At 38.1% G+C, this 72089-nt stretch overlaps 3 protein-coding genes across 4 annotated transcripts; 2 read left to right on the plus strand and 1 right to left on the minus strand.

Annotated features, from left to right (window-relative positions):
• Positions 1 to 31629: 31629 nt before the first annotated feature.
• LOC110912088 (protein BONZAI 3) lies at positions 31630 to 40873 on the plus strand. 2 transcript variants are annotated; one of them, XM_022156756.2, is made up of 15 exons: positions 31630 to 32006; positions 35851 to 35898; positions 36103 to 36251; positions 36349 to 36397; positions 37370 to 37426; positions 37516 to 37692; positions 37782 to 37916; positions 37999 to 38060; positions 38195 to 38294; positions 38477 to 38591; positions 38657 to 38733; positions 39010 to 39312; positions 39397 to 39510; positions 39820 to 39916; positions 40445 to 40873. In XM_022156756.2, exons 1-15 carry the CDS (start codon positions 31797 to 31799, stop codon positions 40582 to 40584), a joined length of 1833 nt encoding a protein of 610 aa, XP_022012448.1. In that variant the 5' UTR covers positions 31630 to 31796; the 3' UTR covers positions 40585 to 40873. The 2 variants fall into 2 exon arrangements, with proteins under 2 accessions (XP_022012448.1, XP_022012447.1); XM_022156755.2 differs by lacking the exon at positions 31630 to 32006 and adding an exon at positions 34672 to 35072.
• Positions 40874 to 43753: 2880 nt separating this feature from the next.
• Positions 43754 to 46125, minus strand: LOC118487508 (protein BONZAI 3-like). Its single transcript, XM_035984403.1, has 5 exons — positions 46102 to 46125; positions 44798 to 44938; positions 44303 to 44467; positions 44099 to 44212; positions 43754 to 43858 (listed from the first exon to the last, which is right to left on the minus strand). Exons 1-5 carry the CDS (start codon positions 46123 to 46125, stop codon positions 43754 to 43756), a joined length of 549 nt encoding a protein of 182 aa, XP_035840296.1.
• A 1660-nt stretch (positions 46126 to 47785) lies between these two features.
• Positions 47786 to 54714, plus strand: LOC110912089 (protein BONZAI 3). The gene is made up of 16 exons (XM_022156757.2): positions 47786 to 48122; positions 49565 to 49612; positions 49713 to 49870; positions 49978 to 50026; positions 50156 to 50212; positions 50307 to 50483; positions 50567 to 50701; positions 51093 to 51154; positions 51274 to 51373; positions 51466 to 51580; positions 51650 to 51729; positions 51820 to 51957; positions 52549 to 52713; positions 52798 to 52911; positions 52981 to 53077; positions 54314 to 54714. The coding sequence occupies exons 1-16, from the start codon at positions 47982 to 47984 to the stop codon at positions 54466 to 54468; spliced, it is 1791 nt and encodes a 596-aa protein (XP_022012449.1). The 5' UTR covers positions 47786 to 47981; the 3' UTR covers positions 54469 to 54714.
• Positions 54715 to 72089: the final 17375 nt, after the last annotated feature.

A 72089-nucleotide genomic window follows, 5' to 3' on the forward strand; every position in this document is an offset into this window, starting at 1 on the left:
AAACAATGGTCACATTTTGAATTACTTTCTTCGGTGAGTGATACCCGGAGCCACAACCCACATGCCTACCAAAAAGGGTGGCGACAACGTTCCTGTAGTCACAATACAACCCGCAAGGGATATTCGAGTGGTGTCCTGCCACCCTAACGTAGTAACGTGGTCACAGTACAACCCGCAATGGATATTCAAGTGGTGTCCCGCCCACCCTAATCGGATATGCAATTATGTTGATTTAGAGAAGATAGATTAGGTTCATTAATTTAATTTTCTAATACCGCGTTAAAAAGACAATTAACGTCGTCATGCAATTGTATCTAAAACAAAGACTAAAATCAACCAACTATCAAGATTAATGCTTTGTTTAAGTATATTTCTAAAACAAAGACTAAAATCTATCAACTGTCAAGATTAATGTATTGTTTAAGTAAGTTTCTAAAAGATGAGTTCCCACTTATCTAAACCATTCATTAAGGGTAAGTTAACCACCTCCAATTTGGAATTTAAATTAAGGGTAAATTACTTTTTGAGTTCCTGTGTTTTAGGGATTTTAACCACTTGAGTTCAAAATCAAAATGTTTAACGCCCTGAGTCCCTATAGCCACTTTTCTTAACCATTTGAGTCCAAATTTCTAACACCGTTAAAATTTGTTAGAATTTGCTGTTAGTTTTTCATAAAAAGGCTAAAATGCCCCTGAATTTAAAAAAAAACATATAAACCTAAACCAAAACCTTATCTCTCACACACACTCAAACACACTCTCTCCCTCTCACGCACACACACATACACACACACACACACTCTATCTCTCTCTTCTCTCTCTCTCCATACACTTGTAACCACAACAAACCTCACAATGCCAAACTACCAGATCTGGATCGGGGAGGCGGAGAGGCGAACCAAATCTGGCCAAACTCCGATCTGGATTTGCAGGCGGTGAGTGGTGTTTGACGGTGGGTTTGCTTTGCAGCGTCGCACTCAACAACATCACCCCGATCTGGTCAAACTCTGATCTGGATCTATGTATCTCAACAACATCACACATATATGTTAACTACGTCGTCATCACACCATCCCTAAATCTACAATTGGAAGTGCATTGTGAATTGTTGCAGTAGCGACTTAGAACGAGGGATTACAGATCGTCTTCTAAGGAGTTTGAATGAAGGAGGAGGTATCATGTTTTCAAGAGCATCACAATTCAGAATCACGTACTAAAATTTCCAGCATATCAGATCCGTATCGGATTCGTTCACACTGAAAAATTTAGCTGAAATTAGATCTGGTGTCATTTGTGTTATGGTTGTGAAATAGAAAATCTGAAGAATAGTCTTATTATTTTGTGACTGGATCTGAAACAAAGACGAAGGATTAATTGTTGTTGTTTTGCGACTGGTATTTTAAAGTTAGGGTTGAAATTTGTTTATTCAGCTTGAAAAAAAAAAAGTTGAATTGATGTTGAAGTTTGGTGTTTAGATTTGAAATCTAATGGTTTATTAACTGATCTGTTAGGTATTAACGAGCGGCAGTTAAGGTGGTTAGGAGCAGAGGAATCGAATAGTTGTAGAGGGGTGGCCGGAGGAGGGTGTTGAGTGGTGGTGGTAAGGAGGAGTTGATGGTGTGACAACTCGAGTTTCCGACTTTCACTTTCGCATTTATTGCACGTTGACTTTGACTGTTTAGTAGTTGACTTGTTTGACTTGTAACTATACATGTTGTGTTATAATGAAACGTATTGTGTTTGCATGATTATGTGTTTGGTTGTTCAACATGAGACTTGTTTAGAAACTTAAACTGTTAACACATGATTGAACCCGACGAAACAGGATCCGTTTCGTCAACCCAATCTCGACGAAACGAAGTGTTTCGCCGAGCCCAGATTCGCCGGAAGCCCAGTTCTGGCCCAACTCGTTACGTGACTTTATATTCTTGGTGTTCTGTTTCATTCACCACTTTTGGCAATCTGAAAACCCTAGAACGCTCCTGCAATTGACGGCAGCCTTGTGTACCCTCAAGCCCTCGTGAACGATCAAACCCCCGTACCATCTACCTCGGTTAGTTGCGTGCTTGTTTAATCGGTTTCTGTATACATGCCATGAATGCTTGATTTCTGGTAGGATGTGAATACATGCTTGATTTCTTTATACATGTTATGCATGATTAATCGATTACGTAACTTTGTGCGAAACATGATGTCGATTAGAGATTCTAACAAACAAGTCATATTGATGAGAATAAGTGATTGGTAGAACTGGATTTAATGATGTTTATGTCGGGTTAATGATTGTTAATCTTGTTGATTGAATACGGATTGAATAGGTGTTATTGTCATGAATCTATCTACGTTTAGTTAACTTGCGAATCATGTATTGATTAGATGAAGATTGTATGTTGAACATTTCTGTATGATTACTGGTTGATGTGATAACGGCTGTTCATGATCATTAGGGTTTCTGTGTAATGTTTGTAACTGACATGTGCGACGTAACTGATGGGTTTACGAAACGGAATTTACGGCGAAACAGGTGGGGTGTTTCGCCGAAGGTAAGCGACGAACAGGAATGTGTTTCGCCAAAGGAGCATACGACGAAACAGAGTATGTTTCGCCGAGATGTCTAGACGAAATGGAAGGTATTCGTCGGAAGGAGTGCACGGCGAAACAGGGGGATGTTTCGCCGAATGGGTAACTTGCACTGTCGCCTGATTTAACTCTGTTAAATGTTAACTGGATTGATTAACTGCTGTTAAGTGATATGCATGACTTGCATGATACTAGATACATGTTCAGTACTTCTGTGATTATACCTATACGTGCACAACTTGGATGTAAATTGATTATTGAATACGTGCGTACTCTAGGACGTGATTGATTAACTATGAGCACATACTTAGCATACCGAGCAAACCAAGGTGAGTTCACACAGCCAAGGCATGGGGTTCCCAGGGTGGGAATGGGTTTGGATGATTTACTTGTACTTACTTAGCTAATGGAACTTAATGATATGGTCCTCGGGTGAGGAAGGTTATTGATAAGATACTACTAGACTAGTGATACTAATAGAACTGATCTTCGCACACACGCCGGGGTTGGCTGCGATAATATGACTAATCTTCGCACACATGCCTGGGTTGGCTGCGAACCATACACTAAACTTCGCACACATGCCGGGTGGCTGCGATACAAATATACCTAGTCTAGAATACTTGGGAAACTCCCCCTAATCTTCGCATACATGTCTGGGAGACCGCGATACGAACTAATACGATACATGACTTAATGAACGAACACAAGGCTTACTCCACTATTACAATTACTGAACTATTAATTGTGAACTCGCTCAACTAGTTGTTGACTCTCTGCTGCATGCCTTGCAGGACCTTAGGTACATGTGGAGCTTGCACAGGGAGGAGCAGGTCGTTGTGGAGCATGGATCGTGGATACTATGTTAAACTTTATAACACTTGAACTTATTACATACATTGGGTTTTCATATTATGCTTCCGCTACTTAAACTACGTTTGGTTTGAACATCAATTGTTTTTAGTTGGATTTTTATGAACTACCTTAATTACTAAAATGCTATGTTCAATATGATTGGTGGCTTGATCCTGGTCATGTCACGCCTCCAAGCGGTGGTACTCCGCGTGTGGATTCTGGGGGTGTGACAGATTGGTATCAGAGCCATTGGTTATAGAGAACTTGGTTTTAATATGGGAAAAACGTTTTTATTAAAACCAGACTATAACCAGAACAGTGCTCTCAACGATCCACAACGACGCTTCGCTCCACGTGCAAGACTCAACATCCTAGGTAATAAGGTTTATGTTTATTACCTGCTTGCTAGAACTACATAGAACTTTGCTCGTAGTATGCTTAGATTACATTGCCTACTATACGCCATTACATGAGAACACCTATGTGCTTACACTCTTCTGTCATCGCATTACTCGCGAACCATTCTCACTTATTCTACTTTTACTATGAAGATCATGTCTGGACGTGTGAACATGACTCAAGCCCAGTTGACGGCTCTCATTGCTAAACAAGTAGCTGCGGCACTTGCAGCTGCACAAGCAGGTAGTATACCCTGCGGATGGGATATACACTAGGATCTTTGAAAATCCTACATTCCTAAATCAACTCTTGTATTTAACTTTGCCCTATTCTATGCACAATAGGTCAAAACGCTCCACAACCTGTCTGCACATTCAAGAACTTCATGGACTGTCGTCCAGGCACATTCAGTGGCATGGAAGGAGCAGTGGGACTACTCCATTGGTTTGAAAAGCTCGAGTCGGTATTCGAGATGTGTGAATGCCCTGAGGCTCGCAAGGTCAAGTACGCCACTGGCACGTTAGAAGGAATTGCGCTAACTTGGTGGAACGCGCAAGTTCAACTCCTAGGGTTGGCAGCTGCTAACGCCACCCCTTGGAACGAATTCAAAGAACTGATCAAAAGAGAATACTGCTCACGAGACGACATCCACAAGTTAGAAGTGGAGTTTTTCAATCTTAAGATGACGGGGTCGGAGATCGAGGCCTACACCAAGCGGTCGAATGAGCTGGCCGTTCTGTGCCCAACTATGGTGGACCCACCTATCAGACGTATCGAGTTATATATAAAGGGGCTAGCACCGGAAATTCAAAGCCATGTGACATCGGCTAATCATAACAACATCCAGGATGTTCAACGCCTAGCTCATCGTCTCACTGATCAGGCAGTGGAGCAGGACAAACTACCGAAACGTATCAGCGCTACTACTGCTACCACTCCAGCTGCTACTTCTGCTACACCCAGCGACAACAAAAGAAAGTGGGATGGGGATTCCAGTAAAGGTTCAGTCTCAGCTCAGTCTCAAGCACAGCAGCGCAAGTTAAACGACTACCAGAGTCTGGGTCAACAATCCTCTGGTGGTCAGGGGCAGGGTGGATACCGGGGAATTCACCCATTGTGTAATAGGTGCAACAGACACCACAGTGGACGGTGTCGTAAGGAACGATGTCAGAGATGTCTCAAGTTAGAGCACGAAGCTGAAGACTGCAGGAGCTCGCGACCTGCAAATCAGAATCAGCAACTCCCACCGCCGGCTCCACAGAACCAGCAACAGTAGCCACAGCGAGGAAATCGGGGGTGTTTCCAGTGTGGGGCTGAAGGTCATTTCAAACGTGATTGCCCTCAATTGAACCAGAACCAGAATCGCAACAACAACCACCAGGGCAATGGGAACAACAACAATTGGGGAAACAACAACAACAACAACAGCAACGAAGCTCGGGGTCGTGCTTTCGTGCTGGGTCAGGGCGACGCAAGAATGATCCCAATGTGGTTATGGGTAAGTTCCTTCTAGACGATATTTATGTTACTGTTTTGTTTGATTCGGGTGCGGATACAAGTTATATATCTTTGAAAGTGAGTAAATTGTTAAAACGTGCACCAACACTCTTAACCACCAAACATGTCGTAGAATTAGCTAATGGTAAGAGTCTAGAAGCCACACATGTAGTCAGGGGTTGTAATATTGTGTTAGCCGGTCAAGCGTTCTCCATCGATCTTATTCCCATAGTCTTGGGAAGCTTTGATATCGTCATTGGGATGGATTGGTTATCCCAACACCAGGCGGAAATCTTATGCAAGGAAAAGATAGTTCGCATTCCCCGTTCGGGTAAGCAACCTCTCGAAGTTCAAGGCGCCAAGAGTGGTGCTGTGGTTGGCATCATCTCCTTCTTGAAGGCTCAGAAATGGTTACGAAAGGGTCACACTGCCATTTTGGCACTTGTCACTGATGCATCAGTGAAAGAAAAGAAACTGGAGGATATTCCAGTTGTACGCGACTTTCCTCAGGTGTTTCCTGAAGATTTGCCTGGGCTACCGCCTCATCGCCAGGTCGAATTTCAAATCGAGCTCGCTCCAGGAGCAGCACCCATAGCTCGAGCACCGTACCGTTTAGCTCCAACTGAATTGGAAGAACTGTCAAAGCAGCTACAAGAGCTCTTGGAGAAGGCTTTATTCGTCCTAGCTCTTCGCCTTGGGGAGCTCCAGTGTTATTCGTGAAAAAGAAGGACGGTACCTTCAGGATGTGCATAGACTACCGGGAACTCAACAAAGTGACGGTGAAGAACCATTATCCTCTTCCGCGTATAGACGACTTATTCGACCAGTTGCAAGGGTCGAGTTACTACTCCAAGATAGACTTGAGGTCAGGTTACCATCAGCTGAGAGTCCGGGATGAGGACGTCTCCAAAACCGCATTCAGAACTCGCTACTGTCACTACGAATTTCTTGTTATGCCGTTCGGGTTAACAAACGCGCCTGCCGTATTTATGGATCTAATGAACAGGGTATGCAAGCCCTACTTAGACAAATTTGTGATAGTTTTTATCGACGACATTTTGATTTACTCCAAGAGTCAGGAGGAACACGAGCAGCATTTATGGCTTATCTTGGAACTTCTACGAAAGGAACAGTTGTACGCCAAGTTTTCAAAATGTGACTTCTGGCTTCGTGAAGTCCACTTTCTAGGCCACGTGGTAAACAAGGATGGGATTCATGTTGATCCATCCAAGGTAGATTTGATCAGAAATTGGCCTGCGCCTCGCACTCCAGCGGAAATACGCCAATTCTTGGGTTTGGCGGGTTACTACAGACAGTTTATCAAAGACTTCTCGAAGATCGCACAGCCGCTTACACTACTGACACAGAAGGGTGTCACCTACCGTTGGGGAGATTCCCAGGAAACCGCTTTCCAATACTTAAAGGATAGGCTTTGCAGCGCACCTATTCTCTCATTGCCAGAGGGCACGGAGGATTTTGTGGTTTACTGTGACGCGTCGATACAGGGTTTGGGTTGTGTATTGATGCAACGGGATAAAGTTGTTACTTACGCTTCGCGCCAACTCAAAGTTCATAAACGGAACTACACACACGATTTAGAACTGGGAGCTGTTGTCTTCGCGCTTAAGATATGGCGACACTACCTGTACGGTACCAAGTGCACTATTTACACCGATCACAGGAGTCTCGAGCATATCCTTAAGCAAAAGGATTTGAACATGCGTCAACGAAGATGGGTCGAACTTTTGAACGATTACAAATGCGCTATCAAGTACCATCCAGGCAAAGCCAATGTTGTGGCTGACGCCCTCAGTCGGAAAGACATTACACCTAAGCGCGTACGAGCATTGCAGCTCACAATTCAGTCTAGTCTTCCAGCACAGATACGAGATGCTCAGGTAGAAGCATTGAAACCGGAAAACGTTAGGGCTGAAGCCTTACACGGCTCAAGGAAACGATTAGAACGGAAGGAAGACGGTGCCTACTATGTAACGGGGCGTATTTGGGTCCCACTATATGGCAACTTATGCGAGCTTGTAATGGACGAAGCTCACAAGTCTCGCTACTCGATACATCCAGGGTCGGATAAAATGTACCACGACATCAGAACAACGTATTGGTGGCCTAGCATGAAGGCCCACATAGCGACTTATGTCAGCAAGTGCTTGACTTGTGCAAGAGTCAAGGCAGAGTATCAGAAACCAGCAGCAGCAACCAAAGATACCACAGTGGAAATGGGAGGAAATTTCCATGGATTTCGTTACTAGCCTGCCTAGATCCCAGCGTGGGAACGATACTATTTGGGTGATCGTGGATCGACTCACCAAGTCTGCTCACTTCTTGGCAATTACAGACAAGTTTTCCACACTAGCAGATATATACTTGAAGGAAGTAGTCTCAAGGCACGGGGTGCCCATCTCTATCATTTCGGATCGCGATGCACGATTCACTTCAGAACTATGGCAAGCAATGCACAAGGCTTTTGGCTCGCGGCTAGACATGAGCACAACATATCACCCTCAGACGGATGGGCAGTCTGAGCGCACGATTCAAACACTAGAAGACATGCTTCGGGCATGTGTTATTGATTTCGGCAACAGCTGGTAAAAGCACCTCCCTTTGGTGGAGTTCTCATATAATAACAGTTATCACACCAGCATACAAGCCGCTCCATTTGAGGCATTGTACGGGCGTAAATGCCGGTCACCTCTCTGTTGGGCAGAGGTGGGGGATAGTCAGATCACGGGTCCAGAACTCATAGTGGACACCACGGAAAAGATTGCACAAATACGACAATGTATGGCGGCAGCTCGCGACCGTCAGAAAAGCTACGCGGATAAGCATAGGAAGCCATTGGAATTTCAGGTCGGGGACCAGGTTTTACTCAAAGTCTCACCCTGGAAGGGTGTGGTTCGTTTTGGCAAACGGGGCAAACTCAATCCACGGTATGTCGGACCGTTCGAAATTGCAGAAAGAATAGGCAAAGTGGCCTACATACTAAACTTACCAGCTGAACTCGGTGCAGTTCACAATGTTTTTCACGTGTCGAAACTGAAGAAGTGCCTGTCAGATGAGACCCTCATAGTTCCCTTGAAGGAGCTCACTATCGACGAGCGGTTGCAGTTCGTCGAGGAACCTGTTGAAATCACGGACCAGGATGTTAAGGTCCTCAAGAACACGAAAATCCCTCATGTTTGAGTTCGTTGGAACTCCCGTCGCGGCCCAGAGTTCACCTGGGAGCGTGAAGATCAAATGAAACTCAAGTATCCCCAGTTATTCGGAACCAATGCAACCACTACTGAGGCTGAAGCTACTACTGAATTTCGGGACGAAATTCCAAATCAACGGGGGGATGATGTGACACCCCAGGAAAACCAGTGAACGATACAACTCACCTAGCTTCCTCAGTAACTGCATGCTAAATTTCGGGATGAAATTTCTTTCAAGTCGGGGATAATGTGACAACTCGAGTTTCCGACTTTCACTTTCGCATTTATTGCACGTTGACTTTGACTGTTTAGTAGTTGACTTGTTTGACTTGTAACTATACATGTTGTGTTATAATGAAACGTATTGTGTTTACATGATTATGTGTTTGGTTGTTCAACATGAGACTTGTTTAGAAACTTAAGCTGTTAACACATGATTGAACCCGACAAAACAGAGGTTGATTTGCCAAGAACATCCCGACGAAACAGGATCCGTTTCGTCAACTCAATCTCGACGAAACGAAGTGTTTCGCCGAGCCAAGATTCGCCGGAAGCCCAGTTCTGGCCCAACTCGTTACGTGACTTTATATTCTTGGTGTTCTGTTTCATTCACCACTTTTGGCAATCTGAAAACCCTAGAACGCTCCTGCAATTGACGGCAGCCTTGTGTACCCTCAAGCCCTCGTGAACGATCAAACCCCCGTACCATCTACCTCGGTTAGTTGCGTGCTTGTTTAATCGGTTTCTGTATACATGCCATGAATGCTTGATTTCTGGTAGGATGTGAATACATGCTTGATTTCTTTATACATGTTATGCATGATTAATCGATTACGTAACTTTGTGCGAAACATGATGTCGATTAGAGATTCTAACAAACAAGTCATATTGATGAGAATAAGTGATTGGTAGAACTGGATTTAATGATGTTTATGTCGGGTTAATGATTGTTAATCTTGTTGATTGAATACAGATCGAATAGGTGTTATTGTCATGAATCTATCTACGTTTAGTTAACTTGCGAATCATGTATTAATTAGATGATGATTGTATGTTGAACATTTCTGTATGATTACTGGTTGATGTGATAACGGCTGTTCATGATCATTAGGGTTTCTGTGTAATGTTTGTAACTGACATGTGCGACGTAACTGATGGTTTACGAAACGGAATTTACGGCGAAACAGGTGTGGTGTTTCGCCGAAGGTAAGCGACGAACAGGAATGTGTTTCGCCAAAGGAGCATACGACGAAACAGAGTATGTTTCGTCGAGATGTCTAGAAGAAATGGAAGTGTTTCGTCGGTAGGAGTGCACGGCGAAACAGGGGGATGTTTCGCCGAATGGGTAACTTGCACTGTGGCCTGATTTAACTCTGTTAAATGTTAACTGGATTGATTAACTGTTGTTAAGTGATATGCATGACTTGCATGATACTAGATACATGTTCAGTACTTCTGTGATTATACCTATACGTGCACAACTTGGATGTAAACTGATTATTGAATACGTGCGTACTCTAGGACGTGATTGATTAACTGTGAGCACATACTTAGCATACCGAGCAAACCAAGGTGAGTTCACACAGCCAAGGCATGGGGTTCCCAGGGTGGGAATGGGTTCGGATGATTTACTTGTACTTACTTAGCTAATGGAACTTAATGATATGGTCCTCGGGTGAGGAAGGTTATTGATAAGATACTACTAGACTAGTGATACTAATAGAACTGATCTTCGCACACACGCCGGGGTTGGCAGCGATAATATGACTAATCTTCGCACACATGCCTGGGTTGGCTGCGAACCATACACTAAACTTCGCACACATGCCGGGTGGCTGCGATACAAATATACCTAGTCTAGGATACTTGGGAAACTCCCCCTAATCTTCGCATACATGTCTGGGAGACCGCGATACGAACTAATACGATACATGACTTAATGAACGAACACAAGGCTTACTCCACTATTACAATTACTGAACTATTAATTGTGAACTCGCTCAACTAGTTGTTGACTCTCTGCTGCATGCCTTGCAGGACCTTAGGTACATGTGGAGCTTGCACAGGGAGGAGCAGGTCGTTGTGGAGCATGGATCGTGGATACTATGTTAAACTTTATAACACTTGAACTTATTACATACATTGGGTTTTCATATTATGCTTCCGCTACTTAAACTACGTTTGGTTTGAACATCAATTGTTTTGAGTTGGATTTTTATGAACTACCTTAATTACTAAAATGCTATGTTCAATATGATTGGTGGCTTGATCCTGGTCATGTCACGCCTCCAAGCGGTGGTACTCCGCGTGTGGATTCTGGGGGTGTGACAGATGGTGTCAGATATGTGTGAGAGAAGTTTGTGTGTGTATGTGTTGGACCCAGTTTGGGCTTAAAAACTTCTTTTCACGTAATATGGCAAGTGATTTCAGTAGATGTGAAAAAGATGTGCGGAAATGGAAATCAAACTTTCAGAAACAAGACCTACAGAATTATCAAGTTTATATCACTTTGAAACAAAATAGTTTACAAGGTGATTGTAAGATTATTATCTAATACAAATGAATCTTGAATTATGTGGGTGAGAGGGCAATGGAGTTTTTGTAGTATGTATGAATGCTAAGCTTCAAACTCAATTGTCTTCTGCTTGGTGAGCCTTCTATTTATAGAAGGCTGGGTACATGAATAAACATTTGTTTATTCATGCCATAAGTCCTGCATAAAGTAGCAATTTGACATATTCATTGAATCCAACGTTCAAGTTGCCTTTGTAATCATGATATCCAATAATGTCAAGTTGCTTCGGTCATTGTGGCAGGATAGAGCTGATTTTTAGACAAGTGGGGTATTCATCAGAATTTCTGATAAACCACTTCATCAGAAATTCTAGTGAACAAATCATCAGAAAATCTGATGATCAGAATCGTTAGAAACTGATGATATTTCATCAGAAATATCATCAGATCCATCAGAAATGACATTCTCTGATAATCTTCTTCAGCTCTTGATCAACTTGTGATTCTTTGAAGTAGATGCTGTTCATTTCAGTTGTCCTATCCGATCTTCTTCTTCTTGTTGTGATCTTCAGTACTGTTGTCTTCTTCATTGATCAAGTTGATTATGATTTTCTTCAATACTTACAAATAAAGTTTCCTAACAGTTTCCCCCTAAGTATTGTAAGAAAATGAACTATCTCATGAACAGAAAATTTCCAAACAGTGGAAACATAACATTTGCAAATTTAAACCACTTACTGATGTTTTGAAAATCAAATTACATAAAAGATGAAAAATCAAATAAATAAGTTCTTCAATTCAGCTTCACTTTCTTGTGCACATCTCCTTTCTTTAACTGCTTCTTGTAGGAGATATACTTGTTGAAGATGTCATACATGTCTTTGTACCATGTTCTTGCTTGGATCCATTCTTCAATCATTTGCTCAATTTCCTTCCTGTGATCCTCCAAGTTCTTTCCTATCTTCTGAAGGTGTTCTTGTCTCTTGTTCATCCCTTTCATGATAAACTTTAGAGTCTGATTTGAGTACTTGCAGACATCAACACTTCTGAACAAGGCTTTGTTCCTTTCATTATCTCTGAGATGACACCATAGTTATGACTGTCAGTTTTGCTTGGTAGTATAATGATGTCTCCAGATCTTGCATCTTCCAATATTTCTGGAGGAACTTTTGTCTTTGGTGGACTGACATACACCTTTTTGTTGTGCACATGTTCATAGTTGATACATAAATCAAAGTCTGAAAATGCCATTCTTTCAAACAGCTGTATTCCAGCCTTTGATATGCCATTTAATGTTCTTCTGACTTCTTGGGTGTTTTTCTTTTCCTTTTCATAATGATCCTTCATAAACAGAATGTCTAAAGGATGTAACTTGTCAGCAATTTCTTTGTCAGTCACTCTTTCTTCTTTCCCATTTTCTCTGAGAAGTGTGTATCTGTTCTGCACATGAGTTCCTCCAATATCATTAGTTGCAACTTTTACTTCATCCACTTTTAAGATCCTTTTCACTGGATTCTCATTCTTGTAGTGAATGTTGTTTGAACCTCTTTTTATCCTCTCTTCCCTTAAAGCCAGTCTGACAGGAGTCAATGGTCTTGGTGGTTCATCTTCTTTTGTCAAATAATATTTCACCAGATTGTACTCAGGGAATATCATTACATCCCTGTCAATCTCTCTAACCAAGAAAGACTGAGTTTCAGAGATTTTTCTTTTAACAATCTTTGGTTTTCTTGAATCACCTTCTTGTTCCCATTCATTCATTGATTGCAGATTCATGAGTTTACTCATGGCAGAGTCATCAGACATTGTTGGTTTTGGAACAGTTTGAGAAGTTATAAGTTTCAAATTTGAAACAGCTTGAGGTTTTGAAGTTGCTAACCTTTTCAGCATTTCATCTCTTGAGACATTTGGAGGTGGACCCATCAATGTGGTTCCAGCTTTGGTGGTTGGTGTAGCTGATGATTGTTGTGTGGTTGACTTTGGAGCTTCTTGGTGTGAACTTTTAGTAGGAATTTCTTTCATGATTTCTTTGGGATCCACTTTGGCCAATCTTGCAATGTTGAATTGCATCTTCTTCACCGGTTGTTGCACCTCTCTTACCTGATTTGAGTTGCTGGCTATGTTTTTCTGAACTTTGGTGAATTCAGTTTGAGTTTTCATCTGTATTGCAGCCCATTCTTTTGACAGTTTCTCAAGGGCATCTGTGATACTGTTGTTGGTTGCCCTTAGGATGGTAACTTCCTCCAAAACTCTGTTTGCACTGCTTGATTGTCTTGATTCCACATCATTTGCAACTGGTGTCTTGATCTTTTCTATTTCTGTGAGAATCATTTGGATTTCTGATGCAGAGATGTTGGATTCTGGTGCTTTTTCTTTCATCTTTTGAAGAGACTTTAGTGCTTCAGTGTTTCTTTCAGTTTGTTTCTTTATCACCTCCACTGATTCTGACAAAGTCTTTATATCAGCCCTTTGACCTTGTATTTCTGACAGCAACATATCAAGCTTTTCTTCTACTGGATTTCTTTTGCAGGCTTTGTAAACATTTTCCAGCACAGTTTCCAAATTTTCTTGGTTCATGGGTGTTTCTGGGACATTTGAAACAACAGATGTTCCTTGTAACATTCCAGCTGCAAACACATTTATTGCTGTTTTGGAAATGATAGGGTCACTTTTGGCTTTACCAGATTTTGGTGCAACCTTAAGTGTACCAGAATCATCTCCACCAGTGGTGAAAAACACATTTTCATCCTGGATTTCCTTATGTCCTTGAATCATATCAATATATGATTCTCCATAAGTTTTTGAGGTAAACAGATTACCTTTTGCCAGATTTCCTTGATCAGCTTACTGATCTCTATCTGTTGGGATCTCATCCTCTTCCTTATTTTCTGATTCAGAGTTGAGATTAATGGAACTAGTAACCTCTTCATCAACATCAGTTTTTCTACGTTCTACTTTGTAAGAAACATTAATTGAACTTTCTGATTTTGTTTCTTTTGATTGAGTATCAACTAAAACAGTTTTTTGAAAGAGATGTACCATCAACATGAGATTCATCATGATGTATAACTTCAGTGGCTTCAATTGCAGTGCCATCAAAGTGAGTTTCTTCATAATGTTGTTCTTCAGCAAATTCATGAGTTCCTCCAGCAATGTGTGATTCTGCATAGTGTTCATGTACTCTTTCTTGATGAATATCAAATTCATGATGAATTCCTCCTTCATGAATCTGTTGACTCTCAGCATGTTCTGTCTTGTTTTCTGGGGAGTTAGTTATCTCCAGAATTCCTTCTCCTCTTGCAGCCTCTGTTCCTGATGACCAGGACTTCTCAACTTCTTCTTCTTCTGGTGATGAAGAACAGTTAACAACTTCTTTGCTGGGCTCTTCTGTTGGAGAATCTGATTTGGTCAGAAGTTCTTCATGTTGTATTCTATACTGTGAGTCTGGTGCAATGAGGCATAGCATGCTTTCTGGTAACTCAGGGATATCTTTGTCAGATTCCCATCCATGATTGAACTCCAGGCCTTCATGGTATTTGAACTCCAGATATCTTCCAAAATTGGAATTTCCATGTCTCTTTCAGCAAATGTTTCAGAAATAAAAATTGAGATTAACCTTGGATATGGCAGATGTGAGGATATTCTGCCATTTCTGGTGAGGATTGATCTTTTGAGTAGGTTAAAGATTTCTGACCCATAATCAATTTTGAACCCAGTTATGAGTCCATACATGATTGTCAGAATAGCTTGACTGACTTGATCAGTACCTCCTATCTTTGATGTGAGACACTTGTTTAACACTTCCATCATCACTTGCCAGATAGCTGGCAATTCATTTCTTCTTATTGCTCCAATTTTGTTGATATCCTTTTTCTTGTAACCAAGCTTAATGATAAAGCTTATCAACTCTTCTCTGCTTGGTGCTTCAATGTAATTTTCAAGTTCTGGAAGTTCAAGCCATTCTCTTACCCTTGCAGGAGTTAATGTTACATGAACATTTCCCCATACATGAGCAAAGACCTGATTCTCTTCATCTTCTTTAAAGGTGTGAACAAATTGTTGTAGTAACTTTTCTGGTACTTCTCTTCCTTTTGTTAGTGCTCCTGAGATTGGACATTTCATAAGATATTCTACCAGAAGTTGACATCTTACATCATATTCCGAATGCTCTGTATTCATCAGCAGATTGTTTTCTTTCATTGGTAGAAATTCTGTATCTTCAACAAAAGGTACTTCATGTTGAACAATTGGGATGTTGAGGTTCACTTCTGCCATTGTTGAATTTTGTGAATTAGGGTTTGAAATTTAGGGATTTTTGGATTTTGAGTGAGGAACAGGGGATTTTCAGGGTTGAAGTTTTTGTGAAGAAGGTGAGTGATTTTTGAATTTCTGCTGAGTGTGAGTTGTATAGGAGTGTTTCAGCAGAGGATTGTGGGTTTATGGAGTTGAGGGGATATGGAATGTGCCATGTAATGGCGGATAAAAGATCATTATGTCTTTATTACCGTTAGATCGTGTGACGTGAGTTTTGGTTCAGAATGTAACCGTTGGATCGTGGGTATCAAGACATTAATGATGGTTGATTGTGTAATCGTGGTTATGCCCTTTCAACTTGTCCTTTCAATTTGTAGTTTCTTCAATCATTCCTTCACGAAAGTGTTAAACTGAATTTTGATTGGAGAAAGCTATCGGTTATATGACACATTTTCATCTTTGTGGACCCCATTTTGTAAAGAGGTCCAATTAGCTTTCTTCATCCTCTTTTCCTTATCAGTCAAAGTTCCAATCTGATGATGTCATCAGAAATTCAATCATGAATTCTTTTAAGAATATATTTTCTGTTCTGTTTTAACTTTTGTTGACCTTTTAGATGTGGTCAATAGAAGTCAACTTTCTTCAACAGAATTTTTCAATTGAAATTCCCCCTAAACTTGTGACCCTCTTCAACAGTTTTTGAAGTTTCTCTTTTGATTGATTTAGAGGTATACTGGTACCTTTTTTTTAGATGAGAGGGAATGAGATAAGATCAGAAGACTTACATATGATTCTCTGGTGGCATCCAAGTCTCTTTGGCTTTTTCTGATATTTTCTAAAACTTTTTATTATTTTGAAGTTTTAATAGAAAAAAAAATTTAGAGATGCATTTTAAGTTTGGATTACCAGATTTTATCTCCTGTCATCAGAAACTCAGAATTTTGTGTCAAATGTTTTTGTTTTCTGATGATCATGTTTCTCATTTTTCTTTACCCATTTTTCTTTTTCGCAAACCATAAGACAGACAACAAAGCAATATAGGAAACACACTATATAAACATATTATCATGCAAAATATCTACACAAACTAGGTTTAAACAAAGAAAAACCTAATCTAGATTTATCCCTTCTCCGTGGTCCATCTGAGCACCCATAGATCAGTCACCAAACCAGAATTCTGATCAGTAGGTCTGAGCACACTGAGATTCATGTTTTATTGGAGTCTCATCTCAGCTCTGAGATACCTTGCAGGAACACCTCCAAAGCCTAGTTGGCTTGTGATTATCCTCATCAGAAAACGAGGATAAATCAAGAATGGCCTGCCAGACCACATATTACTTGCAAAATCTTTCATCAAGTAATATGAGAAGTTGTAAGGTATATCTAATATGAGTGCTCGAACAGTTTCCATCAACCTACGGGATGCTTCATGATGATTAATGACCTTCTTAGAGAAGCATGCACCCATTTGTGTGATCAGAAATTGCCATGGCTTGATGAAGCCATTTTTGGTGATTGCTCGTGGTGAGTTTACAGGTTTGTAACCCATCAGCTCCAAGGTTTCGTCTATTTCAGTCTTTGTGAACATCAGAACATCACTATCATCATTGAGTTATAGAACTGTTCTGATGATACCTTCATCTACTCGAACTTGTTGATTGAGCACCACACTTTCAATAAATACCTGTCCTCTATCCTCATATTCTGACAAAGTTTCATTTTGCCAGAACATTTGAAGAATTTCCGGGAAGACTATTATATTGGCTGTGAGGGCATATTTCAAGTTACTTCCCATGAGCAAATTCACCACTGTTTGGCATCCTTCCCAGTGAGGACCCTCAAAGTTGGTTCTTAGTTTGAGGTTGTGGTAAGGATGGTGAGGAAGTGGAAAACGATCAGCTTTTATGGTAAACATTTTTGTGAGAGTGAGAAGATGTGAGTGTAGAAGAAGAAGAAGATGAAGTTAAGTTTTCTGGAGTTTCCTTAAGTGATGGTGACAGTCTTTGCTTAAGGTGGTGAACATATATAGTAAACTTAAAGTTTGCCATAAATGATATCTACCTACTTATAGATTTTGTTTATCACAATCTTTGTAATTAAATTTTCATCAGAAGGCATAAAGAATATTGAAGAAACATGAACCCGAGCGGGTCGGGTCTTCTTACGGTGATGAACGGCCACACCTTGTCTTCTCCACTTCATCCTATACCTGTAAACAAGAAGAGAGAAACGTGGGCAATGTAGAGATGACCGATAGAGGAAGAATCCCCTATTTCCAGCTACAAAAGTGTGTTGCCCTATATCTCATGCCCTAATGAGGAGGTGAGACCTCCTTATATAGGAGATATGGGAAAACCCTAACCTCAATGGGCCATGCCCAATTAGGGGTTGTCTCTACGAGCCCACAGCCTAGTATAGTATAAACTACAATGCACTGGGCTTCGCGAGTTAGTACACAATAATAATATATAATTAATATAAAAGTGATAGATAGCAGAAAAGTCCGACCGTTTGGGTCGGGTCCAGTACCATACCTCGTCAAATATCTCAGATAAACTCTCCTGCATTAAATGATTTAGGCGACCATTTTCTGATTATATATCATGATTACCTACCAATATGTCACTTCAGTGTATTTAATGAAGGAGAGAAAAAACTTTACACCCACTAACGAGTTCCCAGAAAATCTTTAGTCATATGACGTTATCCAATACCAAGGAGAAGAAAAATAAGAATGCGAAAGAGAAAAAAAATAAAGAAAACTAAACGAAAATACTATAGATTATGAATTTGCAGATATGAGATATAGATAAAGATGATGACATGCATGAATTTGTTCTAATAATCAGTCAATGATTTTGATTTTTCAACATGTTTTCTGATGAGTTACCAGAATTTCTGTTGATTTATCAGATATTCTGATGATATATCAGATTTTCTGATGATACATCAGATTTTCTGATAATTTATCAGATTTTCTGGTGCTTTATCAGATTTAAAATCCTTTTCTTTTGATTATCATTGAGACAAATTGTTAAGCATTTTTCTGGTAATAAAGTTATTTATAAGACCTTTATCGCAGAATTGACCAAGATTTAGCAGATTGTTCTTTGAGCCTTCAACATAGGCTACTTTTTATATGGTCAAACATCCATACCTTATGCATCCATATCCCATGATTCTCCCTTTCACTCCATTTCCAAAATTTACCATTTTACCCAGCTTTGAAACAAAGTTGCTGAGTAAGCTCTTGTCCCCAGTCATGTGCTTGGAGCTTCCTGAATCGCAGTACCAAATCTGCTGCACATGATGGTCCTGAAATGGAATGATTAGAGGGTTTTTGGTACCCATGCTTGCTTGGGTACTCTTTCTGATGAGATTTTAATAAGATTATTTTCTCTTGTTGGCCTTTCATCAGAAATTCTGTTATATGCTGAGCCATAAACAGATTTTTCATTTTTCTTTTGGAGATGGTGTTGACCAAGCTTCAGTATGTCAACACACATACAAGATTTATCAGAAATTTCTGATATTCTTTCTTGTAATGGAATGAGTGGATAATTTTGAAAAGATGAGTGAACTACTTCTGGAGTCTTTAAAGATTCTTGTTTGCATTCACTTCTTTTTGTTTTAAAGTTGGGTTTTTCAAAAGAGTATTCAGAACAGCAATGTTTGTTAGACCCGGACCGGACCGGCCGGTCCGACCGATCGGGCTGGGATTCGCTGTCTTTGCCGGGCCGGTTCACCACAACAGACCGGATCTGCAGTTAGCCGGAGGTTCGACCGCCGGCCGGCGGTTCGCCCGGAAATTCGCTGAAAGGCCGAACCGGATCTGCTTATTTTTTTTGTTCCTGATAATTAGATAAACCCCAAAATACCTCTAAAGTCCATCTGCATCATGATATCTCTCTCACTTGGTGTACTCTTAGAGGAGAAGACTGAACGGTCAAATTTTAAAAACGAAAGAGGAGAATGAATGGTGAAATGATGAAAGTGAAAATAGGGTTCTTCCTAAATAAGAAGATGAACAAAACTCGTTGAAAAATAAATTATCTTTCTTTTCTTCTCAAAAGGTGTAAACTATCGTGGCAGAGTTATGTTTCCAATAAATGCTAGATGGAATCCTTTATGGCTCATTTCCATAATTATCAGGCATACTTTTTTTTAACAATACTTAATCAATAAACTAGTCTTAGGTAGTGTTTGGTATACAGGAATGAGAGATGGAATGGAATGGATGATTACGAGGGAATGAAGAAAAGGGTGTTTGGTTGGTCAATGGAATGGAATCACCCATTCCAAAATGCATTCCATTCCCTCAAAATCATTCCTTCCATCCCCCATGTTTTTTTTTCCATTCCATCCCCTCTTGCACCATTCATCAACAACACCACAACCCACCACCTTCGCCACAACCCACCACCACCACCACCCACCACCGACGCCATTGCCGCCACCCTCCACCACCTCACCCCGACAGCCACCGCCGCTGCCACTCACTCGCCACCGTTATCACCCACAGCTGCGACCAACCGCTAACGACACTCGCCGCCGCCGCCCACCACCATCGTCGACGCCACCACCACCACCACCACCAACCGCCGCCGCCGCCACCAACCGCCACCTCTGCTGCCACCCACCACCAACGACCACCTTGCCACCACCACCACTCGTTGTCGCCGCCGCACCGCCACTCGCCGCCACCACCACCACCCATCGCCGCCGCCGACACCCACCACCGCCACCTATAACCACCCATAATCACTACCACCGACCACCACCACCACCACTCACCGCTCATTTTATTACCCCGTTTTTCTTGTCTACCGAACAATACACAATAATAACTCATTCCATTCACACATGGTAACCAAACAAGACATGGAATGGTAATGATCTATTGCATTCACTCGTCCATTCCATTACCTCGTCCATTCCATTCCTTCGTCCATTCCATTACTTAATACCAAACAGACCCTTAATTTTTTGTATATACAAGTGTGTCTAATAATTACTAAAATACTAACATAATTTTAAATCATCTTTGGTTTGTATTTGTTTTTTATTGAATGGTTATCTTGTTTCGTTTCAAGTTCTACAAATACTTAGAATTTTTGTTATATTTTTTGTACATTTTTTTAAATAGTTATCTCATTTATTACGTCATCCGGTTCTTATATCCGGTTGAACCGGTCCGACCAGTGAACCAGTAATACATCCGGTTTGATGTCCGGTCCGATTCTGAAAACATTGCAGAACAGGTTGACTTGCAAGATTCAGAATCAGATTCTGATGAAAACTTATCAGAAATCTGATGGGTTGCTTTTACAAAGACAGTGCGTTTACTCTCTCTTGTTTTCACATATCCTAAACCCTCTCCTTTATTCTTTGGTGTGGACTCAATGAAGTTAATGAATTCTTTGGCTTGTTGAAAACATCTTACATTAATTTCTTTATCATTGATTTTCTTGTAAATATCTTTTCTTTCCTTTTCATAGAACTCAATTTTAGCTCTTTGATCTAAACTTTCTTCTATTAGTAGTTGGTTTTCAAGAATGATTTTATTCATGGTCCTTTGCAACTCATCAGATTTTTTACTATCTGATTGATGTTTATCTTGCAGATTTAGAAAATCTGATATGAGCTCATTTAACTTGTGTTTAAGATCAAGATTGTCTAAATTTACCTGTTGTCCTGAAGTTTCTGGTATGTCATCAGAAAGTGCCATGAGGCAGAAGTTAGCCATTTCTTCTTCTTCTTCTTCTTCATCAGAAGAATCATCAGAAAGCCTTGTGTCTGTCCCTGCAATTAAACTGACTTGCTGCTGCTTCTTAGCTTCTTCTAGCTTCTTCTCATAATAAGCAACGTCTTTCAGCTTCTTAGGTGCTGTTTGTTTTTTCAGACAAAAACTGTCTGCAGACTGATTTCAGCTGATTTTATGTCTGCAACTGAAGATATGGTCTGAAGGTCTGCAAGCTGAAAATATAATACGGTTTGTTTTATAAACTGGATATCATCTGTATAAGCTAAAAATTATTTAACTATCATACCTATCATAGTTGATAAAAGTTATTTAACATTCAAGTTACATAAAAAAACCATAATAGCACCAAGTATCAATAACCTAAAAAATAATAAAATAAACTCAAAGTACATTGTTTTGCATTAATTCTTGTGCTATTTGATCTCGAAGTTGACTCATAAATTCACGGTCCGCTGAACTTCCATGTCGTGGTACTTCTTCTCTATTTTCACCACCATCTTGTACATGTTCATCTCCATCTCCATCTTGAAGGTGTACATTTGGGTGATCATATTCATCAAAAAGGTCATCGCTTAAACCCTCTTTCCGTATAAAATTATGAAGCGCAAAACATGCAACTGTAATATTTCGTTGCGTAACCAACGAAAAGGGAGCCATTTTCTTTAATATTGGAAAATGTGCTTTTAATACACCATACGCACGTTCAATAACATTTCTAAGCTTTGCATGTGCGTGGTTGAATTTTTTCTTGTCATTTAATGCACGATTTCGACGGAAATCTCCAAGCCAATACCTCACATTTCTATATGGTGCCATAAAGCCTCGAGTGTGTGCATAAGCAGCATCACATAGATAATATTTATCTGAAAAAAAACAATTCAATCTTCAAACTATATAATATAAAAAATAAAGTTGGAATCATAGATATATACCCGGAGGAGGAAATGGAAATGGTGCATTTGCATTTGTTAAAGATTCGAACAATATTCTAGAATCATGGGCCACTCCTTCCCATCTGGCCACGAGAAACGTAAACATCATGTTGAAGTCACATATGGCCAAAACATTTTGATAGCAATCGCCTTTTCCTCTTCCCCTATATAAATGTTGTTTCTCAACTGGGACAATAGCATGTATCAAAGTACCATCAAGTGCACCAATCGCTCCCTATGTAGAATTAAATAGTTACTAATATACGTGGAAGGAAATCACAAAAGTATTTGTATAACGTACCTTAAAAACTTTTCGTAATCTCTTATGACGCCTCGGAATATTTGGATTAGGATTAAAAGATGTTGGTACAATAACCTCTTTAGCAAACTCCATCATTCTTGACAATACTTCATGAAAATACTTATGAATTGTTTGTTTCGAGTGTTGAAATCTACGCTTAACAACCGAAAAACGTTGATTGTGACCAAGCATCATCAAAAACATAGCCATTTTTTCTTCAAGGGATACATGTTTACTATCTTTTAGCCAACCTTTTAGTCTAAAATGTGTGCAAAGTCGAACAAAAGAATCACGTGACATACGTAGGAGTTCAATGCATTGCGTATCATTCCCTTGCAACAACTCTAAAGTAAAATGGTGTCCAGACATAACCGAAGTATTATCTCTTTTTCTTTTAAGATGTCTCGGCCAAAAGTATCTAAGATAAAAGAACATCACAATGAGGAGCAATAACCTTTGATTATAGTCCATGAGAAACCTGTCAAAAACAAGCAAAAAAAACTCAAAAACTACCATTTTACTTAACACATAATGGTTCAAATTGCAATGTCATTCCAAAACAACCAAAAACAAAAAACATAATGGTTCAAATTACACCAAACGCACATAATGTCATACCAAAACAACCAAAAACAAATACCCATATCCCCCCTACTTGAACATCCCCAGTGTCGTCCAGTCATCTTAATCCACCCTTTCAACACCTCAGGGTCTGATGGCAATGTAATCCATGCTTGTCTCATGTATGTTGACTGACCAAAGATGTTAAATGCTCCTAAAAACAAGGGATCTATAGGCTCTAACCCAACTGATTTCAACTTCTCATAACATTCATCAATGGATGGTCCTTCCATGTTTTTCACCATATGCTTAAGTGCATCACGCATATCACTAGCAAAGTCATCTAGGGTAATGGAGTTTTTAGATGTTTTAGCCTTTTTCTTGGGCCTAACTTCTGAATCATCATTGGGTCGAACACCAGGTCCCTCATTATTGATAGGATCTTCATCACCCATTCGAAAACTTTGTTCATGAGAGTCTCCATCATCATCTTCTAAATGAACACTAGCACCTTCTATCTGAAGTGTTTGGACTTGTGGGGATGATGAAACCCCAGATGTTTGGGTGGATGTCCATTGATTACCACCAGTTGCACTAAGGCCTTCAAACACAGCTATGAAAAGGTCAGGATGAGGCAATGGTCGTGTTCTCAATGACATTGCCCTTGGGTGACCCTGCGCCAAATTAATAAGGACTATAATAAATACTTTTCTATTCTCATTATTCTTATTAATATTAATATAAAACAAGATATTGATTTTTAAAAATCACACCTTCTTAAAGTCATCCCATTCTTGAGGCGTTAAAGTGAACATATTTGTTTCTGGGTTGTAGAGATTTCCAGTCTTGTTTCTCAAATAGCACCATCCTACATATTTTGATTTCATGGTATCAAAAGCATTTCTAATTTGCTTTTGATTCAAATCAAATCCAAACTCTTCCTTAAGTTTCGCTCCTACCCTACCCCAAGACTCTCTACGCAAGCTTTGTCCATTTCTACCTATTCTCCCTATTTCTTCAAGACATGTTTCTAACATGCATTTGATAGCCTCATGCGTCCATTGTTGTCGACCATCATTAGTTTCCATCTAAAATTCAATCACATACAACTTACAATCGCAGCCATAAAAAACGCAGCCATAATTTACAAAAAAAAAAAAAAAAAAAACGCAGCCATAAATTACAAAAAAACACAGCCATAATTACAAAAAAAAAAAAACGCAGCCATAACTAGGGGTGTTCATAGTTCAGTTTCAAACCGTGACTAACGGTTTGGTTTACAGTTCTTACCAAAAACCAACCGTAAAAAACCGGACCGAACCGTAAGAGTTTATTATATATGTTTTGTAATATATATATATATATATATATATATTAGACATAAATTAAAATAAAATATTTTGACTATTAGAACTAATGTAAATTCAGGGGGGTAACGTAAGCCTGTTTTGACCTTCTAAGATTTGAGAGCTTCAACCCTTTATTACTTTTCTATATTCCATATTTTCAAACCGTAAAAACTAATCAAGCATTCTTTTGAAGCGGCTTATGTAGCTAGGTTTTCTTAACTGTTATAATAAAATCATTTATGTAGCATGTATTGTTTGAATGGTGAACATACAACAACAATCAGAACATGTAGAAATAAGGGAAACAAGTATGTACTGTACAAAATTGATTCAAACCGAAACCCTAACCCTAGAAAATGATTCAAACCGAAACCCTAACCCTAGAAAACCGCAAACAATCGGAACAATAAACGATTAGATAGATGATAAGACGAACCTGTGAAAGAAGATGGTGGGAGGCGGCGATTTGTGGCAGCGTGAGGAGAAGTGGAGTCTGGGGACGTGTCTGTGTCTGGGAGCGTATATGTGAAGAAGATCTGATATTTGTGAAGAGGTGAGACATTTGCTTTCTTTTAAGCTAATAAAAGCTCCTTGCAGATCTTCTTTTTTTTAAAAAACAAACGGTCTTTAAGCCCTTATGTCTGCCCGCCTGCAGACATAAGCTTCTTGAAGACATGTTAAGCAAAAACAAACAGCCCCTTAGTCTTGCATTCTGATGCATAGTGGCCTCTTTGCTTGCACTTATAACACACAACTTCAGCCTTCCCCTTATCCTTAGATCTACCTTCTTCCTTAGATCTTCCATCCATCTTCCCCCTGTCATTTCTCTGGTATCTCTGGCCTCCTCCCCTCAACCTCTGCTCGAATGTTTTGGTGAGCAGTGCTATTGCTTCAACAAAAGCTGAAAAATCTGATGATGTATCAGAAATTTCAAGATTTTGGTTGTTTGATGGTTGTGGATCATTGGTAGGTGTTGTTCTTTGTGAGTTTGAGATAAGAGCTAAAGATCCCCCTCTTTGAATGGTTTCTTCAAATATTTCTTCCTCTCTGGGGATCAAGATGCTATATAAGTCATGAAGACTCATATTTCCTAGTTCTAAGGTCGAGGACAAAGTCATTGTTAGACTTCTCCATTCTCTAGGTAAAGCATCTAGAAATTTTATGTTTCTTTCATCATTTGACTTTGTTATACCAAATTTCTTTAGCTCGTTTAAAAGTTTTGTAAATCTTTGATATGTATCATTTAATCTTTCATTGGGTAAACTTTTAAACCTCTCATATGAGGAAACATTGTTTGTTCTCTTGTTTCTTCTCATCCTTTCTCCTCCTTCATAAAGATTTTCCAACTGATCCCATATTCCCTTAGCTGATGCACATGCATCAACCTATGAAAATATGTCATTGGGGATGACCATTATTAAAAGTGACTTTGCCCTTTCATCCCCAGCCACCAGTTCCTTGTTTTCCGCGCTCCAGTTTATTTCACTTTTGGGAGCGCGAGAGGCATGGATTGCTGGTGATTGGTCAGTTGCTGGAATAGTTGGTATTTCAGTCATTGGTATATGTGGACCCCTTTCAATGGATTGAAACAGAGCTCGGTCATGACCATTTAGGAAATTGACCATCCTGATTTTCTATTGGGGGTATTCCTCTCTGACCAGAGTTGGAGGTTTAGACATAGAACCAATATTAAAAGCATTATTCCAGGATTGAAAGCTGGCCATATTTAGAGAAAAGAAGATGAGCGATTGATCATTTGAAAATAGTTTATTCAATATGCTCTGATACCAATTGTTGGACCCAGTTTGGGCTTAAAAACTTCTTTTCACGTAATATGGCAAGTGATTTCAGTAGATGTGAAAAAGATGTGCGGAAATGGAAATAAGACTTTCCGAAACATGACCTACAGAATTATCAAGTTTATATCACTTTGAAACAAAATAGTTTACAAGGTGATTGTAAGATTATTATCTAATACAAATGAATCTTGAATTATGTGGGTAAGAGGGCAATGGAGTTTTTGTAGTATGTATAAATGCTAAGCTTCAAACTCAATTGTCTTCTGCTTGGTGAGCCTTCTATTTATAGAAGGCTGTGTACATGAATAAACATTTGTTTATTCATGCAATAAGTCCTGCATAAAGTAGCAATTTGACATATTCATTGAATCCAACGTTCAAGTTGCCTTTGTAATCATGATATCTAATAATGTCAATGTTGGACCGTTCTATGACCCTGAAATGTCAGTCAAGGTAGTTCATCTCCAAATACAAAGGCGGAATCAATGTAAATGAAGTAACACAGCTTTTCCTTTTCAATTCCTTCTATTTTTATGCTTTCTGAATTGATTTTGACAGAGTTTCGTTACAAAGCTAATGACCAGGTTTCGCTCCAAAGGTTACAAATGAAGACACACATCAGATATATATATGCCAGCTGATTTCGCTCATAGGACATGCCTTATGAGCGAAACCCCATGTGTCACTATAAGCGAAACCTCCCTAGTAACCATATAAGCGAAACCTCAAGGTCTCTAAAAGCGAAACCTCAGACTAATTTGTACACATGAGCGAAACCTATACATTAATCCCTAATCTTGATTTCCAAGCTCTAATCTAACTTATCTTGACCTAAGACTCAATGCAAACGTAGTCAACATACATTCCATGCATCAACAGTCAAGTTGCTTCGGCCATTGTGGCAGGATAGAGCTGATTTTTAGACAAGTGGGGTATTCATCAGAATTTCTGATAAACCACTTCATCAGAAATTCTGGTGAACAAATCATCAGAAAATCTGATGATCAGAATCGTTAGAAACTGATGATATTTCATCACAGATCCATCAGAAATGACATTCTCTGATAATCTTCTTCAGCTCTTGATCAACTTGTGATTCTTTGAAGTAGATGCTGTTCATTTCAGTTGTCCTATCCGATCTTCTTCTTCTTGTTGTGATCTTCAGGACTGTTGTCTTCTTCATTGATCAAGTTGATTATGATTTTCTTCAATACTTACAAATAAAGTTTCCTAACAGTATGCATTAAAGACTTGTATATTATATTATTTGCATTAAAAAGTTGTACTCTATATGTAAATGACTAAAATGCCCTCGTAGTTAATAGACTAAGTGGATGGTGTTAAAAAATTGGACTCAAATGGTTAAGAAAAGTGGCTATAGGGACTCAGGGCGTTAAACATTTTGATTTTGGACTCAAGTGGTTAAAACCCCTAAAATATAGGGACTCAAAAAGTAATTTACCCTTAAATTAATTACACCAAAAGTTTTCTTAGACCAAGAGTAAGACCATGTGTAGCGGTAAAGGAAGACCTTTGGACATTATCCGTCATGTGGCGGTCCAGTCAGCGATGGGGCATTATGGGACGTTTTTCTAAAATGTGTGTAGTGGGGATGTGGGCATTGTAGGACAGGGGTGTAAAGAATTAAATAAAAAACCATCAAAAAAAGTATTGGCCAAACAAAAAGAAGGATACCTGTGATTGGCCAACAAAATCTTGATCCGGCGTTCAATTTAGCACGCCTTAACCCAATTTTTGAAGAAAAACGCCCCCAGGGGCAGTGCACATGCGTTTTCGGGGCGTTTTTGAGGCAAATCACGCCCAAATACTGCCCTACTACGGGTGGTCTAATGAGCATTATAGGGGTGTGAATTGGTTTGATAATGCCCCCAACACCACCCATGTGGGTTTTATATGAGCATGAAGAGAAATGAACACTTCTAGTATAATGCCCAATTAGCCCTTTTGTAATGGTGTCACACCCTCAAAATCCACATGCAGGGTACTACCGCGAGGCGTGTGACTGACCAGGATCCAGCCACCAATTATATTGAACATTTAAAATAATAGTAATATAGTTCACCAATAATACGATTAATGACCATTAAAGTTTAAGCCCAAAAGTTCATAGGATCGAAACAACAGTTTGAGTAAGTAGCGGTAGCATAGGTAAAATAGTTTAAACACAAGTTCATAGTTCATAATTATTAAAGAACCCAACACGGGTTAAGACGTCCACTACACTTCCCCAAGCTGCAAGCTCCAAAGTCACTGAGTACCTGCAAAGCATGCAGTAGGGTGTCAACATAAAGTTGGCGAGTTCACGAGTTTGTCCAGTTTTAATTCCAAAAACTTGTTTAAGTAGTTAAATCACTCATTTATATCATGCCATGGGGAGCTACCCCATATGTAAGCTACTAAACTGCGTTATACCGAATACTCTGCGACCTCTGTTTGTTTGCCCCGCGTTGTCAATGTCTATCATCATTGACGGGTTTTGCCTGAGTCTATTAGTTCACGCCCGTCCTCAAAAGGCACGGGGTGAGGTTGGTGAGACTTAGATAGCGCTACCAACTAATAACCCGTTCGCCCGGCCCCGACGACTAATCGGTACCATGAGTAGGGACTTTCGTGATAGAGTTTCGTTTAGTCTTGCTTGTTGCATCAAATATAAATAGTAATTAATTGAGCGTCCCACACAAGGGGAGAAAAGTATGTTTGTACCCCACACAAGGAGGTAGCGTTGTTTGTATCCCACACAAGGAGATAGCGTTGTTTGTATCCCACACAAGGAGATAGCGTTGTTTGTTCCGTTTCCCAACCACCGGGAACGCATGCTTTTAGTAAAAGTTGTAAAATCACCTCGATTTGCTTGGCAAACACTTTACTTGGTTAGGTATGCTGGTCAACCATGTCCTATCATGGTTACCAGTATGGGTCAGGTTTGGGGACAAATAATTCACGTATATCCTACACGTATCTAACACATAGCATGCATGTCATGCTAGCATCATATAAGTTATTGGGCCTAGTCTAACACATGAACAGTTAAACAGTAATAGTAACACACAGTCCAAAAACATCACTTTAAATTATGCGGCCCAATAACTAAGTAAATCAGTCCAGTCGAAACGTCGTGGTCTCGACTCGAAAACAGCGGTTTCGAGTCGCAACCATAGGGTTTCGAGTCGCAACTAGATAGTCTCGAGTTGTGCATTTTTGAGTCGCAACGCTGAGGTCTCGAGTTAGGCTTTGAGTCGAGATCAGGAGATCTCGAATCGCAACCTGCCCGGTCTCGAGTCCCCTGTTGTGCGTTTGTCTGGCTTCGAGTTGTCACTGAGTGGTCTCGAGTCAAAACCACATGTTCTCAACTCACAACCACTGTGGGGATCCTTCTAGAACCTTATCCAACTTGTACGATCCAATCACATTTCCTTAACATGTTTTATCATACCGTATAATCACCAAATCAGATCAAATCAACATATTTCAAATATTTTCATATCATTCAAGTTGTTCTTCATTAGGGTTTTTTACATTTAATAAACAGGTTCATCCTAAACACATTCATATTAGCATATCATACATATTCAGTGTACAACTTATGAATATCATCAGTTCACCAACAACTAACACACATTTCTCGGAACATGTATACACATAACCTATATATCATGAACATCCTTGCATACTATCATCAAAACAACATTTGTCCTTCATTATCTAACGTAAATTAGCTTCATTAAACAACCCTAATGCACATTATTACCATCCACACTGTTTGCATATTATCAAAAAGGAAAAACACTGTTAATCATCAAACAAGTAGACACTTCTGTCATACCTAAACATTCACAACAAGCAAACACTTTTATCATGAAATCTTATGGTGATGGTTCACTAACCGGTAAATCAAGGAAGGATTGAGGATGCAAAGAATAGTAGGAGAGGACATCCAGAGATGAAATCACCGGCTGCCTTTACCGTTTTATTGTTGCCGTCAAAAGGAGGGGGAGGTGGTGTTTGTGTGTTAGAGTTTTTAGAGAGAGAATGGATAAGGAGAGAGAGAGAGGTAGAGTGAGGGAATGTTTTGGGGAAATGATGAGAGAATGATTGATGTCCAAACAAAAAGAATGTCGGCTGATTACATGGGTTTTATACCCACATTAGCCGCATACCCTATGTCTCGAGTGGGCTCGATGGTTGGGCCAGGTCACGTATGTGGGTGTAGCCCACTTATCAGCAAAAGGAGATCCCGAGTCGAGACCGGGTAGTCTCGAGTCAGAATCGTGGGTTTCGGTTCAACGTTCATTAAGTGCATATATATATATATATATATATATATATATATATATATATATATATCCTAACTAAATTATTTTTCGCACAATAGTTACACGTTAACATTTAATGAACATAATAATTAATCACAGATTTTCATTAACATATCCGTACAATACAGTAAAGTTGTTCAGGAAAACCCGAAGTGTCACATTATCCCCAAGTTTTAAGAACTTTCGTCCCGAAAGTTAGAGCGTAACCACTGACAAGCTAGTATGATGAAATGTTTTCGCGGGGTGTCACAAATGGGGCGATATATCACGGGTTAGCTAAGTCGCTGGAACCCTAAAAAGGTCTCGATTCGTTCATTGTCGACATGTGTTTCTTTAACGTTTGGCTTTAGATAACGGTCGTGAAACAATCAGAGCGTTTGCAGGGTAGTAACAACAACGATATCGTGTAATTGTTGTTACCCTAATTAACCTTTTGAATCGTGTTTCAGTTATATTAGGTATTGGTTTTTAGATGATTATGAACTGTAATAATAGAGTTAATTCCCTTTCAATGATTGACGTGTAGGAGACTAGGAGAGAGGGAGGATGGATCATGAAGTATCTGGTTTGTTTCTTCAATGTGAAAATTTACAGTCAGACTCGCTGCTACATAGTGTTCAAAAGGTTCATAATTCTCATTTTGTTTCGATCCTCAGGTCCTTTTGTTTATCTCTATCTTATACTTTGGCCATTTGACCGGCGTAACATGGGCCAGCCCATACCCACACAGAATTAGGGGGAACGGTTGCCGGAGGTGGTGAGGACTCATCGGAAGAGAGTACGGAGAGGGTGGCAGGTGGATGGTGGGGTGTGGTGGCAGGTGGGTGGGTGTTGGAGATGATTATTTATTTTAATATTTATTTAAGGTAAAAATGACTAAAGTACCCCTATGTGGGTTCAATTGGTCAGACTTAACTATGAAAATTAACTGAGTTAGGGTCAAATGACATAATGTGCAAGGGTTTGTAAACATCGAGTACGATTTTTGTACTTATTAAAGACAAAGGACACAGTTTGCAATAAGCAACATACATAAAGGACGATTTTTGTAATTTACTCTTAAATAATTAATCAAATTTTTATGTATATAGTAAGGGTAATTTAGTAATTTACATCAACTTGACTGAGCAAACTAACATACATTCACTCAAAAGATTAAGTGAGTAACAAATGAGTAAACCACATAAACATACATGCTATTTTAAAAAATTTGAGGACTAAAATTACAAATGGAACATCCGGTCAGTTAACTCTATGTTTTGATAAATGAGTTGGATGACTAGAAAAAAACGTTTATGGATAAAAAAACGTATATGGATAAGTTTCTCATTGACAAATTCCCCTGTACGGACTTGCTAACCCCAATCCCCAGTATATATAGATATGATTTTGCAAAATACATACTCGCATATTCACCAAATCGATTGATCAGAACCGGAATTGTACAGAATGGGAGGGTGTTTTTCCGACGTCAGCGGAGGAAAAGAGGCCGTCGGCGGTGACGGTGGTGGTGGTGGCGGTGGTGGTCATAACCTACAATATCAAAGAGGTCTGAGTAGCAACGTGGTTGTTAGTTCATCCAGTACGGCGGTAACGGATGAGGCTGTTGATCACTTCTATCTGTCCAAAGGTCTTCAACCGCTATACACTCGAATTGAGGTATTTGAATTTCTGTTGTTAGTTAGGTTACGGTTTGATTTAATGTGTTTAAACAGTAGAAATGGAAATAGTTAGGTTAATTTTATAGATATGTCTGCAATTGGTGTGTTAGGATGTGATTTGACAGTAATAACTTGAAATTCATGATAATGATTGTTTCTTTCCACACTTGAAAACCTTACATCAGAGAGCTCCCTAAAACTGTTGATACTAAGCTGTGTGGGGGAGCATACGCAAGGCGTGCCTCTTTCTTCGGTCGCAGGGGAAGTGAGTGATTTGGTTTGCCTATGTGCCACAAGCATATGCAAGCTGCACCCCTTTCATTAGGCGTATGTGAGGTGAGGGTGATGTGTACCAATTTGGGAAATTAGTTCATCACTTCATACTTTCATTGCTATCTAGAACATACATACTTGCCTGTTTATAGGCTTACCCTGCTACTAATTACTAAAGCTCGTATACCACTAAAACAGTTATCGTCTAACTATTACATTGACGCATCAAAAGGTAATTCAATAGTACTACTAACTACTAATCCACGTTGCTTTGGATAGCATGTGTGGATGTGCATACGTCAACCCCTCCCCCTCTTATGACTCCTTGTCCGCAAGTTGGGATTCTGAATGCGCCACTTGGTTCTTCGGGTGACATTGAGGTGTAACAAAGCACCATCGCAGAGGGCCAAGTACACCTGTCGTGGCGGTGGTCGGTTTGACTAATTCGATTTTAGCAGCGCGGATGGCTATGGTGGCAACATATGAACTGTTGTGGAAATAATTGGAATAAGGATGAAATTGGAAACGAAGGAAAGTGAGGAGCGACAAAGGATTCGTTGGGTGCGGGGGCGTTTGGAGAAGAAGTTGTGTTCCAGCTTTGGGAGTCCCGAATCAGAGAAGGAGGCGTGTGTGTGTTTGGGCTATGGGATGCCCGAAGAGCTTGAAGCTCAGTTATGCATGCAGAGTTGGTGTCGCGTTGCTCCAAGGCTTGCTCCGTACACTCACTGGTGGAATTTGTCCTAAATTTTATTATACTTCCATCCCTATCTAGAGCATAACGTACTTGCCTGTTTATTTCATTCCACAGACCATTTGCTTATTACCATTCACTTATTAGACATTATCAAAGTTTTCTTCTGTTGTTTTATTTTGTTATATAGTATATTCTATTACTCAACTGCTTTTAAGTTACAAGGTTCTGAACTACGGTGACCGAAATGAAATATCACTGTTTGTACATTACTAGGCGGAGTTTAAATCATTGGACCTTTTATGCTATGTTAGAGAATATTTCGGTAACATCATTTGTTTAGTAGATTATAAGTCAACTGTCAACCTGACTTTGGTTTCCATACCTGCAAGTCACCATAACATGATGGCGTTTGGTGGTTTCTGGGATGTAATATAGAAAATACTAGGTGCTTTTTGTTTGTTATAGCTTGATTAGGATCTTTTTGTTTTCATATTCAAAACGTACAACATATACACTGTCATCTGATATCAGTCACTTTACAATAACGTAGCCAGATTAATAGGAGATGTTGCCCCAGAGAATGTAGACGTTATTTCATCAAACTGAGCATGTCGAGTTCTATAAATTCAGGAAGTAGCTCGTTCCAAGCACTGATAGCTTTCTTTATATTTAGTGTTATAGCCGATAATAATACAACACAATACTGCGGGGAGCTAGTTTATGAGTCGAGGAATCACGTAAATAAGGGAACCACCAATAACCGAATATACATAAGTTTTAATAGTTAGGGGTAAACAGCATATTCTAAGGTTGCGTGGTGTCCAACAGTTAGGTGGGTGTTGTCCAACCGGATAATATATGAGTGGCTGAACTAAAAGCATCAAAATTTGGTGGGCAACCGAAGATACATAAGTTCTATAGTTAACTTCCGTTTTGCTCCCTCTAGTTTGGTCATTTTAACGGTTTTGCCCCAGTCATTTAAAAACGGACATTTTAAGTTCTAATTCTAATAAGCTCACCAAAATTTGGTAGGGGTTGAACAACCAAATGAGCGGTAGAGAAGGTTTTAAAAGATGGATCGAGCCCACAAATAAACCAGTGAGACTTTTCCATCTCACCAAGAAGTTGGTGGTAGTCACAGAAAGACTTAAACTGTTGGCCATAATAAAAAAAAGTTATTATTTTAAAGTTGTTGTAACAAGTTGCATAGGTTCTACATATCAAGGTTACAATTTTTTTTTGAATGGCAAGGAACAACGTGCCAACTACCATGACATTGGGCGCTGTGGCTAAGGTCGACTACTCGACTGCCGCCAGCCCCTTGGCTCTCCCAAATGCGCGGAAACCTGACCTCCACCCGCCCGAAGGCACGACAGTGGAATAATCGGTAAAACCTCGCCTCCCATCCAAAATGAACCGGCGCCGCCCGTATTCGCCCTTCACCCCGTAGAAAATAATGGGAAGAGTGGGAGTTGAACCTGGGTCTCAAGGAACACCAAGTCTTTCCCCAACACCTCCACCACAAACTCATTGGCACATATAAGGTTACAATTGAGGATAAATCATAATATCACAACAGTTTAAGGATAAATCAAATATAATCTTGTATTTAAAGATAATCACAACAGTTTAAAAACAATTTAAAACCTTTAACATTACGACGATTTACAATTGGGATATATACAAGGAAACGTAATCAAATAAAATCTTAAGAAATTATATACCTCAGTTTCATCGAAAGCTACGTGTAAAAGAACGCGCAAAAACATTCATTGTTCATTACCTTACGAAGTATATATTGTGATTGATAAAGACTCATTGGATATAATCGGTTGATCCGTCAGTTGAAATAGAATCGTATTCATCAGAATCGGTTGATCAATGGGAGGGTGTTTTTCGGATGTTAAAGGAGGAAAAGAGGCCGTAGGGGTGGGGGCCGGTGGTGGGCATAACCTACAACATCAAAAGGGTCCGAGTACCACCACCAACAACAACAGCAACGTTGTTGTTACGCATTCATCTAGTAAGCCACCAGATGAGGCTGTTGATGTGTTTTATCGGTCCAAAGGCCTTCAACCCCTCTACACTGTCATCGAGGTATCTATTATTTTATTCAACGTCTAGTTTGGGGGGCATTGTTTGAATCTTAGCGATCAGTTTGTTCTAACCTCTTGAAATTAGAATTTCAATTTCGATAACCTAGAAGCGTATTCAACTATTCAAGGGAGTGTTTGGACCAATTGGGTTGTGAATTGGAGAAGGAGATTAGGATAATTAGTCAATTTCTATAGTTAATTTTGTAGATATGTGTGCAATGGGTGTTACCGCTCGCATGTGTCTCTCTATATGAGGTGTTATTTCGCTATGTATGTTTTTATTTGACTCTTATTTCTGGATATGGTTTTGGAGTTGAGGGATTATACGGTGTAAGGTTGGTTTTTGTTGTGTGCAATGGGCATGTTAGGATAGCTCCTTATGTGATTTGACATCAAATTACAATCATGATCCCTAAAATCGTATGTGGTGCGCCTGTGGCAGCTTGACCATACGCAAGGCGCACCTCTTTCTTTTACGTTTTACTTTTGCTTTTGATATATTAAACAATGTTTTATGGTACATTCTATTACTCAACTTCTTTTAAGACTTGTAGGCGCCTTTATTGAGTTAGTTTCTTGGTTCCTTTATTGTGTTTCCGTTACTAGGAAGAGGTTAATCATTCATCGAAGTAGATTAGAAGTCAAAGGTCAACCTGACTTTAGTTTCCATACATGCAAGTCAACATAACATGATGGCAAACACAATTATCATATTCTTCTTGCTCTGTATTTTGTTGTTACTATGTTATGTGACTGACTCCTTGTTAATGAAATTGCAGCTATCTTTATCAGCTTCAAAATTACGTGATCTTGACATCATGTCCAAGGTACTTCAACTAGATCTTATTTTTAAGTATTCTTTTCATGTTAAGCCTTTTTCTCTGTCTTCCACTTCTCTTAATCTCTTTTAAGTATTCTTTATCAATTTTTTTTGATGTATACTTTACGTATTAACATCTTCTCCTGTTGTTTGTTTTGCAATTCTACAAACCTAAGAATATGTTTGACATTAAGCTTTTTCTTAAATGTAGAGCGACCCTATGGCAGTTGTATATGCCAAGAACAAAAAAGGAATTCTCGAGGAAGTTGGTCGCACTGAAGTGATCATGAACAGCTTGAATCCTATCTGGATTCAGAAAATCAGTGTTGTATTTCACTTTGAGATTGTTCAGCCATTGGTGTAAGCATCCCGCTAGTTTCTTAGTTGTTTATATCATTTGGTACAACACTGTTGGATATTTAGTAAACTATCTGCATGTGTCCGTGTTCATTTTCAGCTTCAAGGTGTATGATGTGGATACAAAGTATCATAATTTGTCAACGAAGGTTTATAAAACTTCTTTTAACTCTTAGTCGTTTTATTAGGGGTGGCATTGTTATCCCATGTACTTATAAATGTGTCGATTCGTGTTATTTTTACCTCTTAACTTGTCAAATAGTTCTTAAGGTCGAAGGCGTCTCAAATTATATATTAGTGCTTAAAAACTCATAAATCATTTGCAAAAACCGGAGTACTTTCAAAAGAATATAACTTTTGCATTCATATTTTACACACTGATAATTTATAAAAAGTTCAATAATTTCGCGTCTAACCAATTCTATCCATATTACTTGTTTTCACCCATTGCCCAACCTACCTGAACCACACATTTTTCCAACTTGGATTTTTTTGTTTGGGTGATTACCGTATGTGTTTAGGGCTGTAATCGAGCTGAGCCAGGTTGAGCTCGGGCTCGAACTCAAAAGAGCCAGCGCCGCTCGGGTCATTTATTTTATCGAGCTGTAAAGTCGAGCTCGAGCTTGGCTCGTAAAATGTCCGAGCCAAATCGAGCCGGCTCGTTAATTTTTTTAATTATTTTTATTTTTATACAAATATCAATAACATAAAAGCAAAAAAAAATACACATATATCTTTATGTATTTTTTTTATATTTCTAATATATAAAGACCGAAAGGCATATTAGAAGTATTATATGTATGTTTTTTGTTTATTTTCCCATATTTTATATGTTATTGACTAATTAAATTTAAAATGTTAACACTTCAACTCCATCCCACATATTTTTTTATTTATAAACGTTTAAAATTAAAATCAATCTATATAAAATAAAATAATTCGAGCCGGCTCGTGAGCTCACGAGCCGAGCCAGGCCCAGCTCGAGCTCGGCTCTTTACAACCGAGCTTTTTTCGAGCGAGCCGCGAGCTGCAAGCTTTTTGAACACCCCTATATGTGTTCCTCAAAGTTGTTCAGTCTTTTTATGTTTTAAATCATGTTTAATTATGTATGTATTGCACAGATGCTGGATCTAAAAGAGCAAGATTATGTTGGTGAAGCTAACTGTGTTTTGTCAGAGGTAAGTTTACTTGTAGTTCAATCGTTTTATGTTTTGAATCATGTTTAATTATGATCTAAGCTGATTCCAGTTCATCTGACATTTGGCAGATCATGACTCAACGAAGCCGAAGTATGACCCTCAAACTTCGCGGTAGAAACGGGCATGATGTCGGAAATCTGGGTTCAATAACCATTCGTGCTGAGGAAACCATTGCTTCCAAAATGGCCGTTGAGATGAGACTTCGATGTTCAAACTTGGATAATAAGGATCGATTCTCTAAAAGTGTAATTACTCTAACTGAAAGTGTAATAAAGCCATGGTCAATTTGATCATTAGAATCTGTTTTCAATTCTATTATTTTTTACCTCTTTAGGATCCGTTTTTAAGAATCTCTAGGGTCGTTGAAACTGGAAGTCCAATTCCAATTTGCAAGACCGAAGTAGTGAACAACAATTTGGACCCTGTATGGAAGCCGTTGTGTATAAATACGCAGCAATACGTGAGCAAGGTGAAGTTGGCTAGTTTTATTCTTTTATATTTGCTGAAAATCATCCCTATATGATGCCGTATATTTTATTCTTTTTTTACAGGATAACCCTCTAGTTATAGAGTGTTTTGACTTCAATAGCAATGGCAACCACACACTCATTGGGTAATATTTTTATTGTTATTTTACTGTAGTTGCATAAATGACACATCTCTTTATAGTTATAAGGAAATAATTGTGAAAGCTTAACTAGATCTGAAATTATAAGGAATAATTGTGAAAGCTTTTATTATTTACAGTAAACTACAAACGTCAATTCAAGGTATGGAAAATCTTTACAAAGCAAAAGTAGGTGCAAATTTTGTCATTCCATCTTCTCGTCACAAAGATAATGAGAAGGTAAATTATGTTTATTTGTCGTAATACAATTTTCAAAGGGTTACTTAGCAGTGTTACACTCCTGCAGTTCTCTTAAAGTATTATATGATAAAATAATGTACCTTGCAAAAATGAAGCATTATAACCACAAAAAATGTGTCTAGATCATGTGTGAAGATTTCTTATGTTTACATTTTATATAGGTTCTCAAGGGTAAACTTTATGTGGAGGGATATGAAGAGAAGGAGTTGTATAGTTTTCTTGATTATATTTCTAGTGGGTTTGAACTCAACTTTATGGTTGCTGTTGATTTTACAGGCAAGTGTGCTTTAATTAATTACGCTAAAATGCGATATCTACTAATGGTTTCTTATTCTTCACAGCTTCGAATGGTGATCCTCGAAGCCCGACATCATTGCATTACATTGACTACTCTGGCCGCTTAAATGCATATCAGCAGGTTAGGTGGTCTTTTTTTCACTAGTTTATAAATACCGACTTAAAATCCTTTTGTATAGAGTTGGTAATTTTGACCCCATTACTTTTGAATTTGGAACTCTGTATGGTGTTTTTATGTTACATAGTGGAATTAGAGAATGCCTATTTATTAGCTTACTAGCTTATAAATCCGTGTACTACACAGGTTAAACATAAAAAAAAAATCTAGTTTGGAACCATGGGGCATTAATTTGAATCTTTTATTAATAGTTAGATATATGTATTTTTCTGATTCCAGGCTATCATGGAGGTTGGGGAAGTGATACAGTTTTATGATTATGATAAACGGTTTCCTGCTTGGGGTTTTGGTGGGAAACTATACGATGGCTCTGTATCTCATTGTTTCAATCTCAGTGGAAATGCTGGTAGTTTCGAGGTTGAAGGAGTACAAGGCATAATGGATGCTTATAAGAATGCATTGCATACTGTTTCTCTTCATGGGCCCACTTTATTTGGTCAAGTAGTCAACCAAGCTGCGGAAATAGCTGCTCAATCCCTCTCAACTAATCCCACCAAGTACTTTATCTTGCTAATCATAACGGTAAACATGTAGTAAAACAATTATATATACTCAATACTCATTTTATTTTTCTAAAATATATAAAATAATATCTTATCTTTTTAGGATGGAGTTCTTACTGATCTCCAAGAAACTAAAGACGCAATCGTCAGAGCCTCTGATCTGCCCCTTTCGATTTTAATCGTTGGAGTCGGTAATGCTGATTTTAAACAGATGGAGGTAAAAGTCACGCAAACCTTGTTTTGAGAGTTATGAGATAAAATAATTGTTGCTATCATATTTTACACTAGTTATGTATAAGAAATCTTGCACATTTTACCACTTCTACATATTACAAAAAGAACCGAATTACTTTTGTATTTTTTATGCACTACTAAGTTGACAGATATGATTATGTAGCAAAAATACTAGCAACAACCATGGATGTAAACAAATTGTCAAGCCACTTGAATATTGTCGTCTTTTAGTTACTTTTTCCTCCAAACGTCACTGTATGTGATTTACAACCCTAACGATACCATCTAACAGATTTTGGATGCTGATACCGGACCACGTTTGGAGAGCTCAACGGGACGAATAGCTACTCGAGATAATGTTCAGTTTGTTCCCGTGCGTGATGTACAGCGTAAGTAACTATAAAGTAATTTGTACACAGATTTCCGTGTTTATGTCAAAGGTATCAACTATCAAACGAGTTGAAAGTCACCGGAACTGTATTCTTTAAGTCATGCAACCGTTTATACCGTTCATAGTTGTCAATAGTGATCGTATCGATCGCTATAGCGCGCTACGTAGCGTATAGGTATAGTGTTGCTATTAGGGTTGTAGCGATGGATAGCGAGAATAGCGACATTTTTTTAATATAAATAGCAATTAAATATAGCTATAAAATAGCTGGATTTTAGGTAAATTAATTTTTTTTCTAGTGTATCGCTATTTATAAAATAGCCGCCCGCTATGTATCTTCGCTATATAGCATATATGTCGCTATTCGCTATTAACAACTATGATACACTCTAGTTTTACAAACATGAAATAATTTGGGAATAATTTGGTTTGTGTGCTCCACTCTAGTTTTGCAAACAGATTGTGTGCATGTTCACCGGTAAAGCTTGGTTAACCTAAATTTACGCGTTTTATTACCCTTGTGTAGATGGAGAGAGATCAATGGTGCAGGCTCTATTGGAAGAGTTACCGGGTCAATTCTTGACTTATATGAGAAGTAGAGATGTCAAACCACTCGGTATTGATGTACGCCAGACTCCTATTCCATCAGCTCCTTTAATCACTTGAATCTTGGTATCACTAGCCTCGACTCTCCTTGTTATTAGTCGAATGCGCACTAGAAAGCCCTAACCCCTTTTTTATGGTTTTTACAAAAAAATTGGATGGGTGTGAACTTTATGACGATTTACGACGTGGTTGGCACTAGAATTATTAAAAAAAAATCTTAAGACGTGAAATCCTGGGGTATAATGTGTGATCTCGATGATTGAAATGAGTAACCTATTGTTTGTTCCAGATAATTAAATGAATTGTGATATGATATATGAAAATCTATGTCAATGGACTGTGTATATTATGATTTTAGTGTTTGGGTTTAAGGCTACAAACGAGTTGTTAGATTATATTTATTTTATAAATAAGTTAATCTGTTAATGGATAAAAAAGAAAATAAAGTTATTAATGATAATTTCATTTCTTTAATCAAACATTTTAGAAGGTTGTATGAATACTTACAACTTAGTAACGAGGATGGATAGTCGGAAAAAAGACACAATGACATTATTAAAAAAAACACAATAACAAATAAAAAGATACAATGATTTAAACATTATCACAATAACAAATAAAAACATAATGATTTAAACATCATTAACATCATACCTACTAAATTCCACCAATAGCAAAACTAAAGTAGGGTTTGAGAAGGGTAAGATGTAGACAACCTTACATCTACCCTGTAGGAATAGAGAGACTACTTCCGATGAGTCCTCCAGTGAGACCTCCGGCTCGATAGTAGTTTCGCATCAAACCTTGGACCTAAGGTACATAACACTCAACAATCGGGACAAAGACCGATTGTTGCATGTACCCCGTGTCTTTCAACTATTAACGCCACCATATGATGGATGATTAGCCGTCTGTCGCCGTCGCTTTGACGCTATTTTCACAAAGTTAGTAAAATAACGTTTAAAGTTAGTGTAATTTCACTTTTGCCCCCCGAGCGTACACATATATACACAATGATTTATAGGAGAATTATAATACTAGCTAAAAATCCAAAAGTGAAAACCTAAAATATCATGTTGTAAAGTTCGACGAGATGGTTCTAATGTCGCTTGAAAATATTCCAACAGCCATCCACTTTCAAAGCCAAACACCTCCATCGTTTTCAAAGTTCAATAAAGTTATATCACATAACAAATCTGGGTTTGATATCTTCGTGAAACTATGTTTTTAAAGTTCGCTTTTAAAACCATCCACTTTCAAGAACGAACGCCCCACCGTTATTTGCCACCGCAACACGTGTTCCCCATCATAACGCTTGCTTGTGTGTTATTGCTTTCTTTATTGCATCGTAGCTTTAAAATGAATAATTCAAGGACCTATGTTTTCTAGTTGCCTTTAGAATAGTTATGTGCCTATTAATGATTCATTAGACGCTTATGGCCGAATGTGGCTTTGGAGCTAGGGGTTTCACTGGAAGCACCCTCTTTATCCTTTGGGATAGGATAAAGGTTTGCCTACATCCCACCCTACTCAGATCCTACTAGTAGCTAGCTATAGGTAGGATAGCTAGCTATAGGTAGGATTATAGTGTTGGCAATCAGGCCCAAGAATACGTACACAAAATTTGCTCTCAAGTCTCAACCAAGAACGACCCTTTCTGTTTATTATAAAACTTGACTCTACAGAATACATAGGCCATAACCATCTATTTATGCTAAAATAAGCATACTAATCCTATTCAAATACTTCTCTTAGTTATATGCATGCGACACGTTTTTACGCTTTAAAGAAGGTATTTACTGATACGAGTGCCAAACGCATATACAAAAGTTCACACCAACACACAATTTTTTATAAAAACCATTGAAGTCAATTAAAATCAAGCCTACTAAAAAGTGCTAGTTAAAGCTTTCTAGTACACACTCGACTAATCACAAGGATCCGGTGAAAGAGTAGCCTAGGGTGCATCAGTACCGAGTGGCTTAATATCTTTACGTCTCATATAAGTCAAGAATTGATCCGATAACTTTTCCAATAGAGCCTGAACCATTGATCTCCTTCCATCATTACTTGATCTCCCTCCATCTATACAAATTTTACAAAACACGCGAACTTAGGTTGAGGTGACAGAATGGGCTAGTGAGACACGTTCGGTAATGTGTCAAAAGAGGTCAAGTGGGGTTGAGATGAGTCAAAACCCTTTTTTTGTCCAACTTTTATATATATTTCCTAAATACAACAAAAGTAAGGGTCGGCGGTAATAGTGCTTCTCATTGATTGGAGGAAAGAGGCGACAAGGGAGATAGTGCCAGGCATCTGCCTGGTACTTCCCTATTGGCCCAATTAATTTATGATTTTATATCCGCTTTAAAATTACGATTTTGTCATCAGTTCAAAATTACGTACTTACCTCCAGTTAAAAATAAAATGACTCTTTTGCTCCCAGCTAAAATTTTCAATTTTGCCCCGCTTAAAGTTATAGTTTTGCCGTTAGTTTCCAATGGGGAAATAGTGTCACGCAGCTTCCTGGCACTCCCCCATTGGACCAACCAGTTAATTATTTTATACTCACTTTAAAGTTACGTTTTTGCCACCAGTTTAAAATTACGTTTTTGCCCTCAACTCAAAATAAAATTATGCTTTTGCTCTCAGCTCAAAATTACGATTTTGCTCTCGGTTCAAAATTACGATTCGCCCGCTGCTCAAAATTACGTTTTTGCCCCCCAGTTCAAAAATAAAAATATGTTTTCCCCCTAGCTAACAATTACGATTTTGTCCTCTGTTAAAAATTATCATTTTGCCCTGAGCTCAAAATTACGGTCTTGTCATCGTTTTAGTTTTTTTTTTTTTTTTTTCTAGCAAAACTATATGAGTGTTTTTTTAATTGGCTGAGAATTATTCGGCCATTGCCCCGCAACGCGGGCGGGACATCAACGAATTTATATAAACAATTAGTGTGTTAAATATAATTACTTGCATTCATTACTACAGAAAAAAAAAATCATTTTTGTAAATTCACACTATATTGCATTCATTACTAGAAAAAAAAAAAATCATTTTTGTAAACTCACACCATATAAGTGGTTGCATGACTTAGTACAGTTTTGGTGACTTTCCACTCCTTGAATCTCATTTGACATGTTTCTCAACCCGACCCATACATAACTAAATAGGTTGAAACTGATACCTTTGATTTAAATATAGTTTCTGTTTAGAAATTACTTTATAGTTACTTGCGATGTACATCATGCATGGGAAAAAAATGAACAATATCTCGAGTGGTTATTCTTCCCGTTGAGCTCTCCAAAGGTGGTCCCGTGTCAGCATCCAAAATCTGTTAGACAGCATTGTTTATAGATCACACACGCAAACACATGATATTGTCCAGGTGTGGTAGGTCGGATAACAGGTCAAAACGGTAATTTTGCATGGATCATGTAGAGATGACCCTAAACTCTTGTCCAGATTTCTTACAAATAATAGCAAAAGTTATGTTATCCAAATAATAATCTAACTCTCAAAACAAATACAATTAATGAATCTAACTTAGTTGGTATGACTTTTAACCATTTACCTTCATTTGTTTAAAATCAGCATCACCCACTCCAACTATTAATATTGAAAGGGGCAGATCAGAGGCCCTAACAAGTGCATCTTTAGTCTCTTGAAGATCGGTAAGAACTCCATCCTAACAAAAAAAAAAAAAAAATACAATTTAAAAATTTTATAACAACGAAAAGAATAATGCGTGTATATAATTGTTTTACTACATGTTTACCGTTATGATTAGCAACACAAAGTACTTGGTGGGATTAGTTGAGAGGGATTGAGCAGCTATTTTTGCAGCTTGGTTGATTACTTGACCAAATACAGTTGGTCCTTGAAGAGAGACGGTATGCACCGCATTTTCATAAGCAGCCTTTAGGCCTTCTACTCCTTTAACCTGCAAAATAACACTTGGAAATAAATCTATATTTTGCGTATAAGTGAGTTGAAAAATAGTACAAATGGCAAAACGGGTCAATATAGGGTTGGGGCAAAACGAAATGTGCAGGCCAAATAGGTTGGCCCAACCACAACAACAACTCTTTGTCCATTTTTAAGTCTTTGCATGTTAATATATACTTAGGGTGTGATAACGATTAATAAAAAAACATTCAAATTAAACACGGGTTATAAGAACTTTGTTAGAAACTTTTTCATATTTTACCCGTTTGACCTGCATTTCCATGAGAGATGCCTTCAATTACATGACCAATGAATAGAGTTTTACCTCGCTGCTACGAGCATTTCCACTCAAGTTGAAACAATGAGATACAGGGCCATCATCATCTACTTTCCCACCAAAACCCCAAGCGGGAATGCGTTTATTATAATTATAAACTTGTATGACTTTCCCAACATCCTTAATAGGCTGTAATCATGAAAATGCAAGTGGTATGAAGAGTCCTTAATGTAAATGTTAATAACCATGATCTACATTATAAACGAATAGATGTGGCTGAATGGAAAGGTCTGGGAACGAACCAACAAATTATAATGGATGATATAACATGACTCTTGAGCCCGAAACATCTTTTGTCCAGTTTTTTTTGTAACAATTATGTGCAGAATACGATTACAAAAAATAGATTTCTCGATAATGATTTAACTTTTTTTAGAATATGATCTACTTAGAGGGTGTTTGGGGTTGAGTGTTGGAAATAGATTATGCGTTTTGAATAATCAGAATCAAATAATTAACCGTAACAAAACGTGATGTTGAAAGATAGTGTTTGGATTTGATTATGTTGCTTGATACTATTTGAGTGTTTGGCAAATATATATTTAAAAAAATAAACAAGTGAAAATCCTTTTCTAAACGCAAATAATCAATTTTTGGAAAGCTGCGATTTGTTGTAGTAGGGGGGGGGGGGGGGAGCTTCTTTTGGAAAACTGTGTTTGTAACTTTCTAAACGCAAATAATCAATTTTTTATAATTTTTTTTTACCAAAACACTCAAAACTACGATTTCAAAACTCAATAATTTAAAAATCTCATTCAAAACTAACCCCAAACACCCTCTTAGTTTTATGCTCTGTTGTCAAGGCTCACCCAGGCGCGCGCCTAGGCCCACTTTTCAGGCCCAGCCCAGCGCGTCGCTTGAAAAGCCCCACTTTCAGGCCCTTAGGCGCATTTTCAGGCCAAATTCCAACGAAGTTCAGGTCAAAAATCATTTGAACATGTTTGAAACAATTATAAGAACCCTAAACAAGCCTAAAACATGTCTAAAATCCCTAAAACAATATTTTTATACTAAACAACTCGCCTAAAGAAAGCCCTCGCTTTTTAAGCGTCTTGCATTGAGGTCCAAGGCTCACCCTTTGCGCCTTGAGTGCGCCTTTGACAACTACGGTACCGATATTTATGGGTAAAACACCGGTAAATACCGGTACCAAACCGGGGATATATTCGGTACCGATACCGGTACCAATTTTCTCCGTATTTCAGAACGGGTACCGTGCTTATCCATACACTAATAATGTTTAGCACTATTAATCCTACTAACTCAGATATCTAAAATCAATTTTGCCATACCTGAATACTAGATCGACATGCCATCGAAAAGCACAATATCCCTAAGACCATGGGGTGTGGGGAACGTCCCACCCCGGCGCTGCCTCGTCCCCCTCGTCCCACACCGCCCCCCTTGGGCTCGTCGCGGCGCATCCGGCTTCACCATGCCGTTTGAGACGGGGCAAAATGTGGGCCACCCCATTAATTGTGTGTATTGTGGTGTGATAAAGTGGCTCCCTCAAAGCTAGTTTTATATATAAAAAATAAGGGGATGGTCCATCCTCCACACCCTTGAGTAGTCCCCAAGAGGATGGTCCTCCACCCTATGTGACGTGGCGCCTACGTGGCGGATAGTTCCCAAAGGTACTACCCAAACCATACCCCATGGTCTAAGATTTGCAATATATTATAACTCCCGCAAATTTAGAATCTGATATTTTGGTGTCGTTCGGGTATATTAATCAGGTTTTAGGTAGTCTTTTTTTTGTATATCATATTGTATCTGATAACGATCCTTATTGTAATTCGATTTGTCGGGTTTAGAACTTTAGATTATCTAGTTTTCGGGTATCAATGGATCAGGTTCCAGGTTGTTTGGCTTTGATAGATATCCGATTGCCTCTTAGCCTAGTGGCACCATGTGTTTATCCAAACCAAAGTGGTGTAGGTTCCAATTCGACGTAATGAGCAATAGGTGAATTTTACTCATTTTAGGGAAGTATGTGTTCGCTGTTCAAAAAGATTAACATAATCGAGCTACTTCGATATATCCAATCATCCGACTTCTATTAACCTTGAAGAGGTATGGTCCCCAATCACGAATGGACACGTGTCAAGAGAACCACACCACTCCAAGCTGGCGACCCCGCAATACAAAGGGTTCCAGAAGGTTCTAGAAGGTTCTGGAAAGCGACACCTGGCAAACAAGAGGATGCTCTCAGCAGACAGAAAGGATGACATGTGGCACCAATGGCAGGTCGCCAGCACCGATAGCAAGATTTTTATGGGACAGACCGACAACCAGTACGAAAGGACGCTGAGCTGGAGCGAATAACCATACGCCACGTCACCTCTAGGCCTGACCATGTCAAAAGGGACACAATGAATATTCCTCTTGTCGGACAGCTGGGAAACAACGGCTAACTGGCAATCTCCTTCCTTCACAATTCTCCGGCTATAAATAGAAGACTCAACCTCCAGGTTTAAGGATCTGATTTCTTACTCTCTCATTATATACATTCACTTATCCTCAACACGATTACTTATTCTTGGTGGTTATAAGGAGAACCTCCATCTTCTCCTCCTTGTAGCGAGTCACCGGTGTTGTTTGTTTTTCAAGATACCTTGGAAGAATCAATCATTCGTCAAATGAAGAACAAAAGTGAAACCATCCTGTACAAGACGACCGAGCTAAATAGCCAGTGCTATGAAGTGTTTCATCAAACCCAATACCCAATCCGATATACCCGAATCACAATCAATTCAGTCAGTTTAATCGGGCTACACATATTTTCTACAAACCTTCTTCACACTACAACATATTTTTCTTTTCTTGATATACACACAATCAATAACGCGTATACAAATATTTGTTATGGTATACGTCTAGTCGTCTACTAAATCTAACCTTTTAATAAAAGAAATATAATATTTATTTATTTATATTAATTAACCGTTACATTAAAAAATCTAAAACCCTAATCCCTGTTACATTAACATTACCAGGAAGTATCCCGGAAAAAACATGATCACCTTCCAATATTCAAATTCCCTATTTAAATAATCTATTGAATCTATTGAATATTGCATGTGATTTTAATACAAAGTTCATCCACAAACCCTACTGTTGGTTGTTATTCTCATCAAACAAAAGTTGATCGATCTTCACCAGAATTGTACGAATGGGAGGGTGTTTTTCCGACGTAAGCGGTGGAAAAGCGGCCGTCGGCGGTGGTGGTGGTGGCGGTGGCGGCAATGTAGATGAGGCTGTTGATTACTTCTATCGGTCCAAAGGTCTTCAACCGCTATACACGCGAATTGAGGTATAATACGGCGTCGTATTGTTAATTAGGTTATGATTTGAAGTTGAAATCGCCTTCTGTCGGATGTTGTTTGAGAGCTAAACGATGATCAGTCCGTTTTAACCGGTTGAAAATTAGAGGAAACCGGTTCTTGTTGTAGTCAACAAAAGTCAAAACCGGTTTCGGAGGGAACCCTCAACTTGATTACAAACAGGCGGTTCGGTTCCTAACCGGTTATTGCCAAACCGGTTTCAAAACGGTTTCCGGTTCCCTTACACCTCTAGTTGAAACACTGATCATAAGACTATACGGAGTGGAGTCCACACCCTCGCAACATACAATCCATAAAACAAACATGTGTATATACCGAGTCTAAATGATTTAGCACCCTCGCAACACACAATCCATAAAACAAACATGTAGCATTATACTGACACTTACTTAATACTGTTATTGGTTCAACACTTAATAGTTCAGACTTCTTCCAGGGTTCAACACTTACCTATTCAAAAGTTGCCAAACAACCTCTTAGTCTAATATTTTTTGTTCCACCTTAGAAAACTCACAACCCAACAATCTATAAAATTGTTGATTCTCACAATATATGGAATTCTAGAACTTGTCTGTAGTCTAGTGGGTGAGAGAGCCCATTTAATCTATAAACCCCACGTCCCCACATTTGTTGCCCATACAACCGATGTGGGACAAGTCTCATGTCTTATAATGGTTCCAGTCCATAATATTGTCAAATACTGCATTTGTTTTTTTGAAAGTTGCAAAGACATTACATGTCGAATCGGGTAGTAGTCTATGGTTACGTCCAGGGGCGCAGCTATGAAGGGGTCGGGGTGGCGCCCGACCCCCCGAACTTTTCGCTCAGTATTGTTATGTATGTATGTACGTTTCGTATAGAATTTTTTAGGTATATACGTTTTCGGCCCCCTGGTTTTATAAAAAAATTAGGTATATACTTTTAGGTCTGGTGACTTCCCACCCCCCGGTGGAAATTTTCAAGCTTCGCTACTGGTTACGTCCGGACAATAGATGCAAGCATATCTGAATACACACACACTGCTAATGTGTTATGTTTTACTTAGGCTATTAGCTTACTACCACTGACTTGCTACACATTAGCAAAATTTCATTAATTATATACTCTTTTTTTTATTGGTATTAGACAATGCTATGTAGTTTATAGTAGATTCTATTAAGATTTAAACATACCACCTTTTATGCCATGTTAGAGAATATTTAGATAACTTTGTTCACTTAGTAAATTTGAAGTCAACATGACTTAAGTTTCCATACATGAAACACATAACATGATAGTGGTATTAAAGAGCAAACACAAAACAACTTTCTATTCAGCTTTGTGCAATATGCTAGTAGTTGTATATGTCTATCTCCTGGAAGCAATTTCTCTCCACGTGTGACTGACTGACTTCTTGATGATGAAATCGCAGTTATCTTTATCAGCTTCAAAATTACGAGATCTTGACATCATGTCAAAGGTACTTTAACTAACTGTATCTTAATTTGACATTGTTGTTTGTTTTGCAATTCAGCAAACCTAAAAATATGTTGATGTTATGTTTTTTTGTTTAATTGTAGAGTGACCCTATGGCAGTTGTGTATGCGAAGAAGAAAAGTGGAATTCGCGAGGAACTCGAGGAAGTTGGTCGTACGGAGGTGGTCATGAACAACTTGAATCCCATGTGGATTCAGAAAATCAATGTTGCATTTCACTTTGAGGTTGTTCAGCCATTGATGTAAGCGTCCTGCTAGTTTTTTTTTTTTTTTTTTTTTTTTATACTATTTGGTACGACACCGTTGAATGTTTAGTAAATTGTCTGCATATCTCCGTGTTCTTTTTCAGCATCCGGGTGTATGATGTGGATACAAAGTATCATAATTTGTCAACGAAGGTTCCATTTACTTATGAATGTGTCGATTCTTGTTATGTTTTTTTAATGTCTAACAGGTCAAATAGTTCTTACGGGTCGAAAGTCTCTCAAAGTGTGTTTCTAATGCAATCTATTGTATATGTGGCACAGATGCTGGACTTAAAAGACCAAGATTTTATTGGTGAAGCTAACTGTGTTTTGTCAGAGGTAAGTTTACTTGCATTAGGATTCCCAAACGGACTATAACTATAATAATCGTTTAGAATTTAAGGTATTATTCCTGTTCACTTAACACTGGCAGATCATGACTCACCGAAGCCGAAGTGTGACCTTAAAACTTCATGGTAAAAACAGGCATGATGTCGGAAATTTGGGTTCAGTAACCGTTCATGCAGAGGAAACCATTGCTTCCAAAATGGCTGTTGAGATGAGACTCCGATGTTCAAACTTGGATAACAAGGATTGTTTCTCTAAAAGTGTAATTACTCTCACTCAACAGCTACTAACGAAAGTTGTAATAAAATCATTCTGTTTTCAACTTTATTATTTTTACCTCTTTAGGATCCGTTTTTAAGAATTTCTAGGGTCGTTGAGGCCGGAAGTCCTATTCCAATTTGCAAGACAGAAGTAGTGAACAACAATTTGGACCCTGTATGGAAGCCATTGTGTATAACTATGCAGCAATATGTGACCAAGGTGAAGTTGGTTACTTTTATTCTCTATGCATTATTCCGTATTTGTGCTGAAATCGTCTTTACATATATTTTAGAGTAAATTACGTTTTTGGCCCCTGTGGTTATATCACTTTTACTATATTACCCCAAAATAAGAATTTTTAACATATCTGCCCCCATGGTCTTTATAACTAACCATTTTGGTCCTACGTCTAACCATTTTGGCCCCCATGGTCTCTATAACTAACCATTTTGGCCCCCATGATCTCTAGACTTAGGGGTCAAAATGGTTAGTTATAGAGACCATGGGGGCAGATATGTTAAAAATTCTTATTTTTGGCTAATATAGTAAAAGTGATATAACCACAGGGGCCAAAAACGTAATTTACTCTATATTTTATTTATTTTTACAGGATAACCCTCTAGTAATAGAGTGTTTTGACTTCAATACCAATGGAAACCACACATTTATCGGGTAAACTTTTTTGTTATTTTGTGCATAATAAATTAATAACACATCTCACTTTCGTGAAAAATTGTCTTCTTTACTGGAAAGATATGGGAAAATAACTGTAAAGATTTTATTATTTACAGTAAACTGCATACATCAATTCAAGATATGGAAAATCTTCATAAAGCAAATGCCGGTGCAAATCTTGTCTTTCCATCTTCTCGTCACAAAGATCATGAGAAGGTAAACTGTATTCATTTGTTGTCTTAAAAGAACTATATAATACTATACTTTGCAATTTAATGAAGCGTTATAACTACAAAAAAAAAAAATAGGTTCTCAAGGGTAGACTTTATGTGGACGGATATGAAGAAAAGGAGTTGTATAGTTTTCTTGATTATATCTCTAGTGGCTTTGAACTCAACTTCATGGTTGCTGTTGATTTTACAGGTAAGTGTGCTTTACTTAATTAATTACACTAAAATGTGATATCTACTAAATGATTCGAATTCTTGACAGCTTCGAATGGTGATCCACGTAAGCGGGATTCATTGCATTACATGGGCTATGATAGCAGCTACTTAAATGCATACCAGCAAGTTAGCAGCTTAAATATACTGACTGAACTGTTTCGTACAGAGTTATACAAGTTTTCTAATTCGGTAATATGTTTATCTTTCTGATTACAGGCTATTATGGAGGTTGGAGAAGTGATACAAGTTTATGATTATGATAAACGGTTTCCTGCTTGGGGTTTTGGTGGGAAACTATACGATGGCTCTGTATCTCATTGTTTCAACCTCAGTGGAAATGCTGGTAGCTTCGAGGTAAAATTCTTTACGTTAGTGAGGCGTTGGCGCGTTGCTTTATGTACTACTAAAAGTTGCACGTGTCTTGTTTACATATTTGCCCTTTTATCAAGTAAACCTTCCACAATCTCTTCATCCCTTTGATTGTTTGTACATATCACCCTCCTGAGTCCTACGGATCCTAATTTTGACCCGTTGGACCATAATTGACCCAGATGTGCATGAGGTGCCACCTTAAGACCAGTTTGACCAATTTTTGACCCTTGTGTTTGTTTGATAATATTTTAAACGGTAAAATATGAAAAAATAGCTAACAAATGAAACATGTCACATGAGTGGAACAGATTAAACACGGCAAATGCTTTAGAACCTGTATTCAATTCAAATGCTTGTTCTAGCTCGCTTTATATAGAAGTTATAAAATGAACAAAAAGTGTTGTGGGGCCCAACCCGTTTGACCTGCACCTAAAATTACTCGTTTTGACCCAACCCTATTTTGACCCGTTACCCAACCCGCCTGTTTTGTCACCTGTACTACTTTTCACATAGTAAAATCATTGCAGATGGCTAAAGTAGAAGACTCATTTGTTTCCCGACATTATATTGCAGGTTGAAGGAGTGCAAGGCATAATGGGTGCTTATAAGAACGCGTTGCATACCGTCTCTCTTCATGGACCCACTTTATTTGGTCAAGTAATCAACCAAGCTGCAGAAATAGCTGCTCAATCCCTCTCAACCAATCCCACCAAGTACTTTGTATTGCTAATCATAACGGTAAACATGTTACAAACCAATTATATATACTCATTACTCTTTTTAATTTTTATAAAATATATAAATTGTATGTTATTTTATTAGGATGGAGTTCTTACCGATCTCCAAGAGACTAAAGACGCAATCGTCAGAGCCTCTGATCTGCCCCTCTCAATTCTAATCGTTGGAGTCGGTAATGCTGATTTTAAACAAATGGAGGTAAATGCTTACTTTTTCCTGCAAACGTCACCGTGTGTGATTTGCAACCCTAACAATACCATCTAACAGATTTTGGATGCTGATACCGGACCACGTTTGGAGAGCTCGACGGGAAGAGTAGCTACTCGAGATATTGTTCAGTTTGTTCCCATGCGTGATGTACAGCGTAAGTAACGTATAAATTATTTTCTAAACAGTTTTCTATGTTTAAATTAAAGATATCAGTTTCGACCCATTTACTTATGTATAGGTCGTTTTGAGATATGTTCATCTCTTAACGGGTCAAATGGGAAAATAAAAAAGTTAAGCTAAAAAGGAAATGTGTCAAATGGATTTCGAGGGATCAAATGACTTGAATCACCAAAACTGTGCTGTTTAAGTCATCAACCACTAACTCAAGGCCTTATTTGGAGCTTATCTAATAAACCTGAGCGTCACATACCAATTTTAACTAGATTTTCGAGCCTAAACAAGCCTGTAATATTGTAAATATAATAGTTTTTATGTTATATAATAAATACATAATTATATAATAAATACAAAATTACATAATAAATAGTCATATATATAGAACTCACTAATTACATAATTATATTTGTGTGTCAGTGTGTGTATCTATTATAGTTATAAATATATATAGAGGAAGGTTAACGTAATAGCTCTTAGCGTACAACCGATAAGACATATAATTACGCACGTTCATTTGAAAATCACGCACGTTATAAAACTCAAAAACCCTAATTACGCATGTTGGAGACATAAATCACACACGTTATATACCTATAATCATGCATGCCCTAACTCCCAGTTCAAAAATCGCATCCCTTGTTCTACGATCTGAAACCATTGTTACTGCCCTTTGACTCCAATCGAATCAAAGCTTGGTCATATTCCTGCATCCTCTGTTCTGCTGTCTGAATCAAAACTTCGTCGTGGTCCTGCATCCTCTGTTCTAGGGTCATTGTTCGAGTCGTCATTTTTGATGAAAATTTTCAAAATCAAAGATGAATTTGAACACAATTCGATGAAATTGACCAAACAATGGCCAATTTGAACTAAAATGAAAAGAAAATTGAAACGAATTGGACGAAATTGATCAATCCCAGGCTAATTGAAAAGAACACTAATCATGCATGTTGTATCAACAAATTACGCATGTTATTTTTTTGTCGCGTACTGGTCGCACGTTAAGGGCTATTGTATTTTACACTTTCTCTATATATGTATATAAGTAAGATAATTAATAAAATAATAAACTAGCCGAGCTTGAGCTATAAAAATTTTCAATGCAAGCTCGGGCTAGGTTTGTATGCACCCCTAATTTTGCAAACAGGCTTTGTGTGCATGTTCATCGGTAAAACTTGCTCAACCTAAATTTACACATTTTATTAACCTTGTGTAGGTGGAGAGAGATCAATGGTACAGGCTCTATTGGAAGAGTTACCGGGTCAATTCTTGACTTATATGATAAGTAGAGATATCAAGCCACTCGGTATTGATGCACCCCGGGCTCCTCTTCCAGCGGATCCTTTAATCCTTGAATCTTGGTATCATTAGCCTCGGTTTTCCTTGTGATTAGTCGAATGCGTACTAGAAGGCTCTAACTAGCACTATTTTCTTTGGTAAGCTTGTTTTTTAAACTTCTCAACGGTTAGTAACAAAAATTTGCGTACGGGTGTGAACTTCGACGATTTACGACATATGCGTGTGACGCTTGAATATTATAAGATTTTACGTGGGGTACATATTATGTGATCTGAACTATTGAAATGAATACCTAATGTTTGGTCCATGATAATTACATGGATTGTGATCTCAGTGATTGAAATGAATATATTAATGTATATGATAGTATTCCTTAATAGTACTAGGTATAATATAGTACTTTCACTTGTTTAAAAAGGAATATTGAGGGCATGTTTGGCTAAGCTTTTTTTAAAAAATCCAATAAGTCAAAATAATGTTTGGATAAAAGAAAAGGATTTTTCAAAATAACTTTTTACCTAAGGTGGAAAAGTCAATTTAAAAAGCTAGAATATCCTGACTTTTCAAAACTTTTTGGCTTATTGGCTTTTTCCACCACATAAGCTAATCCAAACACTTTGTTAAAAACTATTTTTCAAAAAGTCATTAGTCAATAAGTCTTTTTAACAAAAGTCCTTTTTTGAGTTAAATAAGCTTAGCCAAACATGCCCTGAATTATCTGAATCCTAATGATACATATCTAAATTCATATCATATTTGAATACTCGTAAATATCGATCTTGTGATGGATTTCCCTATTTTCCTAATCAAATACCGATTCTCATGGTATTATGTGTTGGGGGAATTAAGATTTCAACGGATGATCTGAGAGGTATGTAATCAATTTCAAATCGAATTATTTCAGTGGTTCATTTGAAAAATCTAATCGGATACAACTCAGATTGAGTAGAACTTAGTATGTGAATTGGTGTGAATTTTTTAGCCATATATTGTGTATAACCAAAGATGTTTTCGAAAAAGGGATGAAAAACCACTGGTAAGCCTCTGGGCAGTTATTCTTTTGAATAAAAATTGCCTCCAAAATGCCCTAATTTTCCATTTCGAAAATAAGCTAAATCTCTAGAAATCTTTTGAATAAAAATTGCCTCCAAAATGCCCTAATTTTCCATTTCGAAAATAAGCTAAATCTCTAGAAAATTAAATTTCTAATGCATTTTTTAGTAAAGCACAACTTGACCCCGGCCAGGGGCTCTGCCCCTTGAACCCTGGGTTGCAAGTTGCAACCCACGGACCCTCACCAAGGGGGCGTTGCCTCCTTGGAACCCCCATTGATTAGGGGATCCGTCACGAACACTTAGAATTATAACAACTCAAACAAGTGTGTACTCCCGCACCTCCTAGCTTGTTTGATGTGTATTACAATTCACTTTGCTCACCAAATCAATCCCAATTACACTAAAACATCCAACAATCCTTTCCCATTTTAGTGTAATCCTTAATTAATTTAAACAAATTAACAAGAAAACAAACTTATGCATAAAATGAAATATTAGGACGATTGAATTTTACATTAGTATATTACACATTTCAAATATTCCAATATTAGGGTGCCATTATAGATTGAACCCTTCCTATTCATAATGAATACATGAAGATAATATACACACAAGTTTACATACTCTTATGTTCTTACTTGACACTATTTTTACTAGCGTGTGTCCGATCGGAAAGTGAATCGGATATCCGAATATCCATTTTTTATTTAATTTTTATTTTTTTATTTTTTTAACATTCGGAACCGGATATTTCGGATAGTTTCGGATATCCGAATATAAATTTTCAGATATTGCGTTTTCGGATATTTTTCAGGTATTCCGGATATTTTTCGGGTATTTCGGATACTTCGGATATTTTCGGATATTCGAATATCCGAAAAAATAAAAATTAAATTTTTGAATATCCGAAATATCTAATATTGTTGTTTCATTGTGTTATTGTTGATTTTGATTGTGTTATGTACTCACATATGGTCTGATTGTGTCTAATATTGTCGTTTCATTGTGTTATTGTTGATTTTGATTGTGTTATGTACTGACCTAGGTTTGATTTTGTCTAATATTGTCGTTTCATTATGTTATTGTTGATTTTGATTGTGTTATGTACTTACCTACGGTTTGATTTTGTCTAATATTGTCGTTTCATTGTGTTATTGTTGATTTTAATTGTGTTATGTACTGGCCTAGGGTCTGATTGTGTCTATTATTGTCGTTTCATTGTGTTATTGTTGATTTTGATTGTGTTATGTACTGACTTAGCGTCTGATTGTGTCTAATATTGTCGTTTCATTGTGTTATTGTGGATTTTGATTGTGTTATATACTGACCTAGGGTTTGATTGTGTCTAATATTGTTGTTTCATTGTGTTAATTAAATTGATTCCAGACTGTTGTACTTGTGTTATATTTAACATAAAAGTTGGTGTAAACATAATGTATTTTAATTATTGTGTAATAATGGTGTTGTAGGTGATGTGATCAAAACTATTAACGTATTTGCAAATAAAAAACTGTCAGATGAGGACAACGAAAAAAAAGGGAAGCAAACCAAAGAGGTTGAACCGATTGTACCAAAGAAACCGAAAAAGAAAATTCAAAAATCATCTAAAAAATATCATCCGTTCACCAATCAAAAGGCGAACTTGAGGTGTTCGCCTGGAAACCTTACTGACTTTATTGAAGGCTTAACTTCATCTCAGAAGAAGGTCGTTAAAGAAATGGGGTTTAACAACATATTGTGTATAAATATACACACAATCCCAACTGGTTTTGCATATTGGCTGCTTCAAAACTATGATCCCAACACACGAAAAATATTTGACGGAACTCATGAAATTACTGTTTCTAGTTCTTCGATCAATGATATTTTTGGGATTCCAAATGGTGGAAAGTTTGTTGTAATGAAGTTTAGACCAAACTTAAAAAGTAAAGTTGTAAATGAATGGCGTAGTCAGTTTGGTGAACCAATCCCAGCAAAGATTACAATGAAGATTTTCAGTGACCATCTGCAAACAAGAAAAGACTATGGAAGGATCTTCCAATTGAATTTTTTGGTGATTTTTTTTACAGTAATGGGTGAGATGATGTTGAGTAACACAGTAAACCAAAGGTTTTTGTTATCACTAGACGTAGATATTGATGTAAAAGAACTAAACTGGTGTGACTACATCATTGATTGTTTGAAAAGAACTCGTCTTACGTGGAAAGGGGAAGCAGATTTGTTCAATGGTCCTTTGTAGGGGTTGTCAAAACTATCCGTATCCGAAAATTCGATCTGAATTATCTGATATCCGAATCCGAAATATCCGAAAATTTGGATATCCGAAATTTCGGATATCCGTAATAATGGTGTTGTAGGTGATGTGATCAAAACTATTAACATATTTGGAAATCAAAAACTTTCAGATGAGGACAACGAAAAAAAGGGAAGCAAACCAAAGAGGTTGAACCGATTATACCAAAGAAACCGAAAAAGAAAATTCAAAAATCATCTCAAAAATATCACCCATTCACCACTCAAAAGGCGAACTTGAGGTGTTCGTCTGGAAATCTTACTGACTTTATTGAAGGCTTAACTCCATCTCAGAAGAAGGTCGTTAAAGAAATAGGGTTTGGCAAAATATTGTGTATAAATATACACACAATCCCAACTGGTTTTGCATATTGGCTGCTTCAAAACTATGATCCCAACACATAAAAAATATTTGATGGAACTCATGAAATTACTGTTTCTAGTTCTTCGATCAATGATATTTTTGGGATTCCAAATGGTGGAAAGTTTGTTGTAACCAAGTTTAGACCAAACTCAAAAAATAAATTTGTAAATGAATGGCGTAGTCAGTTTGGTGAACCAATCCCAGCGAAGATTACAATGAAGATTTTTAGTGACCATCTGCAAACAAGAAAAGACTATGGAAGGATCTTCCAATTGAATTTTTTGGTGATGTTTTTTACAGTAATGGGTGAGATGATGTTGAGTAACACAGTAAACCAAAGGTTTTTGTTATCACTAGACGGAGATATTGATGTAAAAGAACTAAACTGGTGTGACTACATCATTGATTGTTTGAAAAGAACTTGTCTTACGTGGAAAGGGGAAGCAGATTTGTTCAATGGTCCTTTATAGGGGTGTTCAAAACTATCCGTATCAGAAAATTCGATCCGAATTATCCGATATCCGAATCTGAAATATCCGAAAATTCAGATATCCGAAATTTTGGATATCCGTAATAATGGTGTTGTAGGTGATGTGATCAAAACTATTAACGTATTTGCAAATAAAAAACTGTCAGATGAGGACAACGAAAAAAAAGGGAAGCAAACCAAAGAGGTTGAACCGATTGTACCAAAGAAACCGAAAAAGAAAATTCAAAAATCATCTCAAAAATATCATCCGTTCACCAATCAAAAGGCAAACTTGAGGTGTTCGCCTGGAAACCTTACTGACTTTATTGAAGGCTTAACTCCATCTCAGAAGAAGGTCATTAAAGAAATGGGGTTTGGCAACATATTGTGTATTAATATACACACAATCCCAACTGGTTTTGCATATTGGCTGCTTCAAAACTATGATCCCAACACACAAAAAATATTTGATGGAACTCATGAAATTACTGTTTCTAGTTCTTCGATCAATGATATTTTTGGGATTCCAAATGGTGGAAAGTTTGTTGTAACCAAGTTTAGACCAAACTCAAAATATAAAGTTGTAAATGAATGGTGTAGTCAGTTTGGTGAACCAATCCCAGCGAAGATTACAATGAAGATTTTCAGTGACCATCTGCAAACAAGAAAAGACTGTGGAAGGATCTTCCAATTAAATTTTTTGGTGATGTTTTTTACAGTAATGGGTGAGATGATGTTGAGTAACACAGTAAACCAAAGGTTTTTGTTATCACTAGACAAAGATATTGATGTAAAAGAACTAAACTGGTGTGACTAAATCATTGATTGTTTGAAAAGAACTCGTCTTACGAGGAAAGGGGAAGTAGATTTGTTCAATGGTCTTTTGTAGGGGTGTTCAAAACTATCCGTATCCGAAAATTCGATCCGAATTATCCGATATCCGAATCCGAAATATCCGAAAATTCGGTCGGATATCCATAATAATGGTGTTGTAGGTGATGTGGTCAAAACTATTAACGTATTTGCAAATCAAAAACTGTTAGATGAGGACAACGAAAAAAAGGGAAGCAAACCAAAGAGGTTGAACCGATTGTACCAAAGAAACCGAAAAAGAAAATTCAAAAATCATCTCAAAAATATCATCCATTCACCGGTCAAAAGGCGAACTTGAGGTGTTCGCCTGGAAACCTTACCGACTTTATTGAAGGCTTAACTCCATCTCAGAAGAAGGTCGTTAAAGAAATGGGGTTTGGCAACATATTGCGTATAAATATACACACAATCCCAACTAGTTTTGCATATTGGCTGCTTCAAAACTATGATCCCAACACACAAAAAATATTTGACGGAACTCATGAAATTACTGTTTCTAGTTCTTCGATCAATAATATTTTTGGGATTCCAAATGGTGGAAAGTTTGTTGTAACCAAGTTTTGACCAAACTCAAAAAATAAAGTTGTAAATGAATGTCGTAGTCAGTTTGGTGAACCAATCCCAGCGAAGATTACAATGAAGATTTTCAGTGACCATCTACAAACAAGAAAAGACTGTGGAAGGATCTTCCAATTGAATTTTTTGGTGATGTTTTTTACAGTAATGGGTGAGATGATGTTGAGTAACACAGTAAACCAAAGGTTTTTGTTATCACTAGACGGAGATATTGATGTAAAAGAACTAAACTGGTGTGACTACATCATTGATTGTTTGAAAAGAACTCGTCTTACGTGGAAAGGGGAAGCAGATTTGTTCAATGGTCCTTTGTAGGGGTGTTCAAAACTATCCGTATCCAAAAATCCGATCCGAAATATTCGATATCCGAATCCGAAATATCCGAAAATTCGGATATCCGAAATTTCGGATATCCGTAATAATGGTGTTGTAGGTGATGTGATAATCTGAGCATCAGCTGGTGGAGGATGTAGTGCCACAGATATCAGAGCCTCCGGAGATGAAATGGATAATCTGAGCATCAGCTGGTGGAGGGGGAGCTTTTTCAGGGACTTTCTCAGAATCCTGGATCCTTGACTTTTTCCTTCCAAATAACTCCTTCAAGTATCCTTTGCTCAGGAGGTAACCAATCTCCTTCCTTAATGCAATGCATTCATCTGTGAGATGACCAAAGTCTTCATGATAAGCACACCACTTTGATTTATCTTTGGTAGCAGCTGGTTTGTCATTTTTCTTCGGCCACCTAGCTTTGTCACCTAAGTTCTGCATAGCAAGGATTAGTTCATTATTATCAGCAGCAAAACAATATTCAGAAATAGGAGGATAATCCTCATCATCTTCCTCTTGTTCCACATCATGCACATTCTGGTTGACAGGTTTAGTGTATGACTTGGATCTGTTATTCTTGAAATAGGATCCTTGTTTCTCTTGCTTTGAGGATCCTGACAACCTCTCCTGGATCCTTTTGTCATCCTCTAAACGGATGAACCTAAGGGCCTTGTTCCTTACCTCATCTAGGTTCCTACAAGGTATCATAACAAGATCATCATACAACTGAGAATCCTTAAGTAAACCCATTTTAAAAGCTTCAACATCAGTAGCAACATCTAAGTTAGGGATTTCTAAGGATTCCCTACTAAATTTAGTAATGTAATCCCTTAGTGATTCATTATGACCTTGGGTGACCCTATACAAATCACTAGTCAACCGTTCAAATCTCCTACTACATGAAAATTAACTATTGAACAAGTTAACTAAATTAGAAAATGAAGTAATTGAATAAGGGGGAAGACTTAGCAGCCATTTCAAAGCTGGTCCAGTCAATGTGGATCTGAAACCCTTGCAAAGGCAGGCTTCTTTTAACCTTTCTGGAATGGGGTTGATCTCCATTCTCTCCCTGTATTGTGCCACGTGTTTTTCTGGATCGGTGGTACCGTCATAGAGCTTCATATTGGGTGTTTGATATCGTTCTGGTATCACAGCATTACATATGGGTAGTGCAAAGCGAGACACTGTCACACCCCGAATTTCCACGTGTCAACCGGTGGGCCCGGTGGGGAGTATCGTGACGTAGTTGATATCATCATAGTCAAACAACACAATATTTAAATGCACAGCGGAAGCAAAAGATACATATATTACAATCCGAATAAAAGTAATATCCAAGTATTACAACGGAAAGTAAGGGATCCACAGGCGGATCTTAATATAAACATTGTTCTACAGACTTTAGACGCCTAGAACGTGCAAGATTCCTTATTAACGTCCTGAGCAGCTTCCAGCCTATTACGTATTTGTACCTGTCACTTAGACTTTTGAAAATACGTCAGTTTTCACTGGTAAATACACTCAACTGACTCATTTGAAAAGACTTTAGGAAAATTGATTTAGATGCACCAGGCACAAATTATTTTGACACTTTGATTAAAATGCGCAGAGGCAAAATTAATCTTTTATAACTTGAGACAATCATATTTATAATCTTGTATACAGATTTACATGTTCGTTGTACGTTCAGGGCACGATGTAGAAACCGAGTCAAGATTAACAGACACGCCACAAGTATAGGCCCACAAGAGAGTGAGATACCGTTATCACTTAAACAACTGTCAGGTGTATGCCTACACCCCGTGCTTAAGACGTGGCCATTTTATAATACAATGATGTCAAGGATATCCGGGACATGGTCATTAACCCCTAAAGTTCAATACCTGACCAAGCGGTATCATTATACCGTATCCCAAGCCCGTATAGGGAAAATAAGTTAAGAGTATTTACCTGAGCTAGCTCCTGTCTTAAATAGCAAGAATAATAACTCAGCCGTATTCACTTAAGTAAGCGTAGGTACAATTTACCAGAAGGCTCTAGTCTGGAATGATGGTATAAATAACCAATTAGAATGCTAACGGGTCTTTAATTAAGCCTAAGCTTAGACCGGTTAGTCTTAAAGAAATATACGATTCAGACGCACGATTAAGCGAAGGCCGGACAGAATGTGATTTAAACTTGACAAGTTCAGAGACTTGTTTACTATGGGTATTCCATACACATTCTGGATTTTGAGACAAAACCATTAAGGTTTGACCCGTATCGGCTAATTTATGTAAACTTGTTACACAAACCGAACCGTGCGCGTAATAAACGTGACGGGTATTCGTGAGAGCCATAAACAGGTTTCCTAAGTTAATTATGCCTCAAATATGTTGTGACATCAGTGAGATGTCTTTCATTATGCCCGAAATGAATTTAAACACAAACTATGCCCCGTAGGGGTATTTTGGTAATTTCACATAAGCCGAAAAGCTCAAAACTGAAGTCTGAGTTTATCAACTTTTGCTTACTGTTAAAATATTATAATTTGCCTCAAACATCAGTAGGTATCAACCCTTGTATGTTTAAAATGGTTTTAGTACATACTATGCGTTAAAAATGCTTAATAAGGCGATTGGAAGCCATTTCCGGGTTTGATACTTAAAGCTGATATTTTCATTATTCCAGAAGGCTTAAAATAATTTAGTTATCATGTGTGATCAGTAGCAAAAGGTTTGGGGTTGTTTAGATATGTAAAACTCATTTTATGGCCCGTAAGGGCAAAACCGACAATTACCGGATTAAGCCTACGACTATAAGTTATGCTCAGCCTAGAATTTATTAAAAATTTGTAAAAATCCCAAAATAATATATTACATCAGTGGGTAATAAGTTTGATATAAAAAAGTAGGCTTAGATAGGCCATACGCTAATTATGTCGTTTAATTAACATAAAGCTTTCAATTTACGCTAACGAGCATAACTCTTAAACTACACCTCAAACTGATGTCAAACTTTGCGTACAAGTTTATATATCAGTGACTAAGGTTTCTACTTTTTACATTTTTCAAAAATCACTCTTTAAGGTGAAAAGGGCATAATGGTCAACATATGAGCGATTAACGGAATCATGCTTATAAATAGGTTAACCAAAGAACCATGATGTATAACCACAAAGGGTTATACTAGCATGTTACCTGGTCCAATCAAAGCTTTAAGGTATTTCTAAATCATACCAAAACGGGTCAGAACTGAAGTCAAAGCAAAAGTCAAAGCTTTGCGACTTTTGGTTCCGAACCGGGTCTAAACAATAAATTGTCGGATCAACAAGCTTAGATCAGTTCTTAAACTTATTACCAAGCTATATGAGTGACAAAATAGGTTATACGCCTTCTACATTGCTACTTATGCGCTAAATCGAAAATCTAGCTTCTGTTGACTTTTTAGATATAAGTTTGACCCGACTTTTGACCCAGTTAGAGTGGTGATCAGGGGGAACCCTCTTAAGGGTTTATTACCCACACAAATACCAACTTATAACTACTTTCGATTCAACAAATCACTGGACCAATAGTGATTAATAATTAAGTCAACCGTTAATTACGACGATTTGACTTCTAGGCTATAACTAAGCGAAAACTTAACTAAGGAAGGATTAGCAAACTTACTGAAGTCCTATGCTTGATTAGGAAGGTCTTGTGTCTGCTCTTAAGCTCCCAAAAGCTCCAGAATTGCACAAGAAGTGAATGATCAAATGGTTGCAACTTCATGGCCTTTTATAGTGAATTAATCACCACAAAATGTTGACACACAAGTCTACCACTGACCATAACTTACTAACAAGTGTCCCTAAGTGTCTAGGGGATGTTTAGGCAACTCTTGGGAGTGTTTAAGGGCCATAAATGTCGTTTAGAAGCTCAAACAGGCTGCTGTCACACTTTTCTGCATCTGGGCCCTTCAGGCGGCCCGCGTGAAAGTCTACCTGGGCTCACGCGGCCCGCTTGGATCTTCTGTTCAGAACCAAATCTTTTCAATTAATGCAGGTTGGCCCTTGGTTCTTCGAGAGGTCAGCTTAACTTTGTTTCTTGCAATATGAACCCTCTAATTTGTCATATAAGGGCTTCAAGATATTTACCCCTTTCGTTAAGTCCTCGGTTAACTTTATTGTTACCCGAAAAGTCCTAACTTTCAAAGTTGACGCTTTTAACCCCTTATGTACGAATTTGATCATAACTTTCTCATACGATAACGAAACTTTATGAAATTTTAATCACTTATTCTAGTGAGCATAATTTACCGTTACAAAGCTTCGGGTTTGCTAGGAGGTCACTCAGAGGTATAACTTAAACATGTTGACACATTTACCCCCTGTAGTTTGTAACTTCTCACTTTCTTTCATAATTAGCTCCGTATGATCCATGAATCATTCGTTTAAGGGTATGAGCATCATGTAGGGTTAATGTACAATATATTTATTCATTGTTGACATTTAGAACTCGTATATTCACGTACTCTTCATGATTGTCAACTTTAGTCCTTTCAGAACATTCTTTCACACGTTCATACATATGACACGTGTCAGCACGTTATAGTACGCGAATTTTCAGGGTGTTACAAACACCTTGTGACTTCCATCTAGGATCTCAGGAATGGGTTTAACCACTCCTGAGACATTGGATATCATATCCTTGAGTTTTTGCAACTCCCTAGCCATGGCCTTGTTGATCCCTGGTTCCTGCATAAGACCATGGTTAGTGTTATAAGATGTATTGAAAGTGTTACCTCCTAATTGGTTCGAGATTGGAATCCCATATATGTATCCAAAATGAGGCAATTCTGGTGCAACGGTGGGACCAGATGAAGCAATAGTCTGCATAGGAATGAAGTCTCCCACATGAATCTCAGAACTTCTGGGTTGTTGACTCCCTGAGGATCCTTGATCCTGCAAAATGTTGGATCTAGGATACATCGGAGCTGAAGGTCTTGGAGGATATTCCATGGATCCTTGAATCTGCGATGAGGATCCTTGATGCTGACGGTAGGATACTTGAGCCGACAGCGTCCCCATGTATCCTCCCGAACTAAAGAAGGATCCTTGATGCTGAAAGGAGGATCCTTGAGGCTGAAAAGAGGATCCTTGAGGCTGGAAGTAAGATCCTTGAGCCTGTGTCATAGCCGACGATCCATACTGCATACTTGATGATCCTCCTTGATACTGGACACCTGATGCTTTGGAATGCTGGATGGTTGTTGATGGAGTAGTGAAATCCAACGACCTAGGCATCAAAGGAGAGTGATCCTCCGCTGATTTCTTCAATTTCTTGATTTCATCAATCTCACGAAGAATCCTGCCATTAGTTTCATCCTGTTGTTGCATATAACCTTTCATCTACAAAATCAAATAATAAAGATCACTGTTAGTAGGTGTAGAGGAAGAAACAGCAGTAGTTGTTTTTGTGAAAACGGGGGCTGTCTTCTTTGTTGCATTCTCAGCATTCTTCTTGGATCTAGAAGAAACAGGAGGCAACGGTGAAATGCCCTGTGAGGAAGTGATCACCGACATGGAGCTTGAAGTGGTTTTCCCCTGAGAAGCCATGTGGTTGAAGGTAATGAACAAGAATGAATGAAATGAACAGAGTTTTCAAGGATGAAGCACCAATTGCCCCACAGTGGGCGCCAAACTGTTTTGGTTAAAAATCACACAAGGATAATGTAACCAAATCTGATTTTTGTGAGGTTGGATGCTTGGTTAGATGAACAAATGTATGAACAATAATTGAAAGAAAATGGCAATGAACACAAGGATTTATACGAGGAAAAAGCCCTTGATCAATGTATGATCTCCGGCATAAAAAACCTCGGATAGTGAAAACTATCACTATCAACTATATTGAACAAACAAGATTACAACTTTGGAAGTATTGAGCTTGTTACAATTAGTTCTAGTGTGTGTGTATTCGAGGGAGAGAGTAGCAGAAATGTTGTTCGATAGCTAGAGTGCAAGTGCCTTATAAAATTAGCTCAATACCGCTATTAATCTTAGCCAAAATTATCCTTAACTAACTATCCGAAAAATTTGCCATTCCCCCACGATCACCACCAACGGTCTTCAGCTTATGTACATGACAAAATAAAGAGCATATTCCCCTGGAATCTCGGTTGGAATAAGTCCTCTTCGAAATACACCGGCAAAACAAGCCAAAAGGTGATGGAAACAATTGTTAGTTTAAGAATATCAATGAGGATCCTTGATCCTTAGTCCTCCTATACCATTTCCTGAGGATCTCTGATCCAGGCTGAACTGAGGATATATGATCCATAGACACTAAAATTCTATCCCTAACATATAGCATCTACACAAATAAAAAAATAAACAATGTCACATTAAAACATATATAAGTCATACAAACCTAGCAAAAAAGATATTCAAAGATATAAAAACCATAAACAGAAAGCAGAATACCGAATAACACACATTCAAATAAACAAAAGAGCACATTATGACAAAATATGACATAATTTCAGACAATAACACACATCCTATTGTCAAAATCAAATAAAAAGTTAGTTAGGCACAATGAAAATAAAATGGACACAATGCATTAATAACTTAAACAATACAGAACATATAACAGTTTTAGATCTCAATCAGAATTCGCGATAATAAGCGAATGAAAAAATTAGGTTAAACATATACCTAATCATAATCAAAACAGTTTTAGATCTCAATCAGAAATCTGAACATCTAAACGATAACATCGATGAAACAACCAAAATCGCGACAATAACATGGTCAAAATTCTCAACGTTAACAACGATAACAGCGGAATTCTCAACGATAAACATGATCAAAACACAGTTTTTAATCAGATCTCAATCATAATTTTCAACGATGACAACATCAAACTCAGAGCATGTACCATTCTCATTTGTCGACATGATTTACTGCTCAATTAGCTTTGATTGAACGATTCCACAATGAAAACTGTTGAATTCAAGCTTCAATCTCCCTATCAACTGGTGAATTGCGATCTAATTAGGGCAAAAATCACGTCTGTATCGTAATCCCTGTTTTATTGTGCATATACCTGTTTTATTGAAGGCTTAAATAGTTTCCAAAAATGCCCCTCCCTCTAATCCAGGACTGATTAAAGATTAGATGAAGTTTTTGCCAGGTGCCATCATCCTATTCCTTCTTACCCTTCTTACAATTAAAGTCATTTGTATTTGATCCTTACTCTATAATATATAATTACTTTATATAAATAATTAATTCATAACTTGTTTTTCTCGTATAAGAAGAAAAATATAACATTTTATAGAAATACGAATATACCGTTAGGACGAGCTTCTTTTTCTCTATCATATGACCTAAGTTTCATAAAAAACAGAATAGTGTCACACCCCGATTTCCACGTGTATCACCGGTGGGCCCGGTGGGGGATTACCGTGACGTAGTTGGCAACAATATAGTCAAACCACAATATATAAATGCACAGCGGAAGCATAAAGTTAAATATATTTCAACCATTGAATGTAATATCAAAGTATCACAATCGTCGAAATATAATCCACAGAGGATCAAAATAAAATATAAGTATTGTTCAACAGACGTAGGCATCTTAAGCTTGCGAGACTCTTTATTGATGCTAAGGAGAAATCTCCAGCCAATTACGCTTAGTACCTGCATTTAATCTTTTTGGAAAAATACGTCAGTTTACACTGGTAAATACATTCAACCGACACTTTTTGTAAAAGGTTTAATAAAAATTGATTTGAATGCACAAGGAACAAACTCTTTATAACTTGAGAGAATTATTTAAATTTATAATCTTGTGAACGAATTACATGTTCCTTATGCGTTCAGTAGCCCGGACGTACCGGGTTAAAGATCAATAGACACACCACATCAACTATTTATGCACTGACGAGTGTACGCCTACACTGCGCGCTTAGGTCGTGGCCATTTTGTTAAATGCTGCCAAGGATATCCGGGACATGGTCATTAACCCCCCAAAGGCGTTTAAGTAAACAAAACTGTTTAAACGAGCCGATCAAATTATTCAATTAACCACCAAACGATGGAAGATTTGATGCCCGACCAAGCGGTATTTTATATACCGTAACCCAAGCCCGTATAACGGAAAATAAGTTAAAAGTATTTACTTGAGCAAGTAATAATCCTTAATAAACAAATGCAAGTTTCTTTTACTGGTCTCCTATTCTGGAACGAAGGTTTAAAAATAACCTATTAGAATCCTAACGGGTCTTTAATTTAGCCTTAGCTTAGACCGGTCAGTTTCAAAGGATAATTACGGTTTAATCGCGTGAAAGGCGAAAACCGGGAATGGAATGTGGTTTGGACCCAACAAGTTTGAAGACTTGTTTTATATGGGTAATATAACCTCACTCTGGATTTTGAGGTCAAAACAATAAGGTTTGACTCGTTTCGGCTAGTTTATGTAAACTAGTTACATAAACCGAACCGTGCGCGCAAAGGCGTAACGGGTAACCGTAAGAGTCCTACACAAGTTTCCTAAGTCAATATGCTTTAAAGAGGTTGTGGTATCAGTAGGATACCTTCCATAATGCCCGTAATGAGTTTAAATCCATTATATGCCCCGTAGGGGTATTTCGGTCATTTTTAAAGATTATAAAAGAGGTTTCTGAGTTCTACAGGAAATCTGAGTTTTCCGAATAGTTTATAAAGTCCAAAACACTTTATTTATTATTTAAAATCAGTAGTAACTGGAATCGGGTCAAAAGACCATGTAGAACTCAAGTTATGCTCGAAAAGGGTATATTCGGTATTTACCGAACCGATGCCATAACCGCAGGTTATGAGCAGGTTAAAAATAATTAAAAATCTTTAAAAATTCCAAAATATTATTTTACATCAGTGTGTAAAAGGTTTGGTGCCGAAATTTGGGCTTAGATAGGCTTTATGCTAAATGCGCCGTTTAATTACTAAAGTTTCCGTAATTGCGCTATTTAGCATAACTTCTATTCTGGACCTCGGACTGACGTGAAATTTTTGGGACATGCTTAGAAATCAGTAACTAAGGTTATTGTCCTTTCACATATTCAAAATTCTCGTTTTAAAGTAAAAAGGGCATTACGGTCAACTTTAAAGCATTTAACGGAAATGTGCTAAAGACTTGGACAAACAACGAACCGGTCACAGAGGGTTATACCATCATGTAACCTGGTCCTAAGAGAGTCCTAAGGCATATCTAAATCACACCACAACGGGTCAGAACTGAAGTCTAAGCAAAAGTCAAAGTTTTGCGACTTTCGGTTCCGAACCGGGTCAAAACAGTAAATGGTCGGATCAAACAAGCTTAGACTAGTTAATATACTTATTATCATGTTATATGAGTGTTAAAACAGATTACACGCCATCTACATTACTGATTATGCATAAATTCGCAAAATAGCATTCTGTTGACTTTTTCTAAGCAAGTTTGACTCGACAATCGGACTAGTTAGAGTGGGAATCAGAGGGTGCCCTTTTAGGGGTTTAATGCCCACATGATTACCAACATATAACTACCTTTGATTCGACAAACCACTGGACCATTTGTGATTTATCGTCAAGTCAATCGTTAATTACGACGGATTGACTTTTAGGCTATAACTAAGCAAAAACTAAACCATAAAGGGTTAGGCATACTTACAGAAGCTTGGTGCACGACCAGAGATGTTAGAAGAATGCTCTTGAGCTCCAGAAGTGATCAAGAAGGTAGGTTTGAGGTGTGTTTCAAATGTGTGCACTACATGGCCTTTTATAGTGAAAATTTGAGCACAAGATCATCACAACTAAGTCTATAATTGCTCATGGATGATCAGCAGTTGTCCCTGAGTGCTAGGGGACGTGTAGGGGGCGCCCATGCTGCCATAATTGCACCCAAGGTCGGTTAAAACATCAAACAGTGAACCTGTGCATGTTTTCTGCATCTGGCGGTCTGACGCGGCCCGCATTAAGGATCAGGCTACCCTTACGCGGGCCGCCTGAATCCTTATGTCAGACACCGGATCTTTACATGGCTCGCGGCCCGCATGAGCTTCCTTGTTTCTCTAACGCGGCCCGCCTGAGGCCTGTAATTCAAGATTTTCAAATCTTTTGCCATTATTAGCCTGACCTTTCGGTTTCGAAGGGGTAACTTTGCGATTTGGGCCTCGATTATTTACGAATAAGGGCGTCGTGACTTTTACCCGCGCCGTTAAGTCCCCGGTTAGTTTAATTACTATCCGAAAAGCCTTATCTTTTATTGTTGACGCTTCTAACCCCTCGCATACGAAATTGATCATAACTTTCTCGTTTTAAAACGGAACTTCGCGAAATTTATATCGTATATTCTAGTGAGCGTAATTTACTGTTACAAAGCCTCGGGTATGTTAAAGGGTCACTCAGAGGTATAACTTAAACATGTTGACACAATTAACCCCTGTAGTTTGTAATCTCTCACTTTCTTCCGTATTTCGTTCCGTACGATCCATGATTTATCTGTTTGAAGGTACGAGCATCATTTAGGGTTACTGTACAATGTATTTATCCCTCGTTGACATTTTTAACCCTCGAATTTACATACTTTCAATGTTTGTCAACTTTAGTCCTTTATTTAGTGTTTTGGTCAAAAATTACCGAAGCAATTAAGTGATCAAATTAGTTAAGTGAGGTAGTGTGCTAAAAAATGTGTTGAAAATATGTTGGTTAAGTTATTTAGAAAAACAATATTCAGGATACGGCTCAGGATACTGAGCTGTATCAATGATCAAACAAAGAGCGAAAAGGTAAAGGTTGACACGTGATGTACGAGGAAAGCCCTTGATCAATCTAGATCGCCGGCATAAAACCTCGGGAGCTGACAATCGCAGTTGCCTCGTTCTTCTTATTGCTTCAAACTTCAGGATACAGTGCAGGATGTGGTGCGGATCGACTAAGTGTTACAATGTAATTTGAATACAAGTGTTTGAGTGTGGTGTTTGCGGTGAGCTAGAGAGTAAAAGTGTACGAGAGTGTAAGTGGAAAATTGTGTGCCTTAAACTGATCCGCCCCCATCTATTTATGGTAAAATAATTCAACAAACTATCCTAAACTTCCGGGATCCAGCGAATATTCCCACTCGAACGTTGAGGACCAAGTCTTTCGGGTTCAACGGCTCCCTCACAACAAATTCGCCCGAGTCTTAAGGAGAAGAAGTCCTGATGACCGTTAGTAGCTTACAGCCTAAATTAACCTGCACGTGATTAATTCGATATACCCCAGGATATTACCCAGGATGTTAGCAATATCCCCGTCCAGTATCCTGATTACAAATAAACAATCACAATCAGAATATTAGTCAGGATATATGTTCAGAAAATGGCCCATAACAATTGTCCCCAAATATATCGGTTGGTATACCAATCCAACGGATATATTTTAAAGCTTATCTCGTGAATCGAGGAAATTAATATGATTGGACAGTTGAAGTTACAATGTGCAACTCCCCACGCGTTTTTTACTAGATGGCTATCCATTTAGCCCCTATATCTTCTCTCTTCTTGTTTGATAAACCACCATCTTCTCCGGAATCTTCAGGTAAATTCCCTTTCTTTCTTTCTTCTCTGTTTTCTTTCCTCTACAGAAATCCCTTATGGCTAGTAGAACCAGATCCCACACAGGCGATTCAATCCCAACTTTCAAATCCCAAAACCTTCTTAAAGAGCCCGAGAAAGAGGTCTGTTCATTCGACAATGCCGACATTGCTGC

This window comes from Helianthus annuus, chromosome 15, assembly GCF_002127325.2.
Source record: "Helianthus annuus cultivar XRQ/B chromosome 15, HanXRQr2.0-SUNRISE, whole genome shotgun sequence".
Lineage (NCBI taxonomy): Eukaryota > Viridiplantae > Streptophyta > Magnoliopsida > Asterales > Asteraceae > Helianthus > Helianthus annuus.

Coding starts and splice junctions, on each gene's coding strand:
- LOC110912088 (XM_022156755.2), top strand. CDS start 34,857: ATGGGAGGGTGTTTTTCGGATGTTAAAGGAGGAAAAGAGGCCGTAGGG. Junction 35,899..36,102: donor ATCTTGACATCATGTCCAAG/GTACTTCAACTA, acceptor TCTTAAATGTAG/AGCGACCCTATGGCAGTTGT. Junction 38,734..39,009: donor GCTTAAATGCATATCAGCAG/GTTAGGTGGTCT, acceptor TTCTGATTCCAG/GCTATCATGGAGGTTGGGGA.
- LOC118487508 (XM_035984403.1), bottom strand. CDS start 46,125: ATGGCATGTCGATCTAGTATTCAG. Junction 44,939..46,101: donor CATGTCGATCTAGTATTCAG/GTATGGCAAAAT, acceptor TCATGATTACAG/CCTATTAAGGATGTTGGGAA. Junction 43,859..44,098: donor CTGATTTTAAACAAATGAAG/GTAAATGGTTAA, acceptor GCTGTCTAACAG/ATTTTGGATGCTGACACGGG.
- LOC110912089 (XM_022156757.2), top strand. CDS start 47,982: ATGGGAGGGTGTTTTTCCGACGTAAGCGGTGGAAAAGCGGCCGTCGGC. Junction 49,613..49,712: donor ATCTTGACATCATGTCAAAG/GTACTTTAACTA, acceptor GTTTAATTGTAG/AGTGACCCTATGGCAGTTGT. Junction 53,078..54,313: donor TCCCATGCGTGATGTACAGC/GTAAGTAACGTA, acceptor AACCTTGTGTAG/GTGGAGAGAGATCAATGGTA.